Here is a 72,089-nt window from a genome sequence, read left to right as displayed (position 1 = left end):
TTTTGTAACAGGTTGTTTTATTAATGAATGCAAAGTTTGTTTTGTGGGTGTAAGAAATCTCTATCTGCCCAGAAAACAATTCTTTTTTCTTCCCTGTGCTAAGATCCTGTGGCAAAAACAGAGCAGGTGCTCTGTTCATTATTTTGTTTTGGAATTTAGCAAAAAATTCCCAACAGTGGTATCAGATCTTTTCCAGGCTCTTTGAAGGTGTCAAAGAAGCCGAAGGAAGGTTTTCTTGCTGCAGCAGCTTCTCCAGCAGAGTGAAAACTCAGTCAAAAATCCAAGGTATTTCTCAAGATTTTTTTTGCTGTTGAAGAAACAATGAGTTATATTAAATACATAGTCAGGTATTTGAAGCATAGTTAAGAGTGCAAGAATGGCTGGCTCCAGCACTAGCACTAGCATGGGTATCTTTAATACTCAGCTCCCACGGTTTAATGGGAAAAACTATGACTATTGGGCAAGCAAAGAGATTTATGAGAATTTATTGAGGATGGTTTTGAAGAACCAGCAGATGAAAATGATTTTAATAGGTTAACTCAGGCAGAGAAAGATCTGTTGAAGAGCTATAAGTAGAAGGACTCAAAAGCCCTCGTATTTTTGTATCAAGCAGTGCATGAGAGTGTGTTTCCAAAGATAGCAGCAGCCAAGACATCCAAAGAAGCATGGCAAACTCTCAAGACAGCCTATCAAGGCATGGAGAAAGTGAAGACAACAAAACTACAGTTGCTGAGGAGATATTTTGAGAATCTTTGCATGAAGGAGTCAGATAATATTGAATCATTTTTCACACATGTGATTGGTCTGGTCACACAGATAAGGTCTCATGGAGAGATTCCTGAAGAAAGGAGGATTGTGGAGAAACTATTTAGGGTCCTACCCTTAAATTTCGATGTGATCGTCACCACCATAGAAGAGACAAAGGATCTCACAAACTTCTCAATTGATGAACTACATGCATCACTGATAACACATGAGCAGAGATTGAGTAGAAATGAAAACTCATCTCTAGAGCATGCCTTTAAGACCCAGATGTTCTTTGGAAGAGGAAGAGGTCAAGACAGAGGAAACAAGAGAGGAAGAGGCAGAAGCCAAAACAGAGGTGGAAGAAACAGTGCAGCAAATGCTTAAGGAAGAGGCAGCAATCCAAATCAGAACCAAGGCCAAGGCAGTAGCCAACAAAGTGGACAACATCATGCTCAAGGACAAAGGTATGAAAAATCCAATTTCCAATGTTATTATTGTAAAAAATATGGGCATTATGCAAATGAATGTAGGAAGAAACAATATGATATGAAAAATAGAGCTAGTGCAAATTTCACTAGAGAAAATATCAGCCAAAATAATTTGTTTTTAGCTTGTAATATGGCTGAAGAAAATAGTGAAGATGTATGGTTCCTAGACTCTGGTTGCAGTAACCATATGACAGTAAACATAGCCCTGTTTTCTATGTTAGATCAGAATGTGAAATCACAAGTCAAACTAGGGACTGATAACAAAGTTTCTGTTATGGGAAAAGGTGAAGTGAATGTCTTAACAAAGAAAGGAGAAAAGAAAACCATAGCAGATGTTTATTATGTTCCTGGAATGAAATGTAACCTCTTAAGTATTGGACAGCTTGTTCAAAAGGGTTACAATGTTTTCTTTGTGAATGATGTATGCACCATCATGGATAGAGCACCCAGCAAACAATGTATTGTTGAAGTGAGGATGACAAGGAACAGAATGTTCCCTCTCAGAATGAAGGCAAATTTGAAAAATAAGGAAGTAATTGCAGCAGTGACTCAAGAGGCTTTCCAAAGCAAACCAAAAGATGAAAATTGGTTGTGTCACTTGAGATTTGGACATCTCAACTTTGGAGGTCTTAATTTGTTGAGTAGAAAAGGAATGGTAAGAGGATTACCATTGATAGAGAAACCAAATAGCCTTTGTGAAGGTTGTATCTTGGGAAAACAACACAGAGAAAGTTTTCCATCAGGGAAAAGCATAAGGGAAAAAGCACCCTTAGAAATTGTCCACTCAGATTTATGTGAACCGATGAAAACTCCATCACTTGCAGGCAGCCACTACATATTAACATTCATTGATGATTTTACAAGAAAAACTTAGGTTTATTTCTTGAAGAACAAAAGTGAAGTGTTTGAAAGATTTTGCAATTTCAAGGCACTTGTGGAAAACCAAAGCGGGTTGCATATCGAAGTCCTAAGAACTGACAGAGGAGGTGAGTATATCTCCAAAAGATTTCTACGGTTTTGTAGAGAAAATGGAATTCATAAGCAGTTTACAGCTAGGTACACCCCGCAGCAAAATGAAGTTGCCGAAAGGAAGAATAGGACAATCATGGATATTGTGAGGAGTATGTTAAAGGCAAAGCATTTGCCAAATGATTATTGGGCTGAAGTTGTACATCGTGCAGCTTACATTTTAAATAGATGCCCTACAAAAGCAGTCATGAACAGAGTGCTGGAAGAAGCATGGAGTGGGAGAAAGCAAGGAGTCACCCACACGAAAGTTTTTGAATGTGTGGCTTATGCACACATTCCATATCAGCTAAGGTAGAAGTTGGACATCAAAGGGGAGAAATGTATTTTCATTGGATATAGTAAGGAATCCAAAGCTTACAGGTTGTATAACCCATCCACCAAGAAGCTCATTGTGAGTACAGATGTTCAGTTCATTAAGGAGGAAGCTTGGGATGGAAACATAGAGAAAACAATGAATGTTAAAAGCTCTTTGTCACATGATGAACATGATGAGGAAATGGCTGAAATACATCCCCAAACAGCAGCACCAACACAAGGATAGCAAGGGACACCCTTAAGGAGAAATGAAAGTGCTTCTCCAAGCACACCACAAGGAGGAAATTCAAGTGCTTCTTCAAGCACTTGTACACCAAATGAAAGAGGTAAGAAGTTCAGAAATTTAAGTGACATTTATGAACAAGAGGTAGCAAATGAAGGTATGAATTCTTTATTTGCATTATATTGTCATGTTGATGACCCTATTCATTTCGAAGAAACAATTAAGGATAGGAAATGCATAGAAGCTATGGATGAGGAGATCAATGCCATAGAGAGAAACAAGACATGGGATTTAGTTGAATTACCAAAAGGAAAGGAAGTCATTGGAGTTAAATGGGTCTACAAGACCAAGAGTAATGCTAAAGGCAAAATAGAAAGACACAAGGCAAGACTGGTTGTCAACGGATATAAGTAGCAGTATGGGAGAGACTATGAGGAAACTTTTGCACCGGTTGCTAGAATGGAAACAGTGAGAGCAGTGTTGTCCATAGCAGCACAAAACAAGTGGAAAGTTTACCAAATGGATGTGAAGTCAGCATTCCTAAATGGAGTGTTAAAGGAAGAGGTGTACATTGAACAACCTCTAGGCTATGAAAAGAAAGACCAAGAGCACAAAGTGTGCAAATTGAAGAAAGCTCTTTATGGGCTGAAGCAAGCACCGAGAGCATGGTACAGTAGGATAGATTCCTATCTACTGGAAAATGGATTTGATAAGTGTGAGGGAGAACCCACTGTCTACATCAAAGAAAATGATGGTAAATTACTAATTGTTTTGTTATATGTTGATGATGTTATTTTCACAGGTAATGATGATTATCTTATTGAAAACTTCAAAACATTCATGAAAGAAGAATTTGAAATGACTGACATGGGTTTGCTGAGATACTTCTTAGGAATAGAAGTAGAACAAAATGGAAATGGGACTTTTATCTCACAAGAAAAATATGTTAAGGAAGTGTTCGAAAGATTCCATATGCAAGAAAGCAAAGCAACAATCACTCCCACAGTGATGGGAATAAAACTCAGCAAAGAGGACAACAGCAAGGATTTTGATCCTAGTTTGTACAAGAGCATAGTTGGCAGCCTCATGTATTTGACTGCAACTAGGCCAGATATAATGTTTGTTGTTAGTTTAATTTCCAGATTCATGGAGTGGCCAAAATAAGCACATTGGCAGGCAGCAAAGAGGATTCTGAGGTATGTTAAAAGTACTAAAAGGTTTGGCATTTTATATATTACATGAGAATGTTCAGATTTAATTAGATACACTGATAGTGATTGGGCTGGTAGTGTAGATGATCGGAAAAGCACATCCGGTTATGTTTTTCACATGGGTTCAGGAGCCATTTCATGGGCTTCTAAAAAACAGCCTATTGTAGCATTGTCTACAGCAGAAGCAAAATATGTGGTAGCTACAACAGCAGCGTGTCAAGCAATTTGGATGAAAAGGATGTTGAGAAGCTTGTGCCAAGAGCAAACAAAAGGAACTGATTTTTTGTGAAAATAGCTCAACTATTGCATTATCCAAGAATTCGGTGTTTCATAAGAGAACGAAACACATCGACACAAAGTTTCATTACATCAGGGAATTGGTAAACAGTGGAGAAATTGTCTTAGAACATTGCAGAACTCAGGAGAAGGTTGCTAACATTCTGACCAAACCATTGGGACAAAAAAGTTTTGATTTTTTTGAGGAAATGCCTGGGTATGACTGATAACCCAGCAGTGGAAATTAAAGGGGAGTGTTGAAATTATAATTTCACCTGCGCATTTATTTCAGAAAACCACCAGACTTCATCGCACCACTTTTCAACAAGCGGTGGTATTCTCCGGAGGGGCAGTGATACAATTGCCATTTGACGCCTGTCCACAAGCTTTTTTGAAAACCACTTTTTCCCCGGAACGTAAATCTCGTTTGGTTTGTCTGAGCATCAGTCGTCCGATTGAAAGGATGGTGGATGTCTATTCATTGAAGCCAAAGCTACATACATTCCAGCACGTGGAGCTTGCGTGAAGTTTTATGTTTGACTGCCAGTTCTCCACGTGAAGTAATTAATAGAATTTACTGTGGATAGTAAATGTTGGTAGAATTTTAATTTTATTGTTTTTTATTTTTCTATGGGAGTATGGCAAGTCAAAACCCATTGTTATGTTTTATTGTTTTTTGTTGTTCATTTTTTACATATGTGAAGCAAGTGAAGAACGTAGCAGCGTGAGATAGTTTTGTTGTTGAAAAAAATGTGACATGCGCAGCAGCACAAGTGTATTGTTTTGAGAACGCATATGAAATCCAAGGGGGAGAACGTAGTGTGGAGTTGTTGTTTTTTGTCCGTTCATTGAAACGAAAAGGAATGCGGATGAGCACAAATGTAATGTTTTTTTTTGTTGAATATGTTTTGAAAATATACGCAGAAGCGTAGAAGGCAGAGTATGTAATTTTTTTGTGTTGAAATGAAATATGTAGCAAAGTAAATGAAACCAGAAGATTTTCTTTTACAGCAGTAAATGTAAGAAATTTTACACACAGTAGTGTAAAATTTCCAAAAGAGACAGAGTAATTCTTTTTGTATGGAACTGGAAGTTCTTGGTGAATCCCTCTATTAAGAGGAAGATCCTTTTGTAACAGGTTGTTTTATTAATGAATACAAAGTTTGTTTTGTGAGTGTAAGAAATCTCTATCTGCCCAGAAAACAATTTTTTTTGCTTCCGTGTGCTAAGATCCTGTGGCAAAAACAGAGCATCTGCTCTCTTCATTATTTTGTTTTGAAATTTAACAGAAAATTCCCAAGAAAAATCATGCATATGAATGAACAAAAATATTCTATGTAAACCCTAAGCAAATCGACCTAGCTTTTGGCCCCACTATTATGTCTAAAGTAACAGGGGTGGATCCCCAAATTTGTGAAGTAGGACATAGTCATCTAGAGATCGAGATTCCTACGACAGAACAAAGGGAAAATTTGGGAAAGAGAGAATTTGTCTAAGGTTGAGATTTGAGCGAATTTCATCCCTAAGGAAGTCACCTTGGTACTTGAGGCCATTGGGTTGAAATTTTTGAGAAAATTGGAAGACTTCTGCGGCCACAAAAAAATAAAATCGCATGTAGAGCAGTTATTCCTACGATAGAACAAAGGGAGAATTTAAAAAAGAGACAAATTGTTTAAGGTTGAGATTTCCGTGAATTTCATCCCTAAGGAAGTCGCCTTGGTACTCGAGGCCATCGGAGAAAATTGGAAGACGTATGCGTGTTATAGACATTTTTGTACCTTGCAGCTCCAAGCATGAAATGTCCATAAACCAAGGGCTCCTAAGTCCCTAAAAGTGTTGTTCCAACCCCTAAAGGAACAAGGTCAACAAATTACAGCTTCTCCCAGAAGTTCTCCACCAGAAACTGCTCAGAATAAGTCAAAACAGGATCATTTCAGCTGCTCTACTGGCTAGCTACGTTGCATAGCACCTAAACACACTATCTAGGTGCATTGCAACGCACCTAAATGCACTATGAGGGTGTGTTGAGCGGGAAATGACAAATGGCAGTGCCATTCCGCGAGGTGGAAAGACAATGGAAGCTTCCAGAATCTTCTCCTATGACACTTGCCTCACTGAATTCGACCCAGGATGAGTAAGAGGCTTTCAGTCTCCAAGTGGAAGCAAGAACTGACAGAGAGAAGACACTAATCAAATCACAGGCTGACTCATCCTCCTTGCATACATCTATATATGGATCCCTCATCCCAGAGATCCGGGGGCTGGAATTTTGTACATTGCAAGGAATTGCTGTTGGTTTTGAGATAGATATCAGAGTATTGGGTGATTTATGCTTTGTTGGAGGTGAAGAAGGGGCTTCTTTGCTGGGAGGTTGATGCTGGGTCAGGAATCATCAGTTGTAACTCCTCCTGGATCTTCTTGTATATCAATAAAAACTATTTGAGTTTCTCCTACATGCTTGTGTATCATTGATGCTTGTTACATTTGTATGTTTAGCTTAAATCTGATCCTAAGCTATTTATGAATATAGATCCATGTCTTTGTATAGTTTTCTTCTTCTGTGATCTTACAGGAACTTGGTGAAGCTGGGCAAGTAAGGGAGCAGGTAGCTGGAAGCTGTCAAAGAAGAGAGGGATTGGATCAAAGGATTAACACAAGACACAGGTCCGTTCTTTCTATCCCCCTCTATCTTTAATTCATAAAGGAAATACAAAAATAGTTTTCTCTGTTTGTTTCTAAGGCAGCTGTCACACCTTAGTGGGATAGAGTAGTTCTAAATAGACACTTTTCCCGGTAACAAAATGGCGACTCCACTGGGGAGAATGTCTAATTAGTTTGTTTGTGTATCTCTTTGTTGTTTGTTTCATAAACTTATAAGTAGCATTCGAACTGCATTTGCCATAACAAATGCAAAGTAGACATCTGTTGCTTCAATCCATTCACTGGATCTATTTATGATTTGAACAGCTGATTCACAAATGATCTGATTGCCCTTTGTGATAGCTCTTAGACCCTCCTTAGATCTACCCCCTGATTGTGCATTACTGATTGCTTTTACTCGGCCAAAAACCAAAGACTAAACTGCAAACCGTGACCCAGAACCCGGACAGATTCTCGTTTCTGGCCCAGCGCAGGTACTGTTAAGAGTTCCTGCATTTCAGTGCACTTCCCAAAAGGGAAACCTGCGCTGCAATCCAGTTTCTCTGTGTTACAGGTGCGCTGATCAGACTAGCCCTGTGCAGCTGAGGTTCTTGTGCTTCATTCTTTCCAGTTTTGTCTCTGATTTTTGCAGCCTGTGATCAGTATATGTCTGTCTAAAACCCCTTTTCCTTACAGTTATTCTGCCTCCTTTGTACAAAAGAACTGTAGATGTTTTTGTGTGTTTGTTGCGTCATTTACAGTTTTCCATTGCAAAAGTAGAATAGTCGTACTGTCGTCCTTTGATTTAGATCTGTTGCAAGTGTCGATTTCGATCATAGGAGAAATTTTGATTGCTGTTGATGGTCGATTATACTTTTACTTTTTCCTTTGGTCTGAATTTGTGACTTTCTAGTGTCAAAAACGAGTATTTATTTCAAAATCTTAAAGTGTCGTAATCGTCTTTATCTTTTGATTTCGAAAAGAAGCTTGTTTGTGTTTGTCGCTTGAAAGCAAATTCAGATTTGTACATCAACTTTCTTTTTAGCATCAATATTAAGAAAGTCGAAAACAAATACATGCACATGTGCATTTGCATATTGACAGTCTGTTTGGCTTGATTTAGGAAAGTGCATTTACAGTGTGCTATTTGCTCTTTGTGAAAAGATTGTGTCTTTCTTTTCCCCTAGTAGCTAGGATTTTCATTGCAGAAAAGAGATAAAAGTTTGTTTATCATCTTTAGATTGCATTTTAGGAATTACATCTACATCTCATGGTGAACCCAAAAGGCAAACTTCATAAGAAAGATCAACTTAAAATAATTTCAATGAATCTAACAACGCTTTGGAACTTAACGCACAGCATTTAGAGGTCTAGGCTAGAGACGTATTCCGGCGTCGTAAAGCCTGGTAACTGTTGTCCTCACTGATGGTTGGGTGATTCCTCCACTTTGAGACGATAAGTGCTAGTACGGACTTGTGCTCCCACGTACCGCCGAGTATACGTTGGGAGACCCCTATAGGCTTAAATCCTTTATCCATAGAAAGCCATGTCTGCCGCCCTATCAATCACAATGCACTGAACACAGCATTCGGGAAGATTGACTGCCGTACCGTAAAAAGTATTCTACAGTTTTGCGATTGGTTTGGTACTCCCTCTACCTAGACCTCTAGAGCAGTCCCTTTCATTCCTTTTCAGACTCCTTAACGGAAAAGGTCCATCTGAGCACTTGTCACTTCAGGCTCATTAAAAATCGAAGGAGACTAGAGTCATCTTTTGTTTTTTCTCGACTCTTAAAAATTGAAAAAACAAGTTGTGTCAAAGCATCTAAAATTTATTTTAAACGGAATAATCATCACCTTTCCCTCGTTGGTCTTAGAAGTTAGTCTCCCTTCATCGCAAGTTCTTGTAGAATCTGTTAGAGTCGGTCTAGTAGCCCTCCATCAGCGATCAAAGCTCTTTGCATTTGCATAGGTAGGTGTCTCATCAGTGTTAATTTTTGCATTCCATTAGGCATGCCATAACCCTGATGGAGGAGTTGGTGTTTTTGTTCCACTCTTGGCATTGCTGGATCAAGGTTGTTTCAGTCCTTAGACTCTTTCAAACTTACTTGTCTTGTCTTGAAGTCAAATTCTAGGTCTAGGGTTTTGGTCAAGTTTGTCTTTAAGGTCATTGTCTCTAAAGGTCAATAAGTGCTCAACAAGCCAGAGGGATGATTTTCAAGGTGTTTCTTCGAAAATTTCTATCTTGTACAGTTAAATTTCACCTTGGATTTAAAAACCCTGTTTTTAAAGCCAAGGTCATTTTTTCAAAATTTTGTAAAAAATGGTAAAATTTCAAAAGGCTTCAAAGGATAGCATGTAACCCTGGCTCCCTTGCCAAGATCCCTCAGATGTTATCCCTGCAAAAAGTATCGAGCAAAAGCATCAAATGAGTCAATTTCAGGACAAAGGAAACCAAAAAAGTCAAATTTATAAAGTGTCAAAGAAAAACATTATAAAGTGGGTTTGGGCATGAAATTAATTCAAATCAAAGTTATAAGAGCCCAATCTCCCTCCATAGACCCTCATTGTGCATCTAAGTCACTTGCAAGAGAGATTGGGTGAGAAATTGGCCGAAGTTGAGAGCTGGACAGGCGCGCGACCCGTTGAGCGCCCTCCGACAGTGCAATTTTTTAACGGGCGCGACCCGTCAGTGGCGCGCGACCCGTTGGGTGAGGCGCGCGACCCGTCAGCGCCCTCCTTATCAAACTGCCTGCAAATTCATCCAAGGAACCACCAAAATCGCCGAATTTCCTAAGGTAGGCCCTCCAACTTCAAAATTGTTGCTTGTTATGGTCAAAGGAAATCGTGATTGCATTTTTAAAGATCTATATTTGCAAGAGAAAAGCTCCATGTGGCTGTGGTTTAAAATTGTAAAAACTGGCTAGGGTTTTATGTTGTTTTAAGGTATTCCCTTGTAATCATTTTTTCGCCATTCCCATTTCTTTTTCCTTGACATTCCATGTAAATTTCCCTTGCAAAATTAGTGAAAGGCCCTAAACCCTACCCCTCTTCCCTAAGAAATAAAAATCAAACCCTAACCCTACCTCTAATAATATCCATGTTAATAAGTTTGTATAATGGTATATGTGCAATGATTTTGCAATGATTTTTCCCAAAATCCCTGTTTTATATATTTATTCCCATTTTCCCTTTAAAGTGTCCCTCCCCTAACATTCCTCTCGTGCTCCTTGTCCCCTTGAAACAGCATTTTAATCAGCATTTTACCAAGCAGAAACAGCAGTACATTTCAGCCACTTTGCTCCTTAAACAATGTCAGAAACCGAAACCAATTACGAGCAAAGTGATGACCAGGCATCAGCTTCAGAGTTTGAGGTACAGAGGAGGCCTCATAAGGGTGGAAAGGGTGGTCATCATAAGAGAGAGGAGCCCACTTCTTTGACAGATTTACAGGCTTGTCCTGTGGCAGTCTCATGTTTCCGGTATATGTCTTGTTATGAGTTTTGCGAGAGGATCTCTCGGATTCAGCATCACAGAGAGTTGGCTCACCTATTTGTTTTACATTTGCATGATGGACATGTCAACCTTGCTGGGGTGGACTTTACATTGACACCCGAGATGATTGCACAGGCCACAGGGATACCTAATGTCGAAGAGGTATGGAATAAGCGCAAGGTGTTGGACAGTGTTCAGTTTGAGCCTTTCGTTAGACCCGCACTCATGAGACACTTGACAGGTGTGTTTCCCTTCAGATTTCTCAGGAGTGAGTATGCTCCCATGATGAGGCTTATCATGCTCTATTTTACCTGTGAGGGCAGATTTTCACAGGTATATTCGTACCATATTTGCCTATTGATGCACTTCACACGGGTACGGATGATGAACATCCCTGTTTTCTTCTACCAGAACATTGAGAGGATGGTGCCTGTGATGCAGCGGAAGAGCCCGGCACAGCAGTATAGGAGCCTTTACCATTATGGTTTGATTCAGCTTGTGGTCTTACATCAGTTGGCTCAGCAGGGCATCTCATGGGAGGAGTTCATCTCTCGTGAGTTCTTTACAGCACCACCACCACATCCGGAGATTGTTCATGAGGAGGTAGGACCATCACAGCAGCATGATATCCCCGAGACTAGCCATGTCAACTCTCCTCCGCTTGTCACTTATCAGAGAGGCCAAAGGGCCTTATTTGCAGCAGCTCGGCAAGTATTTTCTCCACATCAGGTGGAAGGGGCCTCACTTTCTTCAGCAGCACAGGAAGCACAGAGGGGCAAGCAGCCCAAGATTGATGAGGGGCCCTCAGGTGTTCCAGATATAAAGCTTATTGATCTTGATGTCAGTTCTCCTAGCCTAGAGTCGAAGGAGATCATTCAACACCTTAGAGCTGAAAATGATGCATTGCAGAGGAGATTAGAGGGGGCATAATGGACAATCTCATATCTAGAGCAGTGCAACAAACAGTTGGAGGATGAGCAAGCTCTTGATGAGTTGTGGAGGATTCGTAGTGACCGCAACTTGAATCGAAGAAGACCCGATGATCTATTGCCCGCTGAGCGAGAGTTTATGCTTATCTGGCTCAATGCTCACTTGGAGAGGCTGTTGGCTAAGGCCAACCAAGATAAGAAATTGTTGAGAAACTTGAAGAACCATTATTGGGTGCGGATTCACGTGTGCAAGGCGAAGATGAAGATGTTCCAAAGGCAGTTGGCCAAGGCACAAAAAAGGAGAAAAAGGCCCGATCCCCTCCACATCTTGTCCGAGGCTTCCTTGAAGGAGCAAGGCACTAAATAGCTCAGCCACAGCACAAATCTCAAGAAATTTTGAACATTTTGGGTCAATTTTGGTTTTTTCAGGCAATTTACAGGTTTTGTCCTTTTAACGGGTCTCACCCCCCGCGCGACCCTTTCACTTGGCAACTCCATTTTGCAAAAACTCAGCATTTTCAGATTTGGCATGAAAAGTTACACATGCTCACCCATTTCCAAGAGATTTTATGAAGTTTTGGGCCTCCTGAAAGTCAAAAAAACAAGCAAAAAATGACTTTCTGCCACATTTTTGACACACAGAAAGTAGTCTTGGGAGATTGCAATTTTGGAGGAGCAAAGGACAACCAAATTCCGAAATTCCAGTTGGGTTGGAAAGTCGACTCACATACCTTTCCAACAAGCCTACTCTTGCCTCATTTGGACACCTGAAAGTGCCCCAAAAGTGCTCTCAAAGGCGCGCGACCCGTCAGGCAGAGGCGCACGACCTATCAGGGAAATTTCTCAAAATTTCACTGTACAGCTCAGAAAAACGCAGTTTTGACCATGTTTGACTTTTTGGAGTGGATTGTTATCCTCCTTGATGTAAATAATGTAATTTTTTGACACTTTTACACTCATGTATCTCTTCTAGAAGATCCATTCTTGAAATAGGTGAAAATTAAATGAATGAATTGGTTTCCTAGTTTATAGAGGCAAGTTGTTTTGACTGCCTAGTTTTCAGTGCTTAGTTTAGAAGTGGCTGAAACAGCTCCTAGAAGGATGAGCTCGACCCCTAGAGGCAAGGAAAGGTGTTAGCTTGCCTATATTATGTATTTTCTTAGTCATTTTCAGTGGTTGGAAGGTTGGACTCTTGAGGGAGAAGCTATCATTGTATTATTCATTGTATCTCTGCAATTTTTGGCTAAGGAAGACCAGGGTTTTGTAGTCCTTTTTGGGATTCTTGTGGTTACATGTATTGATGGTGTGTTTCTCTATGTACTTGTAAGTGTGTTATGTGAATCATTTCCTTACTTTTCCTTCTACAAATTAGGCAAATGAAGTGTTAAAGTAGAATTCATGATTGTCATGCTCTGCTTTTAAGTTTGCTTAATATCAATGTTTTCGACTGTTTAAAGGGAATTCAAGGTTATTGCTTGCTCTCTTTAACTCCTCACCGATCATTCTCATCCATCCATCTCTATTAAAGGCATCAATATTGTTTCCTACCTCGCCCCAAAGAACCCCCTGCGAAAACTGTGTCCAATCCCCACACCTAAAATTGCCATTTCCCCAATTTTCCACCAAAAACCCTAAAAATCCCAAATTTAAACCTCTTGATCAGTTTACTAGCCTAAAATCAGTGTTTTCCTATTGGTCATCTCGCCCATTGAAGATCTTTACTGAGATTGACCGGAGAGAGCCCTCTCCTACCCCGTAGGGCTAGCTACGAGGCTAAGTGGTTTGATGTTGCCTTGGAGTTTACCTTTCTCAGCCTGAGGTGAAATTTCAAGTGCTAACATATTGGCAACCATACTGGGGAAGAACAAATGGTTTGCTAGTTGATGTCATTTGTTTTATAGGCTACAGATGGAGCCTGAAGTTATGCCAGGTAGCCTTCGAAACGCTTTTGCTTTGCATTAGCGGAAGTAGATAAACGTTGCTTCAGTCAATCTCCGGTCTAGCTTGTAATCGTGACATCTAACTTGTTAATTGCCCCAGTACATGTATCAAGTTCAGATCTGATTGTTGATTGTGGACAACGATCAGACACTTGAAAGGCTGAAATCATTCACTTGGCGACTCTAAATCATTTTCGAGATCAGATCCAAAGACTCCACTGGAGGATGATCCCGACCAGCAAAAACATGAAAGGACAACATGGACAGACCAGGTATTCAAGTTGGAATTTCATCCAAGACATTTTGTTCTTTGTCATAAATTATTTCTTCTCTTTTCCCAAGAATGTCAAGAAGGCTTTGCAAAGTATATTATGCTTGAGAAGAGATCCTCGGCCTGCAGTTGATTCTTTCCCTTGGAAGATTGTGAATACCAAAGATTTGCATACCTTTGAGCTTGATCAAGACCTTTCTTCTAAATTTTGTGATGACCATCTTCAGATTGATGAACCTCAAGAGACCAAGACAGATTCTATACCTGCTGTACATACCCCTACACCTTGTAAAATTCCAGTTCGGTATAAACCTCTTGTTTTACCTCCTGTTCTTCATGCTTTCCCCAAAAACTATGATCTATACTTGCCGAGGTTTGATGGTGAAAATAAGAATGTCAACGTCGAGCAACATGTGCAGAATGTTGAGAATTTTCTAGATCGTTTTGAAGTTGATGAAGAGGATGTTAGTATTAGGCTTTTTGCTCTTTCTTTGCAAGCCAAATTCAAGAGTTGGTTCAAAGCCCTGCCTGATGCAATCATTTCAGATTTCCAGCAGTTTGTCAAAGTTTTTCTCGACAGGTGGATGATCGAGCAGAACCTTTTCTTGATTATAGAAGAGTATAACCAGCTGAAAAGATTGCCAGGGGAGACAGTACAACAGTTTTCAGCCAGATTTAACTAAGTTTATTATTCGATGCCAGTTGATATAAGACCTTCTCCTAGATCTGCTCTCTTGCACTATCCGGGTGCCTTTGATCCGGAGATGGAGTTTCAGCTGAGAGAAAGGGATATTACAACACTTCATGAGATGCAAAACAGTGCAGTAAATGTAGAGGCGCATCTGCTGATCCGACAGGAAAGGTTGAAGGTGTTAACACCCAGGTTGTTCCCTATGACTCCCAAGGGAATACGGTCGGGGTAACCACTAACCAATCTTTGGATTATAGTGCCTAGCCACACTGTAATCAGAGAGGGCTCTCTCTTTATAATTTGTCTCTGTTTTGTGGAGATTTTAGGCTAGCTATGAAATGATGGTGTTTAGTTTTGTGCTTTGGTTGAGGGATATCTTTCTGTACTTGAAGCGTGCAACCTGCAGATGAGTTTATTTCATTGGGCAATGGAGTCTGTGGCTACAAGTGTTTAGAAACCTTGATATGATTTGCTGAAATTATAGGGCCATTCAAATACTTCATATAACAAAGTTAGATTATGATGGTGACATGTGAACAACCAGTGAAAAGCATTCAAGAATTTTCCACTAAGCCGGGGTGTGGGAAAGAGATAGATGCTTCAGGAGCAAACTTGATTTCCTGAAAATATTTATCACGGTGAAATATATAGCTTGAAAAGTGTAGCAATTAAGAATTACACCTTATTTACTCTATCTGAAGAAAACATTTATAACAGCTTAGATTGAGTTCAGGGTAATCTGTGATTAAATCCTGGAACTATTCTTTTACTTTGCCATTAAGTGTAAAAACTCATAAACATGAAAGAAGGTGAAAGACTAGAAAACATATAACACAGAGTTTTAAAGAAGACTTATTGTGCTATGAAATATGCAGGAATCCTGTAACAATCAGCCAGCCACCACAGTGCATCAAGGAACACAGAGCTTTGGAAATTCCATCCACCTTTTGTATTATTTCTCTGAGAGTTGTACAGCAACATAAATATAGAAATGAAATCAACAAAAACCCTTGCAAACTCATGCGAAGGGGACTTTATAGAAATGTTTATACAAAATATCTCAGGCATTGAGTCATCTGAGAGAGAAATATCTTCATTACTTCGTACAGAAAAGTAGAAAAGAAGTTATTGCAGCTTTGAATGCAACATAACTGCTCTTTAAGTCTGTCAGAGGATATTTTGACCTTTGGAGGTCACTGAGTCGGTTGGAACGCTTGGCTTTAATGCTGGAAAATGTGCCTTTACGTTTGCTGCGCTGTATCTTCTCGGCCCTGCCACCTGTGACTGTGTTTGCTGCTGTGGTGACCGAATAGCCCTGCTGAGTTGGCTCAGCCTTTCATCCTTCCTTTGTATGCTTATCTACCAAAATTTTCCGTGTGTATGATCACTTATAAATTTGACAAAACATAACATTACAGGTTCTGGCTTGATAGTATTAGCTGTGTCAATTTGTTCCAGACTTCCTGTGTGGGCAATTGGTGCTTCACAATTGCCTCTATGGTTTCATCTGCTTCTGTATATTTATAGAAATTTGGAGGCACATCGAACAGATGATTGATCTCGTTCATGATGAAAAACAGGTTTTCCACCCTATTATATAGAGTCTGCCCTGATGCTGGCCCTGATTCTGCTGAAGTGCTGGGCTGTCCTGCAATTTGACTTGCAGCAAAGGCATTGACCCTTTTAGCATAATTTTCATGGGTAAGCAGTCTTCCCACACTGCTTAGTATGCTGGGGAGGCCTCTGTTTTGTAACACCTGAAACCTGTCCATGAACTTGTTGATTTCGGTCTGCATGTCTTGGGTTCTCCTTTCTAATGTTCCAACCAGGTTTCTTAATGTCAGGACCCTTTTAACCATTGAGATTGTCTCAGTCCTGTGAGCAATTCCCATGGTGGTCAGTTGAGAGCTTGTCCTATTATTTAGTATGTTGATCATTCTATTGGCAGCATCAGGCATGTTGCCAAGGCTTGCTCTTGCTCTGTGTATCTCCCTATTTGCCTTTGTAATAAGTGCTGACTGTTCATCTATGGTCTCAATGAACTGCCACTGATCAGTAATGGACTGGCCAATATTGGCCCATAGGACTGTTTTGAGCTCTGCTGTCACCTTATCTAGTGTGAGCTCTTTCTCAAGCTCAGTTATTCTCTTTTTGAGAGCTTTTATCTCTCTTTCCTTCTCAGCCACATTCTGTTTGCTCTTATCATATCTTTCATTTACTTTAGCCAAAGATTCTTTGGCTTGATTGAGCTCTAACATTTGAGCTTCCAGGACTTGAATTTCATTTTGAAGCTTCTGCATATCAAGACTATGAGTCTCCTCTGTTGTTGGTGCAGCTGTCGATGTAGTTGGTGCTGTAGGTTCTGTTTGCTGAGGAGGAGGAGTAACAATGGGAGCAGTTTCCTCAAGATTAATGATTTGAGGAGGAGGCTGAGAAGTCTGACCTTCTTCTCTTTGTTTCAAGGTTGCCTGTAATGCTGCCTGTGCAGCCTCTGATTCTCCCAGTTTTTCTTGGGTTTGGATTAGCTGCTTGTACAGAGATATCAACAAGGTTGTGGCCTCTTGATCATGTCTTTGCTGGGCAACATCATCTGTTTGAGGGTGAATTGTGGCTGGGAGTTTGATCTTTCTCCTCAAAGCTGCCATGTCTGCATCCCTCAATTTTAATATCTCTTGTATGCCCTTGATGTCTTTGGGATCATGCCCAATCTCTATGATGATGTCTTCTAAGGACCTAATTCTGTTGTCCTTTGCTTGAGAGGATGCCTTCTCCAACTCAAGCTGAGCAGCTGTGTTGTTAAGGCTATTTTGTAGTCTGTAGTTATCCAATGTTTGGTCTGCCAGGGAAGCATAGACCATCTCACCCGTTTGCTTATGCAGTTCTATTTTGTCCATTGGGTGGATATCCTTGGCAAGGACCTCCAGGTTGGTCCTCAAGTAGTCAGAGGCAGATTGGGGCTGCACTGCTGTTGGCATAAAATGACTCATGATCATTTTGCCTTCCTGCACATCATATGCATACATGAGTCTTTGTTGATTGGTGGGAGCCATGTTTAACAGATGGTTATACAACTGTATCTTGATGGGATCATTTCTCCTCTTAATGTCAATGAACTGCTGTTTAATGCTGATTCCACCTTCCCTTTGCTGATTTGAGGAACTCACTTCTCCTCCCATTGCTCTATCCTGTTCCTGTTGAAAGGAACTTGCTGATGCTTCCCTGCTGGGTGGGACCATACCAAAAGACTGTCCCATTGGCATTTCTTCCTCTGAGAAGGGATTGATTCTCTGTCTTTTCTCCCCATGAGTTGCCGATGTTGTAAGGGGAGTCTCTCTGTCCCTTTTCCTGCTTGTATCCTCCTTTTGTGGAGTTTGGAGGATTGATGCCTCAGCTGAAGTTTCTTGCCTTGGAGGCACAGTTTATTCAGTGGATTTAGGGGCTTCCACTATTTGCTCTTGTTGGACAGGCTTCTCCTGTCTTTGTTCTTCTTGCTGTTGGTGTTGTGTTTGTTGCTGCACTTCCTGCTGCATCATTTCTTCTTGTTGTTGCACTAGTGTTTCCATTTGCTCTTCAGTCATAGGAGGTGGTTGTTCCACCTGCTTTTCTTTACCTTTGTTGGATGTCTGTGGAGTATTCATGGCAGCTTGCTGATGTGTTGTTGAGGATGAGGCAGCTGCTCCAAGTTGTCTTTGATATGAGAGGGGGACCTGTCCACAAGTTTCCAAGTCAGCTTCTTTTTGAATATTCCTAGCCTCTCTTTCTAGCAGCTCTTCACTAGTAATTTCCTCCTCTAGGGTGCCCTTTTTCCAGCTCAATGCATTGGCATACTGCTCAATCTCAGGCTGCCTCATATGTGAATAGGTACCCAATTTGTATTTTATCCTCCTGAGGGAAACAAAATGATTGGGGTCATAGGGTATCCACTCAAAACTAGTTTGCAGTTTGAGGGCCTCTAGGATACTATTTGCCTCTTTCCATCCCTCCTTTTTTTTGTTATATAGGGAAGGGCCCAGCTGGCTCCTTACCTTTAACTGCGCCTTCTTTTTCTTACTTTGGAAGTGGAGGTAGTCGGCATTCCCAAATTGCCTGAAGTATTCTAGGGAAAAAAGTCTCATGGGGACATACCTTGGCAGCCTATAAGGCTTCAACTCACAGCCATAAACTCTGATCACTGTGTGGTGTTGGTAAAAGTACCAATTACCAATGCTGTAGGTTTTGTTTAGATGGAGAATTCTCCTCATGTCATCAGTTAGCCTTGGAGGAGAAACACCATACAATAATGTCATAGCTTGATGAATGAACAAGTCTATGAACTCACAGTATGTGTATGGTGATACAGAGGTGCAATGAAAAACAGAGGTCCAAAACACAACTGACCTTGGATTCCCCTGGGCATTAACTTGCTTCAGGGGAATGAGGAAGCTGCCTGGTTGATAAAACAAGAATAAATGGTAAATGTACGAAGTGTATCTGAACAGTCTTTCCCTTTGCAGATTCATTAGCTGGTCATGGATCCTATCTACAATATATGTGGCATAGTCATAATGTACAGCTGGAGGCTTTCCAGGAGAGAACATAGACAGCATTGCCATTATACTATCATCCACATCCTCCACTCCCCTGAACCCTAGGACATAGCTGATCAAATCCACTAGTATTCTGCCCAATTCATTTAAGTATGCATATCCAATAGGAGGAGTTCTGATGGCTTCAGAGCCTGGTTGTATGAACAGCTGATTGATTTTGATGACCTGGTCATTTGACAACTTAGTCCCCTTCTTTATCAAGTTCTGCATGTAGAGGGGGGTCAATGGTTTTGCAGTGTGGAAATGCAGCATCTCATTTATGCTCTCTGGGGTGATATGGAACAGAATTGAGCCTGTGGGGCTGAGGACAGCTCTTTGGCATGGATCATAGCACTCCTGGCATCTGTGGACCAATTCTGGCATAGGATTTACCTGGGGGAGGTTGTAGATGGGCAAGTTTGAGTCCCAAATCCCTAGGATATCAGCTCCACTAAGGTGCTGGGCTTTCAACTCATTTAGCAACTGAATATTATATTTGGAGCCTAATGGAAAATAGTCTAACATTTGATAATCCATATCCCCCAGAGCTTTCCATTCTAACTCCCTGTGAGGGGTATTGAGAGGCTTGATGTTCAGTGCAATTGGAGTTTCCATGGTCTATCAAGCTTCTGACTTGCAGGTGAACTGGTTGAAATAAGCAGAACAACACAGAGGTGATTCCTTACAATGAAAGTATGAATTTTAGGGACCAGAGGGTTAATTGAGCACACAACAATTGAAATACTGTTTAACAGATTGATAAAGACAAATAGCAGGGCTGACCAGAACTTTTCTCAGGTGAATTTAGCCAGCAGAGGTTTCTAGCTCACGATTGCACAAGCTACCTGTGAATTTAGGTTGTTTCAGTCAAATGCAGGTTTCGTAAACTGTTCGTTGCCTTGCCAGAGGGAAATAGGTGCAGGTTACTGGATACTAGACGGTGAATTCAGTGTCTTAACACTCCCTTAACAGTTTGTTTGCAGAAATTTGGATAAAAACCAGGTGCAGAGAATAATTTCGAGAAATACCTTGCGGATTGCCACTGACAGTTGCAGATGCAGGTACGACGGAGGCGCCCGCGGTTTGGAGTCGAACAGTGCAGGTTGGCGCTGGTATGGTCGTTAAATTCATGCAGGAACAACAACAGTCTCTTTCGGCAAAAGTAGAAAAAACACGAAATTTTGGCTTAAAATAGATTTTTGGCAATATTGGCGCGTTTTTGGGATGACGTCAGCATGACGTCATCAGGTGGGGTCGGAGTCGGATGACGTCAGCATGACGTCACCGGGTGATGTGGCAGGTCCTGGTTGGTCCATGGATATGCTGAAGTGGCGGACATGTCAGCGGAGGGACGGACGAATGAGGTGATGCGACGGCGGGGTGGCGGCGACGTGGCTCCGACGTGGGCGTGACAGGGGACCAGCAAACCGGGCGGTAAGTGCAATAGTGGTAACGGTTTTCTCGGACCGCTTACAATACGGCCCCGGTTTTGTCAGAGGCCGCTCCGAGAGACTTGAGAAGGCGACGCGTGGCCGAGGACTGACGTAACCCTTCGTCATTTTCTCGGGCGCTAACTGTCGAGCGTGGGGACCAACCCGATATGCATAAGGGCCATCCGATCAGAGGCGCTCGATCGGACGGCTGACGGGTTAATGAAACGATCGAGCGATATGGAAGGGGGGCGGGATTTAAAAAATATATTTTTGGGATGCGCGCTTAGCGGAAGACCATCGGGGTATGGTGCTTTGTAAGGTTTTTCAATGTATTTTCAATAAAACCAATATAACGCCCGAAACTTTGGATAAGTGCCAAAAGGTGGGTTTTTTGGGTAATTTCATAATTTCAAAGGGGGTTATGGCTAGGAAGGGTTTTTTACAAGGTTTTTTCTTTACAAACAAAGGCTTAATGGGTGGAATGACTTTAAAGAAGGGAGAGGGGTGAGGTTTAGGTTCATCAAAGTGACCAGATGCCAATTTGATCCCTGACAGAGGATTTATTGGCTATAATGCCAAGGGGAGGGATATTTATAAAAAATTTAGGGTTTATACACCATGGTGTTAATAATAGTAGGGGAAAGGTAACATAGGGGAATTACATAGTAGAGTTAGAGTTAATATGGGGGGAAATGTGAATGAGGGGGGGGATTACTAAGTTTATTTGAAACTCACTTAGTTTTAGGGAGTAGATCAAAATGAAAAGAATTTTTAGACAAGAAATGTGGCTTTTCAATGAATAAAACCACCATCAAACCTCAAGTTTTCTAAGCAATTCAATTGATGAGGGGATGTTAGTAATGAGTGGGAAAAAGGGATAATTGGGAAGTTAGACATGCTTCTTTGTTTTTCTTTTCTCATCTTGACCATCAAGGTTAAATCTGAAATGAATACCACTTCTGCAACCCCATCTACTTACCCAGCTACTTTGCCTAGCATTTTTTGTTTCTTCTTGAAGGGTGCATTTAGGCTTGCAGACCCTTACTTGCCTTTTCTTTTCTTTGGCTTTTTTCTTTTGTTTTTCTATCTACTTCTACCCTTATTTCTTCCAAGGTCCCAGATTAAGCTGTTGGGAGCCTTTTCTTCTCTACCTGAACTACTTGTCTGCCAAGATTAAATAGTTTGGACAGACTCATTTCTCTATTCTACAACTGAAAATTTAAAACATGACATGATCCAGCTTAGACTGTTGGACCATCCATCAAAATTTGAGTCCCCATCAAGCTATAATCACAGATTGTATTCTTATGGAAATATGTGATCTTTGCATCATCAAAGCAGAGCATATTTGGACCTTTCCATTGCCAATCATGAAATATGAAACCTATTGGTATAGGTAGCTAACAGAAGGAAGAAGAGATGAAAAACATAGATCCGGAAAAATCAACATCTCTAGAGGTGAAGCTTGATATTTTGGTAAGTGCAGTAGAAGAGATGATGGACAAGATCAACACAAGGAATGATTATGATGTTCAATCTCATGGCTTGCTGATTGAAGAAGAACAAGTTGCTAATCCAAAGCATTTTGTTTCTTATCCTAGTTGTCATAGTGATTGTTTTATAGATCATCGTGAAGAAGAGATGTCTGTTGATATGACATGTATGCTTGATGATGTCTTTTATACTGATGATTTGCCTCAGTATGATCAGTATGATGATGATTATCTTCTCCAAAAAGAAGCTAATCTTACAGACAAATCAGCAGCTAGTTTGTGGGAGGAAAAAGTTCATTTTCAGCAGTTTGAAAACAATGTTCAACCATCACATATCAGCTATGACAGTGATGAGGAAAGTGCAGCAAAGTTTGAAGTAAGTGAAGGATCTTTACCTTTTTTTTTTATTCATGTTAGTTCATTAGAGACAAATTCCATGAACTTAGAAATCAGCTGTCAACAAGTCTTGATCTAGACCATCTTGAAGGCAATAAAAACCTTGTTCCAGACTTCTCATATTCAGATTTGCAGCCCCCAAATGCCATTGGTTGTCAAGTTGCAGATGAAGGCATGGAAGCTGACATATTTGATCAAATGATACAAGAAGGTTCCCTACCATTCTGTTTTGAATCATTTCAGTATTTGAAGGGAAATTTGCATAGTCCATCTTCAGTGAAGAATGAGCAGCATGTAGGCAATCATGTAATCACAATGGAACCAATAGAAATGGGATTGCAGCAGTCTTTTCAAGTTTTTCATGATCCAATAGCTGATGTTTTGGATGAGGTTTGCAGTCAAAGTTTTTCTCCATTGTCTACATGTGAGCTTGAAACATGTGCTGATATGAATTTGATCCGACAGCCGGTTTCTTTGTCATTTTTAGCAGAGGTCTCGTCACAAGGCTCAGATCAAAGTTTGCATTCATGGTATGAGGAAACGAGAAGTAATCCATTAGATGAGCTAAGTTCCAGTGTGCTTGAATTTCAAGATCCTTATGCAGTGTTTTTGGAGGTGGATAGAGAATTCATATCATTTTACGGATCTGTTTCCAAATTGCCATGGGAGTTGCCTTTCAATAGTTCTCTTTTGTTGTTCTTAAGTGAGCACTTGCGGAGACTTCGAACAGCAGATGGGATACTTACTTGGTTGCACTGGTTGTTTCATTTCACTTGATCAGGTGATGAATGAAACTGTTAGAGTAGGTTTTGATGAATAAGCTCCACTTTGAGCATCATTTTCAGTTGGTCGATTGTGTTTAAGTATCGAGTCAGTTTTTAGTTGAGTCATGAGTCCTTTGTGAGTCAGTTTTCATTCATGTAGGTTTCATAATTGAGTCGGTTTGAATCAAGTTTCAGTCAATAAATGAGTCAAAGTCTTGTGTCGTTTGCCGAAATAATGACTCCATCGCCCAATGGTTGAAAGCACTGGTCTGCTCTCCCAGAGGTCTAAGGTTCTTGGTACCTCCAAGGAGCTACCATCCCCATTGGAGCCAATGTTAGAGTCGGTCTAGTAGCCCTCCATCAGCGATCAAAGCTCTTTGCATTTGCATAGGTAGGTGTCTCATCATTGTTAATTTTTGCATTCCATTAGGCATGCCATAACCCTGATGGAGGAGCTGGTGTTTTTGTTCCCCTCTTGCCATTGCTGGATCAAGGTTGTTTCAGTCCTTAGACTCTTTCAAACTTACTTGTCTTGTCTGGAAGTCAAATTCTAGGTCTAGGGTTTTGGTCAAGTTTGTCTTTAAGGTCATTGTCTCTGAAGGTCAATAAGTGCTCAGCAAGCCAGAGGGATGATTTTCAATGTGTTTCTTTGAAAATTTCTATCTTGTACAGTTAAATTTCACCTTGGATTTTAAAACCCTGGTTTTAAAGCCAAGGTCATTTTTTCAAAATTTGTAAAAAATGGTAAAATTTCAAAAGGCTTCAAAGGACAGCATGTAACCTTGGCTCCCTTGCCAAGATCCCTCAGATGTTATCCCTGCAAAAAGTATCGAGCAAAAGCATCAAATGAGTCAATTTCAGGACAAAGGAAACCAGAAAAGTCAAATTTATAAAGTGTCAAAGAAAAACATTATAAAGTGGGTTTGGGCATGAAATTAATTCAAATCAAAGTTATAAGAGCCCAATCTCCCTCCATAGACCCTCATTTTTGCATCTAAGTCACTTGCAAGAGAGATTAAATGAGAAATTGGCCGAAGTTGAGAGCTGGACAGGCGCGCGACCCGTCAAACCAGGCACGCGACCCGTCAGAGGCGCGCGACCCGTTGAGCGCCCTCCGACAGTGCAATTTTTTAACGGGCGTGACCCGTCAGTGGCGCGCGACCCGTTTGGTGAGGCGCGCGACCCGTCAGCGCCCTCCTTATCAAACTGCCTGCAAATTCATCCAAGGAACCACCAAAATCACTGAATTGCCTAAGGTAGGCCCTCCAACTTAAAAATTGTTGCTTGTTATGGTCAAAGGAAATCGTGATTGCATTTTTAAAGATCTATATTTGCAAGAGAAAAGCTCCATGTGGCTGTGGTTTAAAATTGTAAAAAATGGCTAGGGTTTTATGCTGTTTTAAGGTATTCCCTTGTAATCATTTTTTCCCCATTCCCATTTCTTTTTCCTTGACATTCCATGTAAATTTCCCTTGCAAAATTAGTGAAAGGCCCTAAACCCTACCCCTCTTCCCTAAGAAATAAAAATCAAACCCTAACCCTACCTCTAATAATATCCATGTTAATAAGTTTGTATAATGGTATATGTGCAATGATTTTGCAATGATTTTTCCCAAAATCCCTGTTTTATATATTTATTCCCACTTTCCCTTTAAAGTGTCCCTCCCCTAACATTCCTCTCATGCTCCTTGTCCCCTTGAAACAGCATTTTAATCAGCATTTTACCAAGCAGAAACAGCAGTACATTTCAGCCACTTTGCTCCTTAAACAATGTCAGAAACCGAAACCAATTACGAGCAAAGTGATGACCAGGCATCAACTTGAGAGTTTGAGGTATAGAGGAGGCCTCATAAGGGTGGAAAGGGTGGTCATCATAAGAGAGAGGAGCCCACTTCTTTGACAGATTTACAGGCTTGTCCTATGGCAGTCTCATGTTTCCGATATATGTCTTGTTATGAGTTTTGCGAGAGGATCTCTCGGATTCAGCATCACAGAGAGTTGGCTCGCCTATTTGTTTTACATTTGCATGATGGACATGTCAACCTTGCCGGGGTGGACTTTACATTGACACCCGAGATGATTGCACAGGCCACAGGGATACCTAATTTTGGAGAGGTATGGAATAAGCGCAAGGTGTTGGACAGTGTTCAGTTTGAGCCTTTTGTTAGACCCGCACTCATGAGACACTTGACAGGTGTGTTTCCCTTTAGATTTCTCAGGAGTGAGTATGCTGCCATGATGAGGCTTATCATGCTCTATTTTACCTGTGAGGGCATATTTTCACAAGTATATTCGTACCATATTCACCTATTGATGCACTTCACACGGGTACGGATGATGAACATCCCTGTTTTCTTCTGCCAGAACATTGAGAGGATGGTGCCTGTGATGCAGCGGAAGAGCCCGGCACAGCAGTATAGGAGCCTTTACCATTATGGTTTGATTCAGCTTATGGTCTTACATTAGTTGGCTCAGCAGGGCATCTCATGGGAGGAGTTCATCTCTCGTGAGTTCTTTACAGCACCACCACCACATCCGGAGATTTTTCATGAGGAGGGAGGACCATCACAGCAGCATGATATCCCCGGGACTAGCCATGTCAGCTCTCCTCCGCTTGTCACTTATCAGAGAGGCCAAAGGGCCTTATTTGCAGTAGCTCGGCAAGTATTTTCTCCACATCAGGTGGAAGGGGCCTCTCTTTCTTCAGCAGCACAGGAAGCACAGAGGGGCAAGCAGCCCAAGATTGATGAGGGGCCATTAGGTGTTCCAGATATAGAGCTTATTGATCTTGATGTCAGTTCTCCTAACCTAGAGTCGAAGGAGATCATTCAGCACCTTAGAGCTGAAAATGATGCATTGCAGAGGAGATTAGAGGGGGCACAATGGACAATCTCATATCTAGAGCAGCGCAACAAACAGTTGGAGGATGAGCAAGCTCTTGATGAGTTGTGGAGGATTCGTAGTGACCGCAACTTGAATCGAAGAAGACCCGGTGATCTATTGCCCGCTGAGCGAGAGTCTATGCTTATCCGGCTCAATGCTCACTTGGAGAGGCTGTTGGCTAAGTCTAACCAAGATAAGAAATTGTTGAGAAACATGAAGAACCATTATTGGGTGCGGATGCACGTGTGCAAGGCGAAGATGAAGATGTTCCAAAGGCAGTTGGCCAAGGCACAAAAAAGAAGAAAAAGGCCCAATCCCCTCCACATCTTGGCCGAGGCTTCCTTGAAGTAGCAAGGCACTAAATAGCTCAGTCACAGCACAAATCCCAAGAAATTTTGAACATTTTGGGTCAATTTTGGTTTTTTCAGGCAATTTACAGGTTTTGTCCTTTTAATGGGTCTCACCCCCCGCGCGACCCTTTCACTTGGCAACTCCATTTTGCAAAAACTCAACATTTCCAGATTTGGCATGAAAAGTTACACATTCTCACCCATTTCCAAGAGATTTTATGAAGTTTTGGGCCTCCTGAAAGTCAAAAAACAAGCAAAAAATGACTTTCTGCCACATTTTTGACACACAGAAAGCAGTCTTGGGAGATTGCAATTTTGGAGGGGCAAATGACAACCAAATTCAGAAATTCTAGTTGGGTTGGAAAGTAGACTCACAGAACTTTCCAACAAGCCTACCCTTGCCTCATTTGGACACCTGAAAGTGCCCCAAAAGTTCTCTCAAAGGCGCGCGACCTATCAGGCAAATTTCTCAAAATTTCACTGTACAGCTCAGAAAAACGCAGTTTTGACCATGTTTGACTTTTTGGAGTGGATTGTTATCCTCCTTGATGTAAATAATGTAATTTTTTGACACTTTTACACTCATGTATCTCTTCTAGAAGATTCATTCATGGAATAGGTGAAAATTAAATGAATGAATTGGTTTCCTAGTTTATAGAGGCAAGTTGTTTTGACTGCCTAGTTTTCAGTGCTTAGTTTAGAAGTGGTTGAAACAGCTCCTAGAAGGATGAGCTCGACCCCTAGAGGCAAGGAAAGGTGTTAGCTTTCCTATATTATGTATTTTCTTAGTCATTTTCAGGGGTTGGAAGGTTGGACTCTTGAGGGAGAAGCTATCATTGTATTATTCACTGTATCTCTGCAATTTTTGGCTAAGGAAGACCAGGGTTTTGCAGTCCTTTTTGGGATTCTTGTGGTTACATGTATTGATGGTGTGTTTCTCTATGTACTTGTAAGTGTGTTATGTGAATCATTTCCTTACTTTTCCTTCTGCAAATTAGGCAAATGAAGTGCTAAAGTAGAATTCATGACTGTCATGCTCTGCTTTTAAGTTTGCTTAATATCAATGTTTTCGACTGTTTAAAGGGAATTCAAGGTTATTGCTTGCTCTCTTTAACTCCTCACCGGTCATTCTCATCCATCCATCTCTATTAAAGGCATCAATACTGTTTCCTACCTCGCCCCAAAGAACCCCCTGCGAAAACTGTGTCCAATCCCCGCACCTAAAATTTCCATTTCCCCAATTTTCCACCAAAAACCCTAAAAATCCCAAATTTAAACCTCTTGATCAGTTTACTAGCCTAAAATCAGTGTTTTCCTATTGGTCATCTTGCCCATTGAACATCTTTACTGAGATTGACTGGAGAGAGCCCTCTCCTGCCCCGTAGGGCTAGCTACGAGGCTAAGTGGTTTGATGTTGCCTTGGAGTTTACCTTTCTCAGCCTGAGGTGAAATTTTAAGCGCTAACAGAATCGCTAGAAAATATTTTGGATAGACTAGATATGTCTGAACAACCGTCAACATCCAGGACTGTGTCGTCCGACACAGCAGTGGCACAGCCTCCTACTGATACTCCAACGATGTTCAATGGTATACCATCTGTCCCGGCAAGTTATCAACAACAAGCCGGAGTCCAATCAGGGACTGTTTCGATGACATGGTCAGTTCCTATTTCTTCATCCGAATTATCATATGGTATTTCTTATGTTGAAACTCAACAAATTGATCAAATGTGTCTTCAAAGGCCAATCTACCCTTTAAGTACTGGATTTCCACCATGTGGAGGGCAGTATGCCTTTTCATTGTTCCCTCCCAGAGAACAACCATATGCGAGTTTACAACAAACTTCAGGTCAAACTGGAATTACATCCAGTGGTTGGGTACCAATACTGCCTCAGCAACCAAGGGTTGTATATTCAATGCAACCAATCCATACTGTGTCGAATATTCCCACTATACCTGCTACGGTGACTGCGTCGCAAGTACAAGCGCTACCTGTTGTATGTCAACCCCAAGTTTCTCAGGTTGCAATACAACAACCTCTTGTCTCGACGACTCAATCACAAACTCAGGTTAGTGCCTCCTTATCTGGAGCGACTCAGGCTCTAACAAGTACTATGACTCCTCATCTTGGTCAATCATCCAGTATTGGAAAACAGCAAATGGTCCAACAACCAGGACTGGTTCAATCTCAACAACCGCAATTCCAGCAATCATATCAAGGACCTGAGCAACAAGTCTTTGTAAGTAATGGGCAACTGCATTTCCAAAGCGGTTATCAACAACCATACTATAATGGTTATGCCCATCAACCTTGTCAAAGTTGCCAGCATCAAATACATTATGCTGGTATGCAAAGACCCACTGCTCAGTTGATTCCATCTTATCCTGGGTATGATTCTCCTAACCTGAATCAACAGTTGCCCTTTGTAGCAACTCTAGAATTACCAGATCTAAATCGGCTGACGAATGATCCAATTTCTTATGCCCCTTGGTGGCCAGCGATTCCGCATAAACTTCCGTCAGATATTCCTAAATTTAATGGAAATCCGGGTGAAGATCCGTCGAATCATGTGATGAAATTTCATCTGTGGTGTTCATCAAACACCCTAAATGATGATTCGATTAGGCTTCGCCTTTTTCAGAGGACGTTAACTGGTCCGGTAGCAAAATGGTATATTGGATTGCCTAGAGCTTCATTCGACAACTTCAGTACCCTAGCCACAACCTTTTTAACCCATTTTCTGTTACCGATAAGGTACGAAACGGGAACCGAACTTCTTACCAACTTCAAACAAATGATGGCCACTCACATATCTGATCATATACATGAGTGGCGACGTCGTCGTAGAATGGTAAAAACGTATGTTCCCGATCAGCTTTTAGCTGAATGGTTTATCAAGTCATTACTACCTTCCATCACGGAAGATGTGGCAAAAGGGGGGGTCGTCACTGAAGAGCAAGTTATTGCTCGTGCACAATATCTAGACTTGATCTATACTCAGTCTGGCACGCTCTACGATAAAATACCTGATGCTCCTAGACCAGAATTTTCCGTTCCTCCTCCTCCTAAATCAAACAATGACTCTCATGCCGGCGATGGCGTGATTGGCGCAACAGACATGAAATCGACAAAGGCTACATCTAAAAAGGCCCGTAAGATTTCCAGTCAAAATGCAAATGAGGAACTTCTTGCCTCGGAAGTAAATGCCATGTCGACCGACAAGGGAAAAAAACTGAAGCAACCAGGGGGCAATAAGAAAAAGAAAGGGAGAAAAAAGAAGCAGGATGGGTCATCTCCTGAAAAACCTTCTACGAACCCTTATGGGCAAAGGAAACCCCCTGCGGGGTGTCATATATGCGATGAGGATCATTGGACGAGAGATTGTCCACATAAAGCTGAAGTTAAGAAACTCCTTAAGAGTTCAAAAACCTTAGCAGTATTGACTGATCCGTTTCCAAACCCGGGAACCAAACTGGTTGCTAATCAAAATGCTTCCTGATCCCAAGTGCTTATGTTGTCTATCTCAGAGCAACAAAATGATGATTTGACAAGGAATAAAGATTACGGGAATCCACAGCTGTCGAATAACAAGGCTAATGAACAACCTAGTCTGCCTGGAAAGCGCATCCATTATCGCAAGGGAAGAGCAGCATCAGAGACGAAAGATCAGAGAAGCACTTGAAATTATCAAGCATCCTCACAATCTAAACAGAGACAATGGTATGGAGATTAGCGGGAGCTGGCTTCCCTTGATCAGGGAAATCAAAAACGCCAAAAACGCCAACACATCCCCAGGTGAAGCATTCAATAGGTAAGTTATCCCTCTCCTTTTCTATTTTATTAGTCTGTACCTTTTTATTAATATCAAGGTTGAAGAGTTAGCATTAAAATTCTATAATATATTGATTTCTATATAGCTATTAATTAATATATTAATTAATTATAAATATTAATTATTTATAATTGTTAATATGATTTGGTTTAATATATTAGTTTTATTTATATAGAAACTAATATTGTTTTTCCCTAATATTTTTAGAAATAACCTTTCATTATAAGAATTAGCATTATAATGCTATAATATAATAATTTCGATATAACTATTAATTATTATATTAACCAATTATAAATATTTATTATTTATAATTGTTAATATAAGTAGTTTATTATATTAATTTAATTTATATAGAGATTATTATATTTTAGTTCATTAAACTAATTTTACTTTTAGTTGTAGTTCAATTCCCTAATTTTGTCTTTAGGTTTTGTGTTAATATATTAACCCTTCAATGATAAAAAAAAAATTAAAATAAAAGTAATTTATTAAAAATTAAAAATAAAATAAAAGTGATTTTTAAAATTGAAATAAAATAAAATAAAATTATTATTTCAAGCCGACAGTGTGTTGTTCCCTAATTATTTTTCCTCATTATTATTTATTCCCTAAGAAGCTCTTCTTTTATCATCATTCTAAAATCCTGATGATGGATCCCATTTGGGATTTGAAACGTTGGTATAAAAATGTTCATACTGTGGATTCTACGGTCACTGATTCAAAAGAACAACCTAGTAGTTCGACAACAACTTTGACCGAAGTTGTGCGACCCATCATTCCTGAGCCAATGATAAAGTCGCCAAAGGGAGTAGTACACAAATCGACATTTAATCCTCGTGCAAAAGTAGCACAGAATTATAATATAGTAGAGAACCTGGCCCAATCGCCATCCGCTATGTCGACACTTGAGGTACCACAAAATTACCCCTCCCAAAAGCAAGCTTTATTATCAGCAATAGGTGGGATTGACCCAATGGATTCCAATCTTGTGGCCTTTGATCATAAAGGATATGACCCTCAATTACCGGCTCAACTAGCTTTCCTTATTCAAGTGAAAGCCCTCAACAAAATTGTTCATCGAACAATTATTGATGAGGGGGCATCTACATGTATTATGTCGATGAGTTGCTGGAAAAAATTAGGGTCACCACCCTTGTCGAGATCGTCAATGACATTAAAAGCATTTGATGGACGATCATACACTCCATACGGGATTTTAAGTAACTTGCAAGTTGAACTGGGGGGCAAAACAGTAGAAGTTGATGTTGAAGTAATCGATGGAAACCTCGATTACAACATCCTACTGGAAAGGCCCTGGATATATGCCATGGCCGCAATTGTGTCGACCTACTTCAGGAATATTGCATTTCCCTTCCAAGGAAAAATTACAATAGTCGACCAACAAACATTTCTCCCCAACAGTTCAGAAGTTACGAGAAGCATTCCAATGGTCTATGGAAGCAATCATTCGCTTCAAAATATTGGAGTAGGCCTCCTAAAAGACCCCGCCTTAATGGGTACTTTTGCCCTACCGCCTCCGAGTAATCTGACGGAAGTGGCCACAGTGGGAACCTGCAATATGAAATCTTCTATATCTAATTGATTCGGAAGATTCCTAAACATTTTGTCAGCATAGATCATCGCCCTAATAGAAATATTGTAGCAATCAATTTTCTTGGCCTGGGGAGCAAACCCAAATCAGCGCTCATCGAGTGTTTGGATAGATAGGTCTAAGGAATATGGCACCTCTTCAAATCCTTCGTCGCATGTACATTCAACAGACGAAGGAATCATTCATTCAATGATAGGAGAGGCACCGTGGGAAGATTACCACCATCGCTCCCATCTTCCAAATTACCACGAAGGTTATTCCAGCAACCTTAATCATCCTTCAGTTTTTGATTCTCTATCAAATACTGTAAATATGGTGGATTCTGAGGACAGTTCTTATCTCGTGTCGACCTCGTTAAAAAAATGAAACAAGGAGTCATGAGGATAGTTATTTTACTCTGTCAACCTCATTAAAAAATGAAACAAATCCCCTTTCCAAGTCTCAAAGGTAAACCTTCATTCCAACCACCGAGTTGAATGCAATGAAGCTTGGGGGGCATGCACCTCGATTTGAGTTATTATGCTGGGGGCATGAAAACTTATCGAGCAGTGTTACCGTAAGGTTTAAGCTCGTTAAAAAATAAACCCGCATCGAGCAGTGTTTACCGCGAGGTTCAAGCTCGTTAAAAAATAAAACCGGACCGAGCAAATGTTTCCACCCGCGTTTAAGCTCGTTAAAAAATGAACTATTCCCCGGTAAATAACCAGCGTGAATGTAGTACTTCAGCCATTAAAGCCTTGGTCGTGTTTGCACCATCACCTCATCTTTTTCATTGGCCGATCATTCACCTCCATTTGATTGTTTACCCATTTTGAGGAACAACTGTGAAGAGTGATTTCACTAGCCATCCTTGTGACACTGCCATGATTGGAAAATTCCAAACCTTACCTGGAATCAGCTGCTACCCATTTTATCACTCGTTCCTCAAAAGACGAGTCTCCTTTAAGCTCTTTTCAACTGACTTGTAAAATATGAAAAGATTGCCTAGTCCTTGGCCTTCCAACTCGTTAAAGGGACAGGAAGTGTTATCCCTCCTCTAGATTTTAATCTTTTTGGCCTTGAGGGATTATTGCACAAAAAGATCGAGTTTTGTTCGTCTCATTAAAACTATCGAAAATTCATCCCTTCTGTATTGTTTTATACTTTTTCGGACTTAAGGGATTAGATGACGAAAAAGGAATTTTGGAGTTACCTTTACGTACCTTTTCAGACTCTCTAAAAATGAAAAGGACCGAGTTATCTTTGTCGTTAAACTTGTTAAAAAGATTAATAGCGACAAACTTGTCTTTAGACGAGAACGAGTTTCACTATCGCTAGGCTCGTTAAAACATAGCGATGGGTTTGCCCGAAGGGCAAATTATAGAACAAGCATATGTTATCCTCCTCAAGCTTGACAAAAATAAAGAGGTACTGGTCAGCAATGACTGGGGAAAAATTGGGAAGAAAACTCAAAGAATCTTTATTGGTAGCAAGTCGCTCTTGAACATGACACTTCCACTCCGTGTCCGAGTCGGGTTGGGTTGTTTCATTCACCGGTCACATCGCCATGGTCACGCCATACCATCCACATTTGGGGTTAATGCTACCAATCCATCACATAAGTGTCACCGACATGTTCAAGAGAAGTCATCCAGAGAAGTCACCTGTGTCCCACCCACTACCATACATTATACTCCATTCTTTCATGACCGCCATCCTGAACCGTATATCATCAGATTGTTTTCACCTCCATCAAAATCATTTGCTCCGTTCCGTGTCATTGATGTGGGATTCATTAAGGCCCTCCTTTGACGGATCACTTCTTGTCGACATCAGCTCATTATCCAAGAAGTTGGTCTAGGAACACCCCATTCAGTGCTTTGAAGCTTGCATGCCTTAATGGCAAGTTTCTCACTTCCGGGGACAGGTTTACATCAATGGCCTTCGACCGAAAGATTTTGCGTGGTGTTCGACACCAAGTCCTTTATTCACACCACGTGAATTGTACTGTAGTACCTTGAGGGTCATTATCATTATCGGTGATTCCTCTCGCGCTTGTTAACAGTTTACATCATTGACTGGTAATCAAGCGATGTCTTTCCATGTCCGACTTTAGAACATTTCTCACATGGATCGACTTGTACTTCGAGTGAAGATCGGACGAGATTGAAGACCCCGGATCTAGTTTCATCCATCCGGGCTGCGATATATATTCAGGAAAATAAAGACATTAAATGTACAGCATTGCAGCACAGATAATCATCCTACCAAAAGGATGGTGGCTCTATCAGAATCATCACTCTACACTCAGACGATTGTCTGTCCTATGTACATGAAAATGAATTTATAAAGCTGAGCATGGGAATGCCCGCCTCAGCTAGATCATGGAAAACAGTATGAAGATAATGTATTGTATTGTATCTTATTACAGGTCTCCTCCCAGCAATGAAAGAACTTCGGATCCTCATAATAAAGCATTTCACCCGATTAACAGCCTCATACTTTAGGGGGCAACTGTTATAGACATTTTTGTACCTTGCAGCTCCAAGCATGAAATGTCCATAAACCAAGGGCTTCTAAGTCCCTAAAAGTGTTGTTCCAACCCCTAAAGGAACAAGGTCAACAAATTACAGCTTCTCCCAGAAGTTCTCCACCAGAAACTGCTCAGAATAAGTCAAAACAGGATCATTTCAGCTGCTCCACTGGCTAGCTGCGTTGCATAGCACCTCAAAACACTAGCTAGGTGCGTTGCAATGCACCTAAATGCACTATGAGGGTGCGTTGAGCGGGAAATGACAAATGGCAGTGCCATTCCGCGAGGTGGAAAGATAATGGAAGCTTCCAGAATCTTCTCCTATGCCACTTGCCTCACTGAATTTAACCCAGGATGAGTAAGAGGCTTTCAGTCTCCAAGTGGAAGCAAGAACTGACAGAGAGAAGACACTAATCAAATCACAGGCTGACTCATCCTCCTTGCATACATCTATATATGGATCCCTCATCCTAGAGATCCGGGGGCTGGAATTTTGTACATTGCAAGGAATTGTTGTTGGTTTTGAGATAGATATCAAAGTATTGGGTGATTTATGCTTTATTGGAGGTGAAGAAGGGGCTTCTTTGTTGGGAGGTTGATGCTGGGTCAGGAATCATCAGTTGTAACTCCTCCTGGATCTTCTTGTATATCAATAAAAACTATTTGAGTTTCTCCTACATGCTTGTGTATCATTGATGCTTGTTACATTTGTATGTTTAGCTTAAATCTTATCCTAAGTTGTTTATGAATATAGATCCATGTCTTTGTATAGTTTTCTTCTTCTGTGATCTTACAGGAACTTGGTGAAGCTGGGCAAGTAAGGGAGCAGGTAGCTGGAAGCTGTCAAAGAAGAGAGGGATTGGATCAAAGGATTAACACAAGACACAGGTCGGTTCTTTCTATCCCCCTCTATCTTTAATTCATAAAGGAAATACAAAACTAGTTTTCTCTGTTTGTTTCTAAGGCAGCTGTCACACCTTAGTGGGATAGAGCAGTTCTAAATAGACACTTTTCCCGGTAACAATGCGGCCACAGAAAAAGAATTCACATGTAGAGCGTAACTACTATTGATTGAATACTTATGAAAATTGACTGGAAAGAGATCGTGATAATTATCTGAGGCAAAGCGACACTAAATAGAGAGTCATATGAGTAGATCAAGCAAGTCTTGTTGAATTCTATAGCAGGACATAATCTTCAGCCGAAACATTATGACAAAGTTTGAACAGAACCATGATACCATCCTACAAGTTAGACTAAATATTCACGAGTGTTGCATGTCCTATGGAGATGTTTTGCACAAAGGGGACGCTCATTTATATGGGACAGATCACGTCCTCTTCTTGACAGTTACCTGTAGCGTTTCTGGTCAAAATTGCTTTTGATAGAATAGTGCAGATGTGTCAGTTAAGAGGGCTTAGTCGAACTCTATCTTAATTCGTTTAAAGGTTATGTTGGGACTAGGGGAATTGAACTAAATGATTGAATCCATTTACTATTGTATCGACTGATTACTGAATCGTTAGGTTTGCACTATATTGTTTAAGTTGTTTATTTCAGGATGTGCAATCGGGAATTACATGGTTTCCTATGTTAGAATTGCCTCAGTTTGAAAGATATATTTTCCCTGGAAAAACGCATTGTCTTTCCCCTATAAACTGAAAAGGATCTGAGAAAACCTAGATGGAAAATTACCTCGACATTCTACATTGGGAATTCCACTGGTTGTCGAACTGCTATTGGAAGTAAGTTGGTTTTTAGATTACAAAATATTGCCAAAAAGCATCATTTTTCATCACTCGAATTCATATTCTACTCTAGATTAATTTATATTTCACAATATGATGTTGATTGAGCTGTGTATGGTTGGTCCAATATTGGCGATACTTGTCTTCGTGAATTATTGATCTGCTGCAAACCCTAATTGTACGTGGAAAATGGTAGGAAAAATAAGGAGCCCGAGAAAGAAAAATCATCCGAGCCCACTACAGAAGGCAATTATTGTCTAGGATTACATAGATAACATTCGAACAACATATACGAGACGGTTTAATTTAAAGGATGCGATCAATAGACAGATTGCAGTGGAAACGTACCTGATTGATAGGCTTATTCCGAGGGATAGAAACAACAGTGAACCATATAACAGATGAAACTAAGATAAAGAAACCAGTAGTTTCATTGCTACTAGATATTTCAAAGGCTCCTCAACTATGTCAAGTTACATGGAAGACTGAAAATTCCATTCCTTTGTTGATTTCCATGTCCAACGATCCACATGCCGAAAATTCAAAAGAGGTATTAATGAACTTATCGGGGGTGGATGCCAATATCGTAGAAATTGAAGAAAACCATTATTATGATCCCTTGGTCCACCAGTTTGTCCAAGGATCTGTGCAAACAAAATCATTTTTTGAAAATGAACTCTTCAAAACAGAGCACATAGATTGTGGTAAAGCTGCTGAAATTGGAGGCATCATCCCTCCTCTTCTTCGAATGATATAAGAGAATAATCCAGAATCAACCTCTATTCCTCTTTCTGCTCTTTAATATTTTTCAAGAATGGAGGAAAATTGTGTTTACATTCTTGAAGAAAATGCAACATCTCTTCTATTCCGCCTCATTTTAATGGGTCATTGAAAGTTGAGTGAAAGAGCATGCGGTTGAGACCCTGGCTAATTAAGCCAGAGCATTATCTAGAGGGGTGAAAATCCATCATGAGCTGAGGAAATTGCCTTCTGAAATTTTTGAGTCTTTAATTTTGGCAAGGCCTTCTTTGAAACTGTATTTGTTTTAGATACTTTTGAATTTGGTCTCTAAGAGTTCGACAGTCATGTTTCATGTGACAAATTCAGAAGTCATCTAAGTACCGATAACACTTACGTGGGATCCAAATTTTGATGTTTGCCTATTTTTAATGAAGATTCTCTCTTGTATAAGAGAATACGGGGGAGAATATGAACTTGCAAGAAATATATGAGAAAGCCACATCAAAGATTTGGTGGCCAGAATATCAAATGCAAATCAAGAAGAAGAGAGGGCAAGGTCTGTAGGAATCCTATGTTATCTTCTAAAAAATGATAGTCAGATTGACAATTCTCTTTTGGAAGCAGGTGCTTTGGGTGCAATAGTTGACTTCCTTTCTTCAAGAGAACCAAGAAATTACAAAGTCACATAAGGCACCCTAATATCGAATACTCCTCGAGTGTTATTACATTTCACCAGTCCTTTAAATTTAGGTCTTGAGAAAAAATTATTGGAACCTGGTACAATGCCTTTTCTTGTTTGCTTTGTCTTAACACGTTCCTCCCTTTCAAAGAAGAGGATTGCAACTGCCCCAAGGAAATTTCAGAGAATGGAATGAATAAAAGAATTTTTATACAACCTAAAAGTAAAATCTTTTGCTATGGTTATAGTTGGTTGGAAAGAACTAATCCTAAAGATATTTTTTCCTCGACATAAGAGGATTTGTGACAAGGGAGCATATTCATTTTGCTTGTTCAATGCAGGAGCAACTATTTGGAGAGTTCTATCAGCATTGAGTACGTTTGGGGCCACTGATGACTAAGAAAATGATAGTCTTTTGACTGTTGGGGAACTAAATGCAGCCCTTCACCTATTACGGAAAATATTGAGTAGTTGTATAAGTGAAATTTAATTGCAATTGACAGATATTTCTGATTTTTCTTTTGTGTCAAATAGAAATGCAGCAACAACTTCCATGGCTCTGAGGAAAAATGAGGCTAAATAGAAAGTTATATGAGCAGATTGAGCAAGTCTTGTTGAATTCTATAACAAAACATAATCTTCAAAGGAAACTTTATGACAGATTTTGGACAGAACCCTGATAGCATCTTGCAAGTTAGACTGAATCTTCACAAGTGTTGCAGTTCCTATCGAGAAGTTATAAACATAGGTGGTGTTCATTTATATGAGACATATCTCATCGTCTTCTTGACGGTTACCTCTAGTTAAGAGGGCTGAATGTTAGTCGAACTCTGTATAAATTTTGTTTTAAAATTACGATGGGACTCGGGGAAATGAACTGAACGGTTGAATCCAATTACCATTGTATCCATTGAATTACTAAATGGTTAGATTTGCATTGTATTGTTTAAATTATTTATTTAAGGATGTGCATTGTGGAATTACATGGTTTCCTATGTTAGAATTTTCTCAGTTTGAAAGATATATTTTCCGTGGAACAAACCATTATCTGTTGGGGGTTTTTCTGGTAAAATCCCAAAAACAAAGAAACAAAACACACACAGAGGCAATGCTCTGTTTTCTTCTCTCCACAGGATATTTTGTGCACAAGGAAGCTTCAAAAATTTGTCTGAGAACAGAGTATTACATACCCAGAAAAAGATTTCTATTCATTAAACATAAATGCCTGATACATATTCATCCTCTTTCACTCAGAGGGATTTACCAAAAATAAATACATTTCAACCAAAAAAAGTTACTCTGTCTCCTCCTGAGATTTTACACTACTGGTGTGTAAAAACCCATTTACATTTACTGTTGTAAAACCCTTTTACATTTACTGGTGTGAAAACATTTTACTCATACTGCTGTAAAATAAATTTACATATGCAGCAAAATTTTACATTACATTCATAAAAAAAACTTTACTCACACCATACGCTCTTGCTTCTTTCCCTTCATTTGGGAAACCAACAAAAATTTCATTTCAACCTCTGTTCACTGTTGTGAGTTTTATAAAATAAAAAAACATTCACCAAACAAAACTCCCGTGCTTCTTCACTTATGCACTGCTGTGCAATATTTACCTTGATTCACGCTGGTCAAAAAAAATCCATCGCACATATGTGCTTCCCTTTGTTTGTCTTTATGCACTGCTGTGCAAACTTCAGTTTCCTTACATTACTTCAAAAAATATTACCCACGGCCCTGTTCTTTTCCTTCTACACACTGCTGTGTGTTTCATTGCGTATTCAATGAACAACCCCATCACATTTTTGCTGCTGTGTAAATCTTTTTCATATATTGCACACATCAAAAACATAATCATACATTCTGACTTGCCATGCTCCCGTAGACAAATAAAAAACATCAAAATTAAAATTCCACCAACTATTTTCGAATGCCATTTAATTCTCAGCATGGCGATCAATTCATTCACTGACAATTCGGCAGTCAACCAAACTTGTTTTTACTCCACGCAAATATTTAATGTTGGCTCGTATGCAGTTTGAAACAATCAACGGTGGAGAACGATGAAGCGGATCGGACGGCGGTGGAGGATTTCGGGAGACATTTTTATGCTGAACTTTAGGCTCCGAAATGTCAGTTCTGCTGACGTATACAGAGGACCACGTGGCTGAGGATAATTGAATCGGGCTCGATTATACGGAAACTGTTTTCACCGCAAAAGCGATCCGAAATGCATCAGGCGGTTTTTTGGTTTCGCTGAGCGGTTTCGGGGTTGTACGTGCTTGCTGAGTCGGCTGCCATCGCTGTCCATGTTGCGTCCACAGTGGCTGCAGTTGGAATTAATATTCCAACACTCCCCTTTAATTTCAACTGTTGGGCATTCAATCATACCCAAACACTTCCTCACATAGAGGGATTCACCAACACTGTTGTTACAAAGACATCTTCCTCACATAGAGGGATTCACCAACTGCTGTTACAAAAATATCTTCCTCACATAGAGGGATTCACCAACACTCCTTCTGATGCAGTTCCATAAACAGCAAAATAGTCTTCCTCTTAACAGATGGATTCACTTGAGACTGTGCTGAAGAGCACCTTCCTCTTGACAGAGGGATTCACCAATTTATGCTAACAAGCATCTTCCTCTTGACAGAGGGATTCCCCTGTGACTGTGCTGAAGAGCACCTTCTCATGACAGAGGGATTCACCAGTGTATGCTAAAAAAGCATCTTCCTCTTGATAGAGGGATTTACCACACTACGCCGAAAAGCATCTTCCTCTTGACAGAGGGATTCACCAAAAGACAACAGATCTTCCTCTTAACAGAGGGATTCTCCAACATGCCTTCTTCAGAGGCACTTCAATCTGTCTCTTACATTAATTTAGCACATACACGCTACAGCATATTGCCTTTTGTTTTCTCAACAGAACAACTGCAAAGATTTCACGCTATTGTGTTTTATTTGCATTACATTTCACTTGCGCTACTGCGCATTCCCTTCCTGTTGTTTTCACAATGAACAACAACCAAAACTTCACGCTGCTGCCTGCTCCCCTTCATTGATTACAATCACACTGCTACTGTGTCTCACTTGCATTTCAGATGCAAACAACAAAAACTTCATTCATATGCGTTGTTGCGCTTCTACCTTCTCTCTCAACAGACAACCACAAAACTTACATTACTCTTTTCACTGTTGTGCGAAAAATTTCATGGTTGCACTAATGTGTGCTTTCGTTTTCTACATTATATGCTCCTCCTTCATTTTCCTCTCACTGCTTTGCGTTTTCATTGCCAATACAAAACATTTCCATCTGCTGTGTATTACACTCACTCTGTTGTGAGTATATTCTCTCACATTGCATAAAAGGAAAAACTACGTTCCATTGCTATGCATTTCAATCCATGTGTTCCAAAAAAAAAATCCATGCTGCTGTGCATTCTAATCCATTTGCTCCACACACAAAAGTTTCCACGCTGCCCCTGTTCTATGTTCTTCCTTCGCACTGTTGTGCGGGTCTCCTTGCTTTGCACTACAATGCATATACAATGCATATGATTCACATCGAATTCATCTTCATCTTCACTCACACACTGTTGTGCGTTCTACTGCTTCTCATTTTTCTTATCGCGCTACTGCACTTCACATTTCAACGCTGCCCCTTTTTCTTTGTTATGAAACCAGCTCACAAAAAGATAGAAAAGAGAGATCCACGCCTTAGAATTCAGCCTCTTCGAGGGGGAAACCTCCTTTACATTACATAAATGAACAATTCTTGGATGATACAAATGAAAATACCTCCTTTCTATATATAGGAGTCTAAGTGGTCCCAATACAATCAAAGCCTACATAACAATAATATTGTAGGGCACAACAATAACAATAGTGGGCTTCTATGTGGCACAATAGTAACAATATGGGCACTACATGGGTACATCAATATAAATAAGGGGTATAACTACAATAGTAATGGGGTAATCACTAGTATTATAGGGACCCAACATGCCCCTCTCCTTCAAAAAAGTGTTGTCCTCAACGCTTGAGTAGTTCAGGATACTTCTGCATAAAATTCTCATCCTCCCATGTGGAATCTTCAGCGGATAAGTTCTTCCACTTGATAAGGTACTCTGAAATTGATCGATTTTGTAGCTGTCGAGTTCTTGTTTCTATAACTGCTTCCGGTTCCAATATAATTTTTCCTTCTTCGTCAAGTTCTGGCAATATTGTTTGAACTGGGAGCTTATCGCCTATAACCTTCTTTAAGCATGAAACATGGAAAACTGGGTGCAATCGAGAAGCTGCAGGAAGCTCCAATTTGTATGCCATAGTACCAATCTTTTGCAACACCTTGTACGGACCATAATACTTTGGTGATAATTTATTATCCTTCTTAGCTTGCTTGAGGGACATTTGCTTATATGGTTGTAGCCGTAGGAATACTCAATCACCTACATCAAAACTTCTTTCACTGCGATGCTGATCTGCCTGTTGTTTCATTCTATTCTGTGCCAACACAAGGTTATCCTTTAAGAGTTGGAGGACTTGTTGTTGATGTTCGATGTGATGTTCCACTGCCTGAACCTTAGAATTTTCTCTTAAATATGATGTGATGGATGGTGGTTGATACCCATAAAGTGCCATAAATGGGGTCATTTTTGTTGTTGTATGAAAGGAAGTGTTATACCACCATTCAGCCAGAGGCAACCATTTGACCCATTGTGTCTGTTTATCAAATACAAAGCAACGAAGATATCCTTCCAAACATTTGTTTACTATCTCAGTTTGCCCATCAGATTGAGGATGATAAGATGAGCTATGAGCTAACTGAGTACCAAGACAAGAAAATAACTCTGTCCAAAAATTTCCAGTGAAAATGGGATCTCTGTCACTTACAATAATCTTTGGGTTTCCATGTAGCTTTTGAATTGTTTCCATAAATGCAGTAGAAACTGTACTGGCTTTAAATGGATGTGATAATGCACAAAAATGTGCATACTTGGTAAGTCTGTCAACTACCACCATGATGACACTCTTTCCCTCAGACTTGGGTAAACCTGTGATAAAATCCATTGATACCTCCTCCCAACGTTGGCTTGGAATGGGTAAAGGTTGTAATAGACCCAGTGTCTTAATTGTTTCAACTTTATTTTGTTGGCAAACCAAACATTCTGCCACAAACTTTTGAATATCTGATTTAAGGCCATCCCAAAAAAATTCCTTCTTAACCCTGTGGTAAGTTTTTAAAAATCTTGAGTGCCCTCCTAAGGGAGAAGTGTGCAATTCCATAAGAATCTTTTGTTTTAGTTGGGAATTCTTACAGAGGTATAAGCGATCTTTGTACCATAATGAATCATTTTTCCAGCTAAATGTATCAGACGTACTGGAATCTTGTTGTAGCTTTCGAATAAGTGCCCACACTTCTTCGTCATTCTTCCATTCCTCCCTTGCTTCATTTATCCAATCTGGTTGGATGATAGAAATAGCGCACAACAATGCTTCCACATCCTCATCCTTCCTTGAGAGTGCATCTGCCACCACATTTTGCTTCCCTTTTTTGTAGATGATTTCAAAGTCATAACCCAACATCTTTGTGACCCACTTTTGTTGCTCTTCAGAGGATAATCTTTGTTCTAAAAAGTATTTAAGGCTATCATGATCTGTTTTTACCTTGAAGTGTCTTCCCATTAGGTAGGGTCGCCATTTCTTAAGTGCATGGAGTATTGCCAACATTTCCTTCTCATAAATAGCTTTGCTTAAAAACTTTCCCTTGATTGGACGACTTTCAAAAGCAATGGGTCTTTCATCTTGCATTAGAACAGCACCAATTCCATTTCCTGAAGCATCACATTCCACAATAAAGGTTTTTGTGAAGTCCGGTGTAGCTAAGACCGGTGCTTGGCACATTGCCTCTTTAAGATGTTCAAAGGCCTTTGTTGCTTCCGGAGTCCATGAAAATGCATCTTTCTTCAATAATGTCGTTAGAGGTGCTGCTATTCTCCCATAATTCTTAACAAACTTGCGATAATACCCTGTCAACCCAAGAAATCCTCGCAAATGCTTTATGGATGTGGGGATTTTCCATTCCTTAATGGCTTTAATTTTGGTAGGGTCTACCTTAACTCCTTCATGAGATACAATATGACCCAAATATTCCACCTCCTGGACTCCAAAGAAACATTTGGATCTTTTGGCATATAATTGTTTCTCTTCCAATAGTTGTAGCACCCTGTCGACATGTTCAACATGATCCTTCCAAGACTTGCTGTAGATAAGTATATCATCAAAAAATACTAACACAAATTTTCTAAGGAATGGTTTGAAAATTGAATTCATCAAACCTTGAAATGTTGAAGGTGCATTGGTAAGGCCAAAAGGCATGACCAAAAATTCATAATGACCCTCATGAGTTCTAAATGCCGTTTTCGGAATGTCTTCAATCTTCATTCTGATTTGATGATATCCTGAACGAAGATCCAACTTGGTGAAGTAAATTGATCCATGCAATTCATCCAGTAATTCATCAATGACAGGAATGGGGAACTTATCTTTAATAGTGAGCTTGTTGAGCTCCCTATAATCCGGACACATGCGCCATGATCCATCCTTCTTGTGCACCAATACTACTGGAGCAGAGAAAGAACTTTGACTCGGTTGAATTATACCACCTCTAGCATTTCTGCAACCATACGTTCAATTTCACTTTTTTGGACATAGGGATATCTGTACGGCCTGATGTTTGGAGGAACACTTCCTGGAATCAGATGAATAGCATGATCATGATCACGCATAGGTGGGAGACCTTTGGGAGTCTCAAATACCTTGGAATGATTGTCCAGGACTTTTTGGAGATCTGGAGAAATAGATGATTCTAATGTGGAAACATCTAGCGAACATAATTGTGCAATTACACCCCTTTGCTCCTTTTTTAGAAGCTTTGTCATACCATTAGAGCTGATTATCTTTCCTGGTTTCCCTGCAATACCCCTTAATTCAACTTCCTTTCCTTCCACAGAAAATTTCATGAAAAGTTCTTGAAAATTAAAAGCTATTGTACCCAAGGATTGTAGCCATTGGACTCCTAGTACAACATCAGCACCTCCCATTGGAATGGAAAGCATTGGGCTAGTCAATACATATTCTCCCATGGATAGCTTGATATTATGGCACTTTCCAGAGCAATTTATTGTTCCTCCATTTGCAATCATCACTTGACACTCTGGTGCTGGATATAGGAAGCAATTCAATTCTTTTGCTACCCTACAATGAATAAAATTGTGGGTGCTTCCTGAATCAATCAACACTATCACCTTTTTCTTCTTGATTTGTCCTTCTATCTTGATGGTTTGAGGAGTGGTAATTCCCGCCAATGCATTACAAGATATGGTTGGATTTATTTGTTCTTCATCTAGGCTTTGTTCCTGGAGTATATCTTCTTCTTTTGACCTTTCTTGCTCCTTTTCTTCTTCCTCTTCACAATCTATGTAGAATAATTTCTTCTCACCACACTTATGACCCTTTGTGTATTTGCTATCACAATTGTAACAAAGCCCTTTTGCTCTTTTTTCTTCCAATTGTTGTGGTGTCAACCTTGTAGGTTGTGGAAGACTATGGGCAACAACGCCTCCATCTTTATAGTTGTGAATGGTATGCTTCCTAGTTGCCATAATTTTGCTTTCCATTTTTCTTGCTAACCTGAATGCCTTCTCTAATGAATCAGGTTCCCAAAGGCGAACATCATGTTGGATATTATCCTTTAAATACCCTATGAACACATCAATCCTATGCTGCTCTGGAATATCTTTTACCCTTATGTTCAATTTTTGGAACTCTTCAATGTGCTCCATTATTGAACCCTTTTGTTTGAGACTTATCAATTGGCTAAAAAAAGTGTTGTTTTTTGTATCCTCATAATGTGCTATCAATTCTTCCGTAAAAATTGCCCAAGTGATAAATTGTTTACGAGAGCAAAGCCATTGATACCATACAAATTGATTTGGTTCCAAATATAAAGTTGCCATACGTACCTTTTGTGTGTTTTGCACATTATTGAGATCAAAGAACTGCTCCATCTGTAATATCCATGTGGCGGGATCCTTCCCATCAAACTTCCTCATATCGATTTTTGGAATATGGTGGGTCTTCGATCCAACATTAGAATCTATGGAATCATGATTAACATTACTTTTGTTCACATCATGAGTTTCCTTTACAACCTTTTCACCATTAGTAAGTATCTCTTGTAGAAAATTTGTCAAATCTGTCTTCAAATCTGCCATGTCTGTCTTCAAATCTGTCTTCAAACTTGCCATGTCTTTCTTCAAATCTGTCTTCAAATCAGTCTTCAAATCATCCATCTTAGCTTCCATGCCCTTTATCTTAACATCTGTTAGCTTTTGTGAGCGTGACATTTGTTGCACTTGTTCTTGTAATTTTGATATATCATGCAGCATTTCTTCCTCTTCTTCATGAGTCATGCTAGAGCTTTCAGGTTCCTTACTAGGCGTTTGCATTTTCTTTCCTCGGGGCATCAGTTACCGATAATAATGCTTTACTAGGCCCTTTGAATTCCTTCAAACCAAGCTTATGCAAAAATAAAAAATAAAAACTACACACCTTTTTTTTACTTTGTAGAAGCCTGATATTGAATCTGATGTACCTCTGTAATTTCGAATCATCCAATTCTGAAATTGTGATCTGTAGTATCTTTCTGTGTCCTCTTTCCAATGCCACTAGTCTGAACCAAATTGGATTCTCCAAGAAAGAGTTATGCACAATCTCCCGCAGTGACCTGATTATAGACTGTTTCAGTAGAGCGAACTTGTATGAAGTGCCACGTGTCACTGTTTCAACCCTTGACTCTGAAAAATATATAAACGAAAACTAAAGTTCGTCCTCTTTCTGTAACTTCTTACGAAATTTCAATCTGATGCTCAGAAAGAAAGTTATGACGATTTTCCCCAGGTCACCTGTTTTGAGTGTAATTCAGGAGTCTGCAAAAAGACCAACTTCTGCAGATCATATCTCCGAAAATATTGTGCAAAACGATCTAAAATTCGGACCCAAGTTTCAGCACCAATTCTTCTCAAATGGGTTTTTTTTGCGACTTCTGAAACGTCACACAAAAAAAGTTATAGCGAACATGCCACGATGACCTGTTTGGAGCAGCGAAACCCTAGAATCCAAAACTCTGATACCAAATGTTATGAAACCAGCTCACAAAAAGATAGAAAAGAGAGATCCATGCCTTAGAATTCAGCCTCTTCGAGGGGGCAACCTCCTTTACATTACATAAATGAACAATTCTTGGATGATACAAATGAAAATACCTCCTTTCTATATATAGGAGTCTAAGTGGTCCCAATACAATCAAAGCCTACATAACAATAATATTGTAGGGCACAACAATAACAATAGTGGGCTTCTATGTGGCACAATAGTAACAATATGGGCACTACATGGGTACATCAATATAAATAAGGGGTATAACTACAATAGTAATGGGGTAATCACTAGTATTATAGGGACCCAACATTCTTCTCCGCACTTCTGTGCATATTGAATTGCATATGTGATAAAAAATATTACATTTTTCAACACCGCTGCGTATTAAATTTCAGAGGGATTAACAAAAAAAATTTCATTTGCGCTCTGCTATGCTGCAATACATCCTCCACGCAGTCTCCATGCCCTGTAGACTTTTCTTCTTTTCTTTTATGGCAGGTTTAATTCCATATCTCTCCCCTATAATAAGATCTTCATAAAAATCATTGTTAATATATTTCAGCAATAATGATCAAGAATTACAGGCTCCCCCTAACTGTATGCATTGTTTTCTTTCAGCAAAGTTTTCTTAAAAGAAACTTAGATCGACTAGAGAGCTCAAGGGACTTTCAGATTGTATTTCCTTCCTTCTCCATACTTGTGTAACTTTCTTCTTTTGCATGGGTCTAGCTTGTGTAAGAGCCCATGTTAAGTTACAATCACGTGCCATATGCCCAATGTTATGACACTTGAAACATTCTACATTGTTCATGAATAAGAATTCATGATTTCTTCTTGTAAAATTATTTCTTGGAGATTGTCGGAGACTACAACATCTATCTCTATGAAATGCTCTACAGTGTTTTGCCATATGACCAAAGTTTGAACAAGAGTAACAATAACCATAAAATGAACTTTGGTACCTGGGAGATGGAGGTTTCCTTGATGTACTTCTAAAGCTTTGCTGCCTTGAGATTCTTTGATGATAACCATTGCATCTTGCCTCTTTGACATCAGCTACATTTCTTCTTAGAGCTGGTTTTCTGCTTGGAGTAGGATTTGTTCTATTGTAGCCTTCATTTTTCTCCTTGCCTTTGCTGGAACTAGGAGCATCACAATTTCTTTCTGGCTTCTTCACATCTCCTTTGCTTAAAGCATATTCATTCTTGTTTGAGGGTTCACCTACATACCCAAGTCCTGATTTATCAGATGGAGATCTGTGATAGCTGAGCATGTCATCCAAGGCTTGAGAGCTCTTCATGATTTTGTTCATCCCTTCAACCTTTTTCCTGAGGAGGATAATCTCTTCTTCCAATCTTTCACGCTCATTATTCTTCTTTGTAAGTTGTTCCTCAGTTTCTTCCTTGCTACGAGTAGCTTCAGTTACTGCTATTTTAAGAGAGATGATATATGTCTTCATTTTGGAGATTTCTGCTTGACTGCTCTCCATTTTCTTTTCAGCTCCTTGTTCCTGCTTCCTGGCTTCTTGTAATACAGACTTAAGGGGGGAGACCTCTACCTTGTACTGTCTAATCTCTTCTACAAGTTTGTTCACTCTCTTGTGCCTTTGTTCAAGTTGACTTGACAAGGCGTCTTCCTACTTCTTTGCTTTATTCAGCTGATTTATCATGGATATGACTTCTTCATAATGTTTCCTCTTGCTTTCATCAAGTTCCTTCTTAATCTTGGCGAGCTCTTCATCCCTTTCTTTTACTTGAAGTTTGATGAGGCCAACCTTCTCACATTCAGCTTCTATGATGGGTTCAGAATTTTCTTCTTCACTGATGGTCATGGTCAGTGCTCCCTTTGCATGAAGGTCATGAAGTCTGTCCCAAATATCCTTTGCTGATGAATATTTTCCTAGATTCTTCTTTATAGAATCAGGCAGTCAATCCAAGATAGTCTTTGCTGACTTTGCATTGTACTCCTTGGATTTTTTATCCTTCTTGCTATCATCAATCACTGATTCCCAAATTTCAATCCCTTCAGACTTTAAGAAAGTCCTCATTTTTATTTCCCAAATATCAAAGTTCCCATCGAACCTTGGAGCCTCAAATAGAATGCTTTTAAATAGATTGTTTTCTATTTTAGTAGAAGAGGGAGACAAAACCTTAGGGGATTTTGACACTTTCTTCCTTGACCTTGCCATTCTTAACTATGTTTAAAATACCTGACTGTGTTTTTAAAATGACTCACTGTTTCTTCAACAGCAACACAAAAAAAAACTTTGAGGAATACCTGGGTTCTTTTGCCTGAGACTTCACTCTGCTGGAGAAGCTTTCTCTGCTACAACAAGAATCTTTCCTTCAGCTTCTTTAAAACCTTCAAAAAGCCTAAACCTTCTCTGATACCATTGTTGGGGGTTTTTATGGTAAAATCCCAAAAACAAAGAAACAAAACACACACAGAGGCAATGCTCTGTTTTCTTCTCTCCACATGATCTTTTGTGCACAGGGAAGCTTCAAAAATTTGTCTGAGAACAGAGTATTACATACCCAGAAAAAGATTTCTATTCATTAAACATAAATTCCTGATACATATTCATCCTCTTTCACTCAGAGGGATTTACCAAAAATAAATACATTTCAACCAACAAAAGTTACTCTGTCTCCTCCTGAGATTTTACACTGCTGGTGTGTAAAAACCCATTTACATTTACTGCTGTAAAACCCTTTTACATTTACTGGTGTGAAAACATTTTACTCATACTGCTGTAAAATAAATTTACATATGCAGCAAAATTTTACATTACATTCATAAAAAAAAACTTTACTCACACCATACGCTCTTGATTCTTTCCCTTCATTTGGGCAACCAACAAAAATTTCATTTCAACCTCTGTCCACTGCTGTGAGTTTTATAAAATACAAAAACATTCACCAAACAAAACTCCCGTGCTTCTTCACTTATGCACTGTTGTGCAATATTTACCTTGATTCACGCTGGTCAAAAAAAATCCATCGCGCATATGCGCTTCCCTTTGTTTGTCTTTATGCACTGTTGTGCAAACTTCAGTTTCCTTACATTACTTCAAAAAATATTACCCACGGCCTTGTTCTTTTCCTTCTACACACTGCTGTGTGTTTCATTGCGTATTCAATGAATAACCCCATCACATTTTTGCTGCTGTGTAAATCTTTTTTATATATTGCACACATCAAAAACATAATCATACATTCTGACTTGCCATGCTCCCGTAGACAAATAAAAAACATCAAAATTAAAATTTCACCAACTATTTTCGAATGCCATTTAATTCTCAGCATGGAGGTCAATTCATTCACTGACAATTCGGCGGTCAACCAAACTTGTTTTTACTCCATGCAAATATTTAATGTTGGCTCGTATGCAGGTTTGAAACAATCAACGGCAGAGAATGATGAAGCGGATCAGACGACGGTGGAGGATTTCGGGAGGCATTTTTATGCTGAACTTTAGGCTCCGAAATGTCAGTTCTGCTGACGTATACAGAGGACCACGTGGCTGAGGATAATTGAATCGGGCTCGATTATACGGAAACTGCTTTCACCGCAAAAGCGGTCCGAAATGCATCAGACGGTTTGCTGGTTTCGCTGAGCGGTTTCGGGGTTGTACGTGCTTGCTGAGTCGGCTGCCATCACTATCCATGTTGCGTCCACGGTTCCTATAGTTGGAATTAATATTCCAACATTGTCTTTCCCTATAAACAGAAAAATATCGAAGAAACCCTAGACAGAAAATTACCTCGACATTCTACATTGGGAATTCCACTGATTGTCAAACTACTAACGGAACTAAGCCTATTTCTAGATTACGCAATATTGCAAACAAGCATCATTGTTCATCACTAGAATTTAGATTTTGTTCTTGATTAATTTATAGTATAGAATATCATGTTGATTGAGCTATGTATGGTTGGAACAATATTGGCCATACTTGTCTCGTAAGCTATTGAATGGTTGCAAACCGTAATTGTATGTGGAAAACCCTAGGCAAAATAAGAAGTTAGAGAAAGAAAAATCATCTTAGCCCACTACATAAGAAAAGAATTCTCAAGCATTACAAAGATAAAATTCGAGAAACATATACGATTTTAGTTAAAGGATGTGACCACTAGAGAGATTGCAATGGAAATGTACCTGATTGATAGGATTTCTATAAGGGTTGGAAAGGAGAAGGATGATGATGACGCTGATAGAGTGGGTTTCTACATAATGAAAGTAGAAAATGTGACATTAATTACTCCAAAGTCTCTGCAATTTGATTTCCTAGGTAAGGATTCCATTTTCTACGTCAACACAGTTGAGGTAGATGAACGAGTCTTCACAGCCATTGGTGACTTCAAAAAGGGAAAAAGAAAAGGGGATGGCATGTTTGTTCAGCTTGACACCAATATGGTGAATGCCCATCTTAAGGAAATTATGCGAGGCCTTACAACAAAAGTCTTAAGAACTTACAATGCATCTATTACATTGGACAATCTTCTTCAAGACGTAACAGGTTATTTGTTTAGAGAATATCAATGTGCAAACAAGGAGGTTGCAGTTTTGTGTAACCATTAGTGATATGATTCAAAGGGACATACCAAAAAGGAAATACTTTTGAGAATGTTAGAGAAGTAAATTTCGTAGGGGCAGAGGAAAGGTGTGTAGCTTAGAATTCGGTTGTGGCAAGGAAATCAAAACTAATCTTCGATGTCGACAAGGTAATCAAAACTACATAGAGGCTTAAATAAAACACACGAAATAACTCATGCCAGAATAGAGTAAAAGCAAAAACAGTGGTGGTAAATTTACTCATGAATGTTTAAGACCACATCGCAACATAACATACTTTGTATTATATTTCAAACATAGGAAAATACATTCATGTGATAAATGGAGGCTGCAACTCAAAGTGAAAAACACAAAATACTTACTACTGCTTCACTGGGGTTGCGGAGTAAATGTGTGTAAAACTCCGTAAAACTAGTTTTCACGCGGCCACCAACATTTCCTCCACGATTTTGTCTTCACTACCTCACAAGCTTTTACCCTCTCTTGCTCTCTAGATTCAACATTACAAATGATATTTTCATCCATATTTACCTCAACATACAAATTTGACATTAATACATGGTAGAGCAAATAATTAATACGCATCATGGGCGATTTTACATAGTAATTGGTTTTCTAACCTTGCAGGTGTTGTGAAGTGTGGGAAATAGTCGTGGAGTGAATGTTTTCAAATACTTATTGACTAAACTTCATTAAATGCCATAAATTATGTGATGTGTTGCGGAATGGTCCATGTTGTACTTTTGTTCTAAGTTCAGTCCTTCTACCTGCAAACAAAATCGTAACCCTGCAGTAGTTTACTTGGAAAGCATGGTGGTTGTCAATGTGTTTAAGGCGGTGGTTGAGATTAATATTTCCAACACTCCACCTTAGTCACAACTTCCGCCATTGACAATTCCCAAACGATCTCTCAGATAAACAAAACTTTCACATCGCAATGACTTTGTGAAAATATCAGTAAATTGTTCTTGTGACCTGCAGTGCTGCAACACAATTTAACCATTATTAATCAACTCTCTCATAAAATGATATTTAGTATCAATATGCTTGTTCCTCTTGTGAAAAACATAATTCTTTGACAATGCAATTGTTGAGGTGTTGTCGCAAAAAATAGTTGTTGTTCCCTCTTGGTCATGGTGAAGATCCCTCAACATCCTTCTCATCCAAACTGCCTGGCTTACTGTTGCTGTTGTGGCGACATATTCGGCTTTCGCTCCTTCTGTCATTGATACTTCCTTCCCAATCACTGTCAGTCTAACCAACCATCTTGAAATCATTTGTTGCGGCGTACAAAATGCCATATTGTTTTGTCCCATTGACATACCTTAGAATCCTTTTCCCTGCTTGCCAATGTGTTTCCTTAGCTTTCTCCATGAACCTCGACACCAAACTCACCACATACATTATAGACGGCCTAGTGGTGGTCAAAAAAATCAAACTACCTATCATGTTTTTGTATAATGTTGGATTGACATTGTTGCTACAATATTCTTTTCTCATATTCAACCCCATGACAGTTGGAGTTGGTGTGGCCTTGTTGTTCTGCATTTTAAACCTCTCCAAAATGTCTACCACATACTTTGCTTGAGAGATAAAAATGCCATTTTCTATTTGCTTCACTTCTATGCCCAAAAAATACCATAACAACCTCGACTCATTCATTTCAAATTCATTCTTCATGACTGGTTTGAAATCAACGATGAGGAAATCATCACTTCCTGTAAAATTCAAATCATCTACATATAAGACGACAATAAGAATCTTACAATCTCTTTCTTTGATGTAGAGGATAGGCTCTCTATCACATTTGTCGAAACCATTGTCCAACAAGTAGGAATCTATCCTGTTGTACCATGCATGCAGTGCTTGCTTCAACCCATAAAGAGATTTCTTCAACCGATACACTTTGTCTTCTTTGCCTTCTACCTCATAACCAGGTGGTTGCACAACATACACTTCCTCTTTCAACACTCCATTCAAGAACACCGATTTTACGTCCATTTGATACACTTTCCATTTATGTTGTGCGCCAATCGCCACAACTGTACCCACTGTCTCCATCCTCACGACTAGCGCGAATGTCTCCGCATAATCTCTTCCATACCGCTGCTTTTATCCTTTGAAAACTATCCTTGCTTTGTGCCTTCAATATTACCATCGACATTTCTCTTGGTCTTATAGACCCACTTCAATTCAATGCCATATTTTCCTATCGAAACGTTCACTACCTCCCATGTGTCGTTCTTTTATATTTCTTCTATTTCTTACTCCATCGATGCAACCCATTTTTCTTCTTTGATTGCATCTTCAAAATTGATCGGGTCATCTACATGACAAAATAATGCAAATAAAGAATTCAGATCAGTGCTGCTATCAAATACATCTTGCCCATAAATTTCATTTAAATTTCTAAATTTCCGTCTCCTTGTGCTTGTTGAAGATGGGCTTGACATGTAACTTGGTGTTGTGCTTTGCAGTGTGCTTGGAGAAACACTTGCTTGATTGTGCGTCGATGTCCTATTATTTATTGATGGTGTTACTTGTTGCCTGCTTTGTTGCACTTCAATAGGTCAAGAGGGAGTCACTCTTGAGTAATTACTTGCTGTTGTCAATTCCTCTTTGTACTCATGTGGTATACATGATTTAACATTGACTGTCTTCTCTAAAATTCCATCCCATGCTTCCTCTTCTATGAATTTCACATCTTTGTTGATTATGACCTTCTTGGTTAATGGATTGTAGAGTTTGTATGCCTTTTATTCATCACTGCATCCAACAAATATACATTTCTCCTAGTCGTTGTCCAACTTCTTCCTCAACTTATCCAGGACTTGTGCATATGTCACACATCCAAAGACTCTAATGTGAGGGACACTATGCTTTCTTCCACTCCATGCCTCTTCAGAAACCACATTATGGACACTTTTGGTTGGACATCTATTCAAGATATATGCCGCACATGTGACAACTTCAACCCAATAATCATTTGGCAAATGCTTTGCCTTCACAATACTCCTTGCCATTTCCATAATGGTCCTATTCTTCCTTTTTGCCACACCATTTTTCTGAGGTGTATATCTTATTGTAAATTGCTTGTGAATTCCATGCTCCCTACAAAATCGAAGGAAATCATTTGAGATGTATTCGCCAGCTCTATCAGTCCTGGCGACTTTGATGTAGTGCCCGCTTTTCTTCTCAACAAGAACCTTGTATTGGCAAAAGCGCTCAAACACTTCACTTTTCTATTTTAGGAGATAGACCTATGTCTTCCTTGTGTAGTCACCTATGAAGGTCAATAGATAGTGGTTGCCACTAATTGATGGTGTCTGCACTGCTCCACATAAATTTGAGTGGACAATCTTGAAATGTCCCTTTGCCCTTACTGACTTTCCTACTCGAAATGTCTCTCTATGTTTTTGGCCCAAGATACATCCTTCACATAGGCTGTCCAGTTTTTCTATGAGTGGTAATCCCTTCACCATTGCTTTCCTATGCAAGGAATTCAAACCTCAAAAGTTGAGATGTCCAAATCTCAAACGCGATAACCAATTTTCATCTTTCACCTCTGCTTGATAGTTCACTTATGTGACAGTTGCATCGTTTCTTCTATCCTCTTGTGAGTTCATTGATAATTGTTCTTGTGCACCTTATTCTTTCAAATTTGGTCTTATCTTTAGGGGAAACATTATATTTTTTGTCATCTGAACATTTGCAATCGGTTGTCTTCTTGGAGGCTTATCCAAAATTGTGCACTCATCATTTTTTGAAAAGACATTGTATCCCTTTTGCATGAGTTGTCCAATGCTTATGATGTGATGCTTCAAATAGGGGACAAATTAAAAATCAGAGATGTACTTATTCTCCCCCTTATTTGTTAGGATATTAACTCTTGCTTTTCCCATGATAGAGACTTTTATATGAGTCTCTAATGTCACTTCAAATTTAACACTTTCATTTAGATTGGAAAACATTTCTATGTTCCCTAACATGTGGTTGCTATATACTAAATCTAGATACCATACATCACTATGCCTTTCTTGTGCTACATTACAAGCTAAAACTATGCTATCATGGTTCTGATTTTGTTTTGTGAAATTTACACTTGGTTTTTTACTAATTTCATAATGCTTCTTTCTACATTCATTTGCATAATGACCATATTTCTTACAGTAATGACAGTGAACTTGAGATTTATCATACCTATGACCTTGTGCTTGGTTTTGGCTTGGGCCTTGACTTGGATTTTGATTGCTGCCCCTTCCACTTGAGCTTGAAGGGTTGATTCTTCCACCTATGTGTGGGCTTCTTCCTCTTCCTCTAGCATATGATCTTCCTCTACCTTTACCTTGACCAAATGAAACTTGTGTCTTGAAGGCATGCTCCAATGACGAGCTTGTTGCTCTATTCAGTCTATGTTCATGATAAATCAGTGATGCATGAAGCTCATCCACTGAGAACTTTGAGAGATCCTTTGTCTCTTTTATGGCCACAACAATGGCATCAAACCTTGCTGGCAAACTTCTCAAAACTTTCTCAACTATTCTCCTTTCTTCAAGTGTCTCACCATGAGACCTAATTTGAGTAACCAACCCAATTACATGTGTGAAAAATGAGTCTACATTCTCATACTCTTTCATACAAAGTGTTTCAAATTCTCTTCTCAACATTTGGAGCTTTGTTTTCTTGACTTTTGCCATGTCGTGGTAGGCTGTCTCGAGGGTGTCCCATGATTGCTTGGACTTTGTTGCTACTGCAACCCTGGGGAAAATACATTCATGAACTGCTTGGAAAATATAGAAAAGTGCTTTCGAATCCTTCTTCCTGTTGTCCCTTAACAAATCCCTTTATACTTGAGACAAGTCGTTGTATTATGCTGCATCCGCTGGTTCTTGAAAACCATTCTCCACCAAATCCGAAATGTCTTGAGAGGAAAACATGGCCTTCATTGTAATAGCCCAATAATCATAATTTTTCCCATTAAACTGAGGTATCTGAGAATTAGTCAAGCTTGTTCTTGATGTTTCCATTTCTGAGTGAAAAAAAAACTTTCTACCTGCTGGTAAATATGCTAAAAAAATTTCTTCCCTCAAAACAATTTTAACTTCTAGTAGAAACACTTGTTTTTACACTAACAGAGTTTAACTCACTCTGATACCGTGTTAGAAAATTAAATTTCGCAAGGGAAGAGGAGAGGAGTGTACCTGATAATTCGATTGTGGTAAGGTAATCATAACTACACATAGGCTTAACAAAAACGCAGGAAATAACTCATGACAAAACAGGGTAAAAGCAAAAAGGGGTTCAGTAAATTTACTCATGAATGTTTAAGACCACATCACAACATAACATACTTTGTATTGTATTTAAAACATAGGAAAATACATTCACGTGATAAATGGAGGCTCCAACTCCAATTGAAAAAACAAAAAAACTTACTGTGATTTACACTTCACTAAGGTTGTGGAGTAAGTGTGTGTAAAACTCTGTAAAACTTGTTTTCACGCACCCACCAATATTTCCTCCATGATTTTCTCCTCACTGCCTCACAGGCTTTTACCCTCTCTCGCTCTCTAACTTGCCCAACGTTACAAATGACATTTTCATCCATATTTATCTCAACATACAAACTTGACATTAATACATGATAAAGCAAATAATTAATACGCAACATGAGCGATTTTACATAGTAATTGGTTTTTGGATCTTTTAGGTGTTGTGGAGTGTGGGAAACAGTCGCAGAGTGAATTCTTGCCCATAATTATTTACTAAACTTCATTAAATGCCTGAACTTTTGTGATGTGTTGTGGAATAGTCCGCGATGTACTTTTGTTTTGACTGCAGTCCTTCTGCCTGCAAACAAAATCGCAACCCTGCAGTAGTTTACTTGGGAAGAATGGTGGTTGTTAGTGTGTTTAAAGCACTGGTTGAGATTAATATTTCCAACAAAGAAAAAATACAAAGTTAGAGAGTGTGTTGAGGGAGCATGAAAACAATAGATAGATTGCAGTGGAAATGTACCTGATTGATAGGTTTGCTCTGAGGGCTGGTGAGGAGAAGGATGATGATGGGGATGATGCAATGGGTTGTTTCAAATTGAAATTAGAAAATGTGACTTTAATTCCTCCAAACTCTCTATAATTTGATTTCTTAGTTATGCATTCTATTTTCTACTTCTATACAGTTGAGGTAGATGAACGGTCTTCACAACCATTGGTGACTTTAATATTAGCGAAAGAGAAGGGGATGAATTTTTTGATAAGCTTGACATGAGTAAATTGAATGCCCATCTCAAGGAAATTATGCCAGGCATGACAACAAAAGTCTTCATAACATACAATGCATCCATTACATTGGAAAAACTTATTGAGGACATAACTAGTGTCAGTTGCTCAGAGAACATTGTCAAATATCAACGTACAAACAAGGAGGTTGCAATTCTATGTAACCATCAAAACTTTGCTTCGAAGGAACATGGTAACCAAATGGAAAGAATTATAGGAAAAAATACATAGCTAGAGCTAGAAATTGATCTTGATTAGGATACAAAAGGGAATACACCACACTTCAGTTATCCAGAAGGGAAGCCTTCTAAGAGAAACCGGTTTCCAAAAACATTGGTGAAAAGAATTGCTAATACCAAGTTGAAGATTGAGAAAATGAAGGCAAACATGAAAATAAGAGATGATGTGAATACTGTGGCATTGGGAAAAACAAAAATCAATTACATGGACCCAAGAATTTCAATTTCATGGTGTAAATGTTCCCATTGAGAAAATATTTAATAAGTCCCTTATGGCCAAATTTTCCTGGGAAATGAATATAGAGCAAGAATACAAATTTTGAAGCCTTGGCAATGAATGTAGATCAAGAATACATACCCAAAAACATTCATGACTTTTGTTTTTCCATACATGGCATTATACTCAGTGTGTTGCATATTTTTGGGTTGGGCCTATAAATGGAAAAATTGGATCTATAATATCACTTCAAGTAGTACCTTGCGTTTGGCTCTGCAGGATGATGCAAAATTATCCTATAGGTATGTACATAACATGAAATAAATTTAGTTCTCTTCCCAAAAAAAAAATTATACACATGTGCTCCAGAATTTTCGGATCTCATCTCCCCTATTGAACAAATCCACACCATCTCCATAGATTCGAACCAAGGCCTTCCTGAGATTTTTCCCCTCCCTTTTCTTCCAGTTATAGTGAAAGACCTTGTTCGCCATGGTGCCTTGGAGAGACGTGATTTTCAAAGGATTTGTGTACACAACGTCAACACAATTCAACACCAAGGAGTGCAGAACAATATCAAATTCATTAGGCAGGTTTCCCTCTATGAATGCAAAATCATCCATTGGATGTACGACATTCATGCATTCCACAAAGTTCGTATGATTCGATTGCGACAAATGAAACATTTGGTCTATACAATTAAAGAATGGATTCCACAACCAAAAAAATCTGAAAATGGTATACAAAGATTATGAAAGACAAAACAAGATGAATGTTTCCGAGTACCAAGGGGCTTCCCTACTATTTAAAGAGGATTATGCAGGCAAGACGCATTGAAAAATATACTCAGTTCCCGAAGAATCTCATGATTTGCAGTTAAAAATGAAAGGCTACATTGTGTCGTAGAGGCCAAATCCCGCAAAAAAAATTAAAGCGAGAGAAAAAGCGAAAAAAATGTTATATATAGTTTTTGCCCTAACAATTATTGTTGACATCCTAATTATTATTATTTTTAAGTGCTCTAACTATTAGTTTTTATCTTAACTACTAATTATTAATCTTGCAGTGTATAAATCTTCAATTATTTAACATTTCATTTGATGATGCAAAATGGTACACAAGAGAATTATTCTAAAAAATATCCTTACGGCATAACTAAATAATTTGATTTCCATACTTAAACAACAATCTATTCCAATGATAAAACAACATCTATTTCATAATAGCCTAACTAAAAAGGAATCATAAAACAATCCTACCTTCAGGGCAACGTAGAATCCAACAGTTATATTTTCTACGTCAATATTAGTTTATATATTGCTCAATCTAATCTATAAAGTTATTAATTATGCAATAATTAACCGAAAACCCCGTATTCGCGTTAATATTTAAATATTTTAAACAATGATCCCTTTTCCACACACGTCACAAAATAAAGAATATGAAATATGGTTAGTACCCTTATCATTAATATTTATGGAGCATAATGTCATGTTCAACGAGATGTCCATGTTTTCTAATTAATAAGTCATTTACATCATCCATTATGATCCACTTATGATCCGGCCTCTAATGGATGCAAGTTTCTCTAAAATGAATAATCCATGATATCAATGAAACAATCATATTCAACTATACCCAAATACAACTATATATAAGAAAGTAATTTTTTTTTAGAGTTTAAGAAAATTTAACTCCGGAAACACACCTACTAAGCACAACTTATATCATTTTATGTAGGCTAACTAAATTCAAGTGAAGACCATTCCTATTATGATTTAAATGTAGCTTCTCAATAATAAACAAAAAATACAAACTTAAATAAAGACTACATCAATTATTTTACGTGTTAAATGTTTTTTTCTCAATACCCTACAAGAATTATCGATGAAATCACTTATAACTCCCTTCAAAACTATTTTTTAATTTGTTTTTCGTGTAGAAAATATTGTATAGGATATGAACCGAAAATCACTCGCACAACTTTATAAGTGTTCACACGAAAAAATTTCACTCGATCACCATGATAAAGGCTACCTATGACAAATAATTAGTCTCCAAAAGTAATCATAAAGTGCGTCTTCTTCCACTGTATAAAGTCAACCTTTCGATTTTGTTTGATTTGCATAGTCCCTTTGATAGCCACATGTTTATGTTGAAAGCCACCATCTATAATAATTAATGATGCAAGAATGGATGAAGATTTCACCTAATGGAAAATTGCGAGTTTGGGTTAGGTTCATAGTTGTAGGAAATTTAATAATAAGAACTTTCATATTTCAAGACCCTCGACATATTCCTCTAGAAAACCCATAATGGACTTGAGCAATCACTCATAACTCGAAGCAATTTTTATTAATGGACTTGAGCAATCACTCATAACTCGAAGCAATTTTTATTAAGCTCGAGAAAATCTTATCAGTAAGAGACATGGGTAACCATTTGATATGAGAAGTTGAACGAAAAGTTACATTGCCTAATTTTCAAGGGAATTGACAATATTTTTGAACTTTTATTGCGGTAGCATAGTTTTCCTTCAAAGATTTTTTTAACCATTATGGAAGCTTGCAACCTTCGAATAGTGACAAAGAGAAACAAAAAAAAAATAGCAAAGGACTTTCCCTCAGAAGGCTTGGATAAGAGTCATTATCACCATTTGACCATTCCTTCGTGACTCAGTCAAGGCCACATTTTCCTTCTCCATTGAAAATAAAAGGTATTTCTTCTTTTGCATGGTTCTTTCTTATTCCTATTCAATATTTACCTTTGGAATAAAAAATAATCATTTGTTGTTATGTTGTAGGTCAGTAGCTAATTATTATAACAAAGTTGTTTTGGTCACCTCTCTTGTTCAAAATAGACAAACAGATTAGTGATCACACATTAGGACCTATACTCCATTTCATAATATACTGGTTAACTAGAAAACCTTATTGAGTATAAATGATGTTGAAGGTAACAACATGGGATCAACAATGCCTCTACACTATTGTCTTTGATTTTCTAACGTATAATTTCGTTAAATTTTTCATATGCATTTGATTCAGATGACTATTAAAAGGATAGTTTCGTAGTTTGTGCACTACTCATTTTTACATTCTATAAGATTGATGCAACCTTCTTAAAGGAACCAATAAGAATATGCATTTTTCTAATTAATATATGTAATTTTTTGAGTGAGTTTATAGTTATTAATTTTATGCACCTCCACAATTATGTGGTTTGGCTAGTTATTCATTCCTACAAGTTTGATTAGGTCAGATAGTGGATAAAGGGATGAAAAGGAATTCTTTATTTCTCTCCTTTCCCAAATGGGTGATTTTAAATTTGAAAAAGAATTAGAGCTAATTAGTTAGCTTACATCATTTTCAAATTGAATTAGAAGAGAAGTTTTGAGTACCAACATGCTCGTCATCTTGTGCCTCTCAAGCAATATGGATGAAGTAACACAAATTTAGTGATAGGTTCAAACTCCATCAATTAGATGGAGAGCTCACATAATAATTTAGCAAGGAATTAATGCACCTATGCATGTGTACCTCTTTCTTTCATGAAAGGATACAATCTCACCTATTTTAATTAACAAATAAATAACAATACAACAATATCCACATCTTGCAAGTCAAACATGTGATTGGAAAAATTCGCATGCACACACTCAACTCCAAACACTATAAGATTTTACAAGAGGATGTTTTTTTAGGGTTCTTTTTATTGTGCTCATGGTTCATTTTAGGAAATAGAAAATTTGGTAACTATCTTTAATAAACATCTATCAATCACTCACTAAGTTGAAATGAGTTGGGCCATCGTCGTAACTCAATGGCTATTTAAAACAACTCTAGATCAACATACTAATATCCTCCATTGAGAGGTCACAAAAAAACATTGTAGCTTGGTTAGGAATTCAGTAGTAGGCATCCAAATATCTCCCCTTAGTCATTTTCATTTGATACATGGAGGTTGATTTTCTAGGGAACTTGAAATCTTTCATCGTCCAATGTCTAGAAATCTAGTGGCAAGAAGAAACATGTGAAGGGAATAAGGCTTAGACCCAAGATTTTGCAGACTTCCTTAAGTCTCCTTTACATTGTTATAGATTTTAGATTGAAGGTTGGCAACTAGAAATTAATATTATTTTTCACACATTAGATGAAAGTAGCTTAGTTGAAAATAACATCTACCAAAGGTGATATTTATAGGATGTAATTTCCTCTGGACGTAATTTTGAATGGCTATTGGAAACATTTCCAACCACTCTAGAACATGCCCCCACTACTCCTTATTAAACCCTTTCTTGCAAACTTCTTTATATTTCTTCCAATGGATCCATCTCTCACTAATGAGAATCTTTTCAAGGCTCAATTATTTTTGGGTGGATGGACACTAGCTCTTACAGGACTTCAATCTTTTATGTTATTTTTCTTTTCATCCTCATGAAATGTTATCCATGTTGGTTGTGGGATCCCCCAAGGGATGTTTTGGGGCTTAAAACCTAGATTTTGACTAAATACGATGTAAAGACTTTGCATTTTGTGGGCGCAGAGCGTGAGCTTTTAAATGATTCATAGGGTTGTCGGCCCTCATTTTTGTAACGTAATATGGGCTTTAGAGATCTACCCATGGTCCGCAGACCATGGGATTGTATAAATAGAGAGACACTCTAAGCTGTAAAAAGGATAGAAGGAAGTCATGAATGAAGGATGAAGAATTGGGTCTTATCTAAGTGTAGAGTCGAGTCTTGGGTCGTAGGGTAGGAGAAGGCTCTGCAGCTCAGTGCGCAGAGGCCTAGTAGTCTGCAGCTGAGTGCGCAAATGCTTGTAGCTGAGTGCACAAGATAGGTGGAGTCTATAACTGATTGAAGAATTAATAAAGAGAAGTTTTATACCATTCCTGTCTATTTATTTACTGTTTTCTACATTGAATGTATTGGTTATAAATTACATTTATGTTCTTTATATGATGCACAAACATATATGATTGTGTTGATTAAGTGAATATAAGATAAATTATCTGTTTACGCAAATTTAACTAATAGTTATAAGAAGATATGTAAGATCTGTGGTGTAACATGGGGAAATAGTGAAGATTTCTACCTTAGCAATGTGAAAGCACCTCAAACCCTCGTTGGGGATGCGCGAAGGTGATTATAGCAGATCGCAAAGACCTCGCAGGTCAGGGAAGTGCGCGAAGTGGCCTGCACGAAGCCATTCAAAGTTGGACTAAATTGACCCCTGAGACATCTCAAGAGTGCGGAAACTTGGTTCCAACATCCCCCCATACTTCCTCGGGTGAGACCTCAGTCAGCACTCTACGGGCTGTTGCCGAAAGGGCCAGTAGTGTACGGATTTGTATGGCTGATTAACTCCGAACTTAGGTCAGGCCCCATCAAGCTAACAAATGATTTTGTTGTCGGGACCAAAATCTGCGTAGAGATGTTTGATGTTGTCTCATTGGAATACAACTAAGAAGGAAATTGAAGGTTGGTTGGATAGGAGGATTCACGAGTTCGAGGCGCAGGAGAATAGGAATCCACAACTGACAAAATAAGAATGGTTAGACTGCTACTTGTACACAGAGATCCACAAAAGCTTCTTCGCATCTTTCCCTAATAAACCGTACGAGTGGATTGTGAAGCTAGCAAATAGCCAAGGAAGGTGGAAACTCGACAATCCTATTGTGCGGACCCCAGAGTTGGTGCGTAGAATGGAAGTATCGGATGATAAGATCACGCACACTGTTGATCACTGGCTCGATTAGATTATAGGAGGATTCATTACTAAGTTCGTGGTAGATACTTCAGTCAGCTATAGTGAGGCAGAGCGACACTTTTGAAAGGACCACGAGATATGTATGTAAAGTCTCTGAATACTTGGATTAAAATGCTATTGTGTGAAAAGATGATTATGTAATTACCTTGATGTTCAGAGCTACGCCAAGCAAAAAAACCTATAGAAATGAAGGAAGTAAGGGACTAGAGAATAGCCCTTTGATTTCACCTTTGCAAGGGGATGACGAAGAGCTCGTGAAGGTCTCTACACGAAGTGCGATCCATTTGATAAGGGAGAGAATTTTGTGCATAGCACCCTGATCAACACCGCTCCCAGCTTCACCACCTTCACCTCCATCTTCACCCATACCACCTCCGTCGCTACCGCGGGTCAATATGGCAAGCACAATAAAGTTGCATGTGTTCAAGGGAGTAGGAAATGAAGATCCGAACCAGTTTTGGTTCATGACAACAGACATATGGGAAGCGCAGGGAGTTACAAATGATAATATAAAGAAAGCGATGCTGGTCAGCGCTCTGCAGGTTCGCGTGCTGACTTGGTATATTAAGCACCCCACTGCTAATCCAAATGCAGCGATTACGGATATCCAAGTAGCGCTAAACAAAGAATTTACCAGGAGAAACTCCTTGGGAGTTGGATTAGAGGTTGAAGTGTACAATTCACGAAGCTAATATGAATCAGACAAATGGACAACATTGCGAATGGTTTGTAGCATCGTTAATGCCACAATTAAGCAGTGCACTATTGCAACAGAAGTTGACTTAGCTAGAGGCCTTAGAGATCATGATGAGGCTGCATGAGACACCGATGCAGGATCCTAACTTAGGAGTTCAGTAGATCCATGCCCAGTTGAAAAACTTATGCCTTGAGATGTAGAGTCTGAAACAGGACAAGACAACCCGACCAGAAGTGCATGAAGAGGTGTGGTGCATAAAATGCAAGGGTCACGGTCATGATAAGGACCACTACTCAGTGTTCAAAAATTACCTCGCGGGAGGAGGACCAATGTCGTTAAGACCGGAGGCACAAGCAGGACCTAGCGTAATGGCTGCTTTGTGGTGTGCTATTTGTTAAATAGGAGGGAAACACACTACAGACAACTCCCATTTGTTACATAAGTATACTCAAAATTCACAGCAATTGTTCTGTAATTTTTGTAGATCGGTTGGAAATGATGAGCACACTTGTAGAAGCTATGAGTTGATGATGGATAGAGCTCCCACCTATAGAGTTCAGGCTGAAATTTTGCCCCTATACTAGAATGCAGGAGTGGCGTGAATAGGATTTCAGAGGTGCAGATGAGGCCGAGGTGGAGGAGGACCTGGAAGAGGTCATAGACAGCTGCTATGATACAATTGCGGAGGTCCATGACATTATGCCCATGATTGTATGAACCCAATGTGTCCATCATGTCTATACTATACCTTGTTGATCATGAGATGGAATATTGTCTAACGTTGATAGATAGGATACACGACAAGGGAGCACTACCACCTCCCCCGACTGAAAACCTGCAGATGATGAGGTTTGAGCTATGTGAGGAAGATCCAATTGTGAGCATTGTGCTCTGAAGTGGAATCACAATGGGAGATGATAAAGGAAAACAACCTGAAGATAGTACTTGGGATTGCAAGGCTCCAATGAAAGAAGCAGAGTTTGATTTGAAGCACGCTAAGAAAACCTTCATGGAAGCTAAAAAGAGCTTCGCTACTGCCTCCACTTGAGGAAGCAAAGATAGACTGGAGCTGGAAATGGACTCGTCTAGGCTTACGACGTTCCTAGAAACATGCATGAAGCTACTACATGATAGTAAGGTTGTAAAGGGACTACAAGAACTCATTAATAGATGCACTCGTACTGTGCTAGGAGAACCACGCGTAGTCCGGAAGATTAGAAAGCATAAGATGAGGATGAGAAGAGAAATGAGGTTAACTGTGCAGATTGGATAATATGAGATGGACCAAGTAATTCTGTATTTAGGATCGGACGTGAACCTTCTACCGAAGCAGACATGGGAGTGCATGGGGAGGCCTATGCTGTAATAGTCTCCTATTCAGCGGCGAATAGCGAGCCAACAGAAAATAATACCCATGGGGCGATTGCAGGGAATCACTGTGGATATTGAACAAGCGAGTGCGCTAGCATACTTTGAAGTAATAGAGATTGTTGATGACAACAATCCCTACCCCATGCTCTTAGGAATTGATTGGGCCACTGACATGAACGGGATGATTAATTTGAATAAGCACAAGATGATTTTTGAGAAGAAGTCTTTGCACATAGTTATACCCTTGGACCCTGCTGAAGGATTGTGTTATACAGAGCCAGTGCATGACTATGAAAGTGACGATGATTTGGACTTAATCTATAAAATAACCATGCGAGAGAAAGATTGGGTAAATCCCATTGTGGACAAATGGATCCCATGGGAGCACGAAAGCTCCTGTACATCAGATTCTGATGAGGAGATAGAGCGATGGCAGAACCAGTTACACGAGGTAACCATGTTGAACTATAATATGATGACAAGATCATTGTGTTGTGTATCGACAAAAGTGAGGGATCTGCCTACTTATGATGGGTTAAGTGAGGTAGATACTTTCCTAGATAAGTTTGAAAGGGAGGTGCCGAAAAAGCAACATTTCTAGGCCTTGAATTGGGTACTGTGCACTATGCCTGCGAGGTGGTGTGGTATGGACAAAGGGATCTTTGATGCACACACAGTTTGGGAAGCCTAAGATGCAACTAATAGACAAGTATGATGGACAGGATGATCCACATGCACACCTAGACAAGTGGACGAAGGTCTATGGAGAAAAACCCCAACCTGAGTGGGTGCACCTGTTATGTCATACCCTAGATGTTATACCCAGTAATTGGTATATAAAGACAAAGCTCCACCATGGGACAAGTGAATGGGATATCCTGTGCGAAGGGTTCATGATGACCTTCAGTTTTGAGGATATATGGTGGGACAACATTGATGAAGCGCTACAAGAGGTAAAAGTAGCTATCTTTAGGATACCACAGGATCTGGTAGAATCGATTCAGCCTGAATGGGCTACTTAGCTGAGCTCCATGCTGGAATGTTATAATGTAATTACTAAAGAAGAAGACGAAGATCTAAGGAAAATTAACATTCTAGAAACAGAAGGCCATCGTGAGGTTCAAGGACCACATATTGAGAACCCTGACATAGCCGCGTCGGTGAAAACGAAGTAGGTGAACATTGGTATGGATGTTGAACCTAAGTTTGCAATGCTCAGTGAAAACTGGGATGACATGATGGTGGATAAGGTCGCTGAGTTACTCCGCGAGTACCAGGACTTATTCTCGACCAAGTTTACAGAGTTAAAGGGAACCATCAGAGATTTAGGAATGATGAGGATCACGTTAAAACCACATGCGAAGCCAATTAAATAGAGGCCTTACCGCTTAAATCTGAAATACAAGGAGAAGGTACACATAGAACTAGACAAAATGCTCGCAGCAGGAATTATTGAGCTAGTGGAAGAATCTGATTGGGTAAGTCCAATGGTGGTGCAGGAAAAGAAGCAGAAGGACAAAATAAGAATATGCGTGGATCTCATAAAATTGAATAACGCTTGTGTACATGATCCATTCCCAACTTCGTTCACAAATGAGGTGTTGGACAATGTCGGTGGGCGGGAAGCATATTATTTCACTGACAGGTTCTTAGAGTACCACCAGATTAAAATTGTGCCAAAAGATAGGACTAAGACAACCTTCGCGACTGAGTGGGGCTGCTTTCAATACACTATCATGCCATTTGGGTTGAAGAATGCATCAACCATCTTTTCGTGCATGGTTCTTGTAGCATCCAAGGAATATATTCACAAGTTCTTGGAGGTTTATTTTGATGATTGGATTGTATTTGGGTTGGTTAAGCACCATGTAGCGAGCTTATGCTTGATGTTGGATACTTGCTGAAGATACCAAATCGCGCTTAACCTCAAAAAGTGTATGTTCCTCGTTCCTTTTGGGAACCTGTTGGGACATGTGGTTTGCAGACAGGGACTGATGGTAGATCCCGCGAAGATTGTGGTGATTCTGAATTTGGAAGCGCCGTGAAGTGTGAAACAGTTGCGCACTACTCTGGGACATACAGGGTACTATAGGAAGTTCATCAAAAGCTATGCCCAGGTCACCGCGCCGTTGGAAAAGTTGTTGAAAAAAGATGTCATGTTCTACTGGAATGATGACTGTAAGAAAAACCTGGATGTATTGAAAGAAAATATGGCCATTGCACCAATCTTGGTCTTCCTGAACTGGGAGGAAGTGTTTCATGTGCATGTTAACGCATCGAGTATAGCGCTGGGGGTAGTATTAACACAAGATGGTGGAGAATTCTTGGATCACCCTATAGCATTCACAAGTCGCAGATTATCTAAAGAAGAAAAGAATTATCCACCACTGAACGCGAGAAACAGGCTATGGTGTATGCACTCCATAAATATTGACAATACTTGCTAGGGGGACACTTCAAAATGTATACAGATAATTCTGCACTAAAATACTTGGTTAATAAGCCTGCGTTGGGGAGGCACATATGCATATGGATTTTATTATTCCAAGTATATGATTTTGAAGTTGTTGTGAAACCTGGACGATTGAACGCAAGACTAGATCACCTGTCACACATTGAGACAAGAGAGGAACCTACTAGTTTGGAGGAAGGATTATCTGATGCACAAATCTTTGTTTCGTGCATAGCGGCTGGACATTTTGAAGATATAATCCACTTTCTCATGATTGGAACTACGCTGAAAGAGTACTTCGTCCAGCAGAAGAAGGAACTAGTGGTGCGCATAGCAGATTTCTCTGTCATTACGGGGCACCTATATAAGATGGGGAATGATGAGATACTGTGAAGGTACATACCTGAATTTGAATGAAGAAATATCCTCGTGGACGCTCATGGGGGTGATGTGAGAAGAGATTATATAGGGAGAGTGACCGCGTAGAATTTTCTTCGCGCAAGGTTGTGGTTGCTGACTCTTCAATAGGATTCAAAAGCTCATTGCAAGGCTTGTGATGTATGTCAAAGAACAAGTAAATCATTACGGAGGGACAACATGCCTTTGAATCTGCAAATGACACAGCAGCCCTTTGAAAAGTGGGTGATCGGATTTGTAGGACCTATCAAACCTCAAGGAAAAATGGACATGAGATATATTATCACTGTGACAGAGTACTTGGCTCCTTGGGCAGAAGCGCATCCCGTAAAATATTTCACGGTCATGATAGCCGCGAAGTTTCTGTTTGAACACATATTGACACAATTTGGATGTCTGAGGATCTTGATGAGCGACCACGGTACACATTTCTTGAATGAGACGATAAACATGCTGATAGAAGATTTTCAAGTGTATCATCAGAAAATCACACCATATCACCCACAAGCTAAGGGGATAGTAGAAGCATTTAAGAAAGTAATGGAGACTACGCTGATCAAAGTATGCAAGATGCAACAAAGTGATTGGGACTTGCATGTACCTACAGTATTATGGGCTTATAGGACGACGTGCAAGAAAGTAACAGGGCATACACCTTTTCAGTTGGTCTATGGAGTAGAAGTCATAATGCCAATGGAATACATTATGCCTAGTCTACACATAGCAGTGCTCACAGGTATGACAGACCGCAGAGCCCTGGAGGAGAGGCTCGTGCTATTGGAGGAACTCGAGGAAGAACTATTTTTGGTTGGCTTTCACCAACATGTACAAAAGTAGTGCGAAAAGGCCTGGCACGATCAACATATTAGGCTGCACACCTTCAAGGTGAACGATTTGGTGTTACTGTATGACAATAAGTTTGATAAATCGCTACGAAAATTTAGAATGCATTGGCTGGGACCGTATGTTGTTAAGGAGGTCACAGACGGAGGCATGGTGTAGTTGGTAATGTTAAACGGAGAACCTTTCCCAGGAAAAGTGACCGACAGTTAGTTGAAGCCATACATGGGTGGCTCAGCTGTCTGCCTAGATGACTAAAGAAAAGTCTTAGTACTCCAAGAAGTTGAAAGGAGGCGCAAGCCTATAACGAGGTTCAGGGCAGCAGTTCAGCTACATCAGTCTCTGAAAAACGCACCCAAGAGCTACAATAGGCAGCCGCTCAGTGTGTCGTCGACCTTGTAGCGGTCTTGGCAAAATTGGGAGGTCTCCACGTGAAGATCTCTACACCGACAGAGTGAGTCGAGGGTGAGTCACGATGTTTCTATTGGGGGCCTGTTGGGCGTAGGATCCCCCAAGGGAAGTTTTGGGGCTTAAAGCCTAGATTTTGACTAAATTCAATGTAAAGACTCTGCATTTTGTGGGCGTGGAGCACAAGCTTCTAAATGAGTCATAGGGTTCTCCGCCCTCATTTTTGTAATGTAATGTCATCTTTAGAGATCTACCCATCGTCTACAGATGATGGGATTGTATAAATATAGCGAGGCTCTAAGTTGTAAAAAAGATAGAAGGAAGTCATGAATGAAGGATGAAGAATTGAGTCTCATCTAAGTGTAGAGTTGAGTCTTTGGTTGTAGGGTAGGAGAAGGCTTTGCAACTGAATGCGTAGAGACCTAGTAGTCCGCAGCACAGTGCGCGGACCCCTGTAACTCAGTGCGCAAGGCAGGTTGAGTCTATAACCGAATGAAGCATTGATAAGGAGAAGTTTTATACCATTCCCGTGTATTTATTTACTGTTTTCTGCATTGAATGTGTTAGGTATAAATTACATTTATAATGTTTATATGATGCGCAAACATATATGATTGTGTTGATTAAGTGAATATAAGATAAAGTATCTGTTTACGCGAAGTTAACTGACAGTTATAAGAAGATAAGTAAGATCCATGGTGTAACTTGGGGAAATAGCACAGATCGCTACCTTGGCAGTGTGGAAGCACCTGAGCTCGTCGTTAGGGCTACACGAAGGTGATTATAACAGATCGCAAAGGCCTCGCAGGTTAGGGTAGTGCACGAAGTGACCTGGGCGAAACCATTCATAGTTGGACTAAATCAACCCCTCAGACATCTCAAGGGTCCAGAAACTTGGCTCTAGCATCCCCCCATACTACTTCAGGTGAGACCTCATTCTAGGGTCTATGGGTTGTTGCCGAAAGGGAAAGTAGTGTAGGGATTTGTTTGGCTAAATAACTCCGAACCTGGGTTAGGCCCCATCAAGCCAACAGTCCACTTGATTGAATTTTTTTAACTATATCAATTTAAATAAATTTCATATAATTCTTATTTTCCTTGGTTATTATTCTTTGACTCAAATAATTTACTTTCTCAGAAGAACTCAAATCCTCCTCTTGCAAGATCAATCTTTAATACATATTGAGAAGAATAGGGGACCCACTTGCACCTTCATGTTCTTGTTAGATATAAGGCCTCTAACCATTATTGGCAGGTATTCCTAGTCTTTACTCCTTTGCCAATTTTATCTAACCCTCAAACATCATAGATTGATACATACTTGGTCCGATCATCTATATGAGAAGACAATTTGCTTAGTACCACCTTGCCTTTCATAACTCTCCTTCTCACAAAATTACTAGTTTCCAAACTTACAAAATGGTGGCTCCAACTCCTAACTTACCCTTTGTTGCTTTGTTAAATATACCATGTATTCTTACTCTAAAAAAAGACCCCCATGTGCATGATTTTGCATGCTCTATAATGCCAAACAAATCCCTTATAATATTCCAAAATTTGATGAAAAATCAATAGAGGACACAAGCAGCCACATTATTACCATTCATTCATGGCGTTCCACAAACAATATCATCAAAGGCTTAATTTATTTTAGACCATTCCAATGCATATTAATTGGCTTGTCAACTAAATGGTACATTAATGATAAATTTTGTTATCATAGCAACTTTGCTTCACTATATATTCCATTTCTCACCATTTTTAGTTACCATCTTTCCATGATACAAGATTTGAAATCCTCATAGAGTTTATGATATCTACAGCCACCCACATCATGGACGACATCAATGGATGGAAGTGATGTCGCAACATATGCACGCTCAAATTTACTAAAGAAGATCTTGTTGACTTCTTCCTTGAGTCCAATTTTCTTGTCATAGAAAAATATGTCGCTACAACTATTCATCAAAATGAGGAGAAATACATCATCAAATATCAACATTTTGAGCTAAACTATGACCAAGTAGGATACATTTTACATGACAATCATTGATGCAACCTATCCACAACCCTTTAACCAACCATTCTTGGGGCATCTAATATGGTCAATGGACTCATCGAGTCTATCTTGTCATTCAACCCATATGGTGGACATTGACCTTCCTATGGTATCAAAACTCATGGGAACTATTCTAGGCCATAATCATCATCCCCAGACATGATAGAGCCACCATATTCCTCCTTACCTATGACAAGGGAGCACTATTTTAACCAGCCTATTAGAGATTCCTCTTCATGGTGTGTAGGGTGACCCTCCCAT

The 72,089-nt window shown here is 39.4% G+C and overlaps 1 pseudogene; it reads left to right on the top strand.

Annotated features, from left to right (window-relative positions):
- Window positions 1–36,035: 36,035 nt before the first annotated feature.
- LOC149147927 (DNA topoisomerase 1 beta pseudogene) lies at window positions 36,036–57,919 on the top strand (annotated as a pseudogene).
- Window positions 57,920–72,089: the final 14,170 nt, after the last annotated feature.

The sequence above is a fragment of the Pinus tabuliformis genome, chromosome 9, assembly GCF_031772625.1.
Source record: "Pinus tabuliformis cultivar Carrire ecotype Pingquan chromosome 9, CPIR1, whole genome shotgun sequence".
In the NCBI taxonomy this organism is placed as follows: domain Eukaryota; kingdom Viridiplantae; phylum Streptophyta; class Pinopsida; order Pinales; family Pinaceae; genus Pinus; species Pinus tabuliformis.
This window is presented reverse-complemented; position numbering and strand designations above follow the sequence as displayed.